Source organism: Balaenoptera physalus (assembly GCF_965194825.1).
Source record: "Balaenoptera physalus genome assembly, chromosome: 10".
Classification (NCBI taxonomy): domain Eukaryota; kingdom Metazoa; phylum Chordata; class Mammalia; order Artiodactyla; family Balaenopteridae; genus Balaenoptera; species Balaenoptera physalus.
In genome coordinates this window covers 53,674,262-53,746,350 of record NC_138889.1, presented here as the reverse complement: position 1 = coordinate 53,746,350, position 72,089 = coordinate 53,674,262, and positions in this window count along the sequence as shown.

Sequence of the window (72,089 nt, the reverse complement as noted above, 5' to 3'; positions counted from 1 at the left end):
ATTTTTGGTCGTTGTTTTTGTTGGGTTGTGTTTGTTTGTTGCCTACAACTCTCCCAGAATTCTCTATCTTCATCCTCCATTGTAGACTTCTGTTGTGTAGACAGCCATCCTTCTGATTTTCTCTTTATCTTCACCCTAAGACTTTTCTTCTCTGCTTTCTACTAGTTCCCATGTGTAGTGAACATTTGTGTTTCTCTTGGGTGCCCAGTATCTAAACCCCTCCTATGTAGGTGAAATCTTATGTTTACTTCATGAGCCAGACTCCCATTACAGAAGTTGAAATTGTTAGATAAATGATTTTTTACCCTCCCTTGCAATAAGGATATGAACACTTCATCTGTTTTCCATGAATCAGTTCCACCTCTTCTGGACTTTGGATCACAAGCTTTGACACAAATAAACAGGGACCAGGCAGCTCAATCCAGTTGTGGCAGCGGCAGCAGTGGCAGGAGTTGTAGCTACAACAAATCGTGTCTATTGCTGATGGTCTTGGCAGTACAATCTGTAGTTTTTTTATGCCCAACTAGCAGTAGCATCATGTCTTTGCAGATCAGCTTGGAGGACTGATCATAGGTGTTATTTTTAGCTTCTGCTTAACTTTCTGGAACTTCTATTAGTATAAGGGTGGATCACCTAATTTTCTTCTTTCTGTCCAATTTTTAAATTTCTTTTTTCAGTGTTGTGGGGGGGGGGTTCTACTTTCACAGAGATTTTCTCAGCTTCATCTTTTAACCCTTCTATGATTTCTTCTTTAAATTTCACCATTTATATTTTTATTTTCAAACGATGCTTTCTTGGTCTCCCATTGTTCCTTTATTACCTTGGTATTGGTTTATGGATATGACATCTTCCCTTAACTCTCTAATAAACATTTTATTTATAGATTGTTTTCATTAAAATTTTTTCTGCTCCCCTACATTGTGGGTGAGTAGGCCTGGTACCAAGGTCCATGGGTGGGCTCAGTGCTAGGGTCTACAAGCTGGCAGGTTCAGGTCCACAGACCCTGGCAGGCCTGGTGTGAGAGTCTATAGCAAAGTCTGACAGTCACTTGGCTCTCTTTCCTCCACAGGAGAACTTCTGGGCTGAGGGGATCTGTCTTAGCACTGCACTGCACAGGCTTGGAGGAAGGATGATGCAGATTAAGTGAAACTGGCCTTCCTACTCTCTTTAACATGTCTTTTCTCATTTCTGTGCTACTCTTGAATGCTGTAATCTCTTATCTGGACTCCTGTGCTCTCGTGAAGGTATTTTCCTCTATGGATGGTTGTCAAATTGTGTTCCTTAGGGGCAGTGAAGGCTGGAACATCTTATTCCGCCATCATCCTGACATCACTAGCTGATCCATTTCTATATTGATATCTTATTTAAGTAAATATTTCATACCTTCTCTTTCAGTTTTCTTCCCATCTTTCTCATCTTCAGATACCATTTCTCATTATTTATACAGAAAAATATATAAACAAAACATAAATGTGTGTGTGTATATATATGTATGATACATATGCATGTATATATTTTGTCTTTGCCATCCTTTCTTTACTATAAACCTTCTAAATATTAGGTTTCTAAATGCTAATTTCTCTCTTTTCTTTCTTACACTAGCTAGATTTCCTCTGTTTAGTATGGTAGTCAATAGCTACATGAGGTTATTTAAATTTTAATTAAAGAAAGTTAAAAATGGGACTTCCCTGGTGGCACAGGAGTTAAGAATCAGCCTGCCAATGTAGGGGACACAGGTTCGATCCCTGGTCTGGGAAGATCCCACGTGCCGCAGAGCAACCAAGCCTGTGCTCCACACCTACTGAGCCTGCGCTCTAGAGCCTGTGAGCCACAACTACTGAAGCCCGTGTGCCTAGAGCCCATGCTCCGCAACAAGATAAGCCACCGCAATGAGAAGCCCGTGCACCACAACAAAGAGTAGCCCCCACTCACTGCAACCAGAGAAAGCCCGCGCACAGCAACGGAGACACAGTGCAGCCAAGAATAAATAAATAAATTTATTTTTAAAAAAAAGAAAGTTAAAAATTAAGTTCCTCAGTCACATTAGGTGTATTTCAAGGACTCAACAGCCACATGTGGCCAGTAGCTACTGTATTAAACAGCAGAGAAATAGAACAATTTAATAATTGCAGAAGGTTGTATTCAAAAGCACTGATCTAGATTAATGGATCTCATTCACTCCCATAACTTTAAATATCATATGCTGAAGATGCCCAAATCTGTTTCTTCAGTTATGGAGATTGTATGGGTGGGCTCACTCAACTCAAAATTCCATTTACTTTCTGTCCTGTCTAGCTCTATTTTAGAGGCTATAGAAGTAAATATTTACTTTCCAACCTCCCATGTGACTAGAGTAATGGGGAAGGCACTGTGTTATGGTTTTGGCCAATGAGAAAAACCTAATGTGTACTTTCACTCTTCCCTTTTTTATCCCCTGCTTTGTCAGTAGGTCATGGTTGGAGTTGGGGCCACCATCTTGTATTCATGAAGAAAGATAATAAATCACATAGATGCAGACCCTGAACCAAAGTTGAAAGTTAGCTACTTGCATAATTTTGTTATATGAGAAATAAGCCACTATTTAAGCACTGTTATTTTGTTGTCTGAAGCCAAAGAAAATTTCCAATGAATACTCCAGCTAAATCTGTTATAGAATAACAGGTATTATTCAGAAAAAAACCTATCGTCTTCCTCAATCCTACTACCTAAAAAACATTTTCGTACACCACCTCAATGATTACCAATGACAGAACTGGCACTGTCTGTGTCCTCTCTGGAATGTAGGCTGCATGAGGTCACAAACCTGATCCGTTTTCTCCATCACTGTATATGCAATGTCTAGAATAATACCTGCAATATAGTTAGTACTCAATAAATGTATACTTAATAAAAGCTAAACAAGATGCATATTCTACTTAGGAGACAAAATAAATCCAGACATAAAGACCCTGAGGAACATAGACTGTAAAATGAACTCAGATGATGAGTCACCCAGCTAAAACCATTTAAAGAAAATAGAAATGTCCTATCTCTTTTAGACTGGGAGATGATGGTTGTACCTACGAAGGAGAGTGGTGAGACAGAGATTTCTTTCATGCCTTTGTAAATTCCAGGAAATATGCTTTTATTTATTTATTTTTAATTTGTTTGACTTAACTGTATGGTGTAAATAATAGAGGCTGTTCTTATAATGATAATGTCTAATGGAATCTCTGCCATATAAATGCCCCAACTCTACCTTCCATAACATTTTGACTATGATTAAAACAGTAATTTTCCTCATTTCATAAGCACATTGAAGTGTTGAGAATTTGCACTATTTTTGTAATATTTACAGCCCTCTAGAGGCTGTGCCAATCCTGGGACAAATCATTGCCCATAGGATGCAGTTTTATTAGTCTCATGACATCAAAATATGCATTATAAATTGTTCTTTATGACTACAATAAATTTCACATCTTCCCTCAGAGGCTGAAATTTTTTTGAAGATCAGTGTTCTAGAGAGAGACACAGTTGGAAATGTTTGTCCTGTTGTACTCTGAGTCATAGTAAATTATTTATAGTTTGCCAGGTAGTCATAATCTTGCAATTTGTATGATATAGTGAAACTATTTAGTTCTCTGTGATGGGGAAGTGATCTACTGCTAAATGTTAGCTGTCACCCAAGTTTCTCAGTCATTATTAGTCATCCTGTTTGTGCTGGCACATGGCTCAAAATCTAGTACACACAAAAATTTAAAATATTTCTTAGACAGTAATCTTATCATGTATTGCATTTAAATGTATTATATGTACCTTTTTATCTACCTATCAAGATAGGAAGAAATATAATTCAATGGAAATACAATTAATTCGGCATTTACCATGTGAAAGACACTCCACGAAGTGTTGCAACAGGAAATCAAAATTTAAGAAGTGCTCCCTACCCACAAAAGCCTCTTAATCCAGCAGAAGGAATTAGTTATTTAGCAAAAAATAAAACTATGCTACAATGTAGAATTCTATACTCAAATAAATATAATAATTTATTTCTATTGTATTATAGTAATATATATGATTTTTCTTCCAAGAAAACTTTTGATGGTTTATTTTGAATGAAATCCAGATATAGATATGATCTGTGTATATATATATATATATATATATTTCCCAGATGGATATTATAGATTTACCATCTGGCGAACATCTTTCAAAGTTTTTGTGGAAGAGAAACTATAAAAGTAGGCATTAAAAGCTATGATACATCAAGTTGTAAGAGGTAGAAATGATGGGGAAGGGTATAGCCCTTGTAGTTAAACAACTCTGGATTTAAATATAAGATGTGCCTCTTACTGGTTGGGTGATCTTGGGTACAATACTTGATCCCTGTGATGCTGTTTCTTTACCTTGCAAAATGAGAGACAGTACTTATCAAACAGTAGTAAATATGCTAAGTTATGAGAAATTTAAAGCACAGGTCATAATACTGTTGTTTTCAGTAAACGGTAAAAAGGCTGTTTCCAGAGAAATATTGGGCAGAGATATAAAAGTTTGCAAAACATGGGATGTCATTTTATTCAAGTTTAACTTATGTGAAAAAGTACATATTTCATTGTATAAGTAAAATTCAAATTATTTATCTATTCCACTTGGGTTGCTTTCACCGTTTTGCTCTGGCAAACACTGGTGCTCTGAACATCCATGGACATGACTTCTGGTGCACACATCCCAGTGTTTTGCTAAGAGGGGAATAGCAAAGTTACTGGAAATGCATGTCTTCAACTTCACAAGATAATGTTAAATTGATTTCAAAGTGGTTTAATGATTTGTATTTCTGTCATTAGTGCCTAAAGTTTATATTTGTTTCTTAGTTTCACAAGTATTTCGTTTTTGTCTTGATTTTTAATTTTGGCCGCTCAGGAGGGTATAAAGTGCTATTATATTTGGTTTTCATTTTTATTTTCTTGATTACAGTTTCATAAAAATGTTATATTTATTGGATATTAAGGCTTCTCCTTCTGTGGAAAACACTGTGCATGACCTTTGGCCATTTTTCTATGAGGTTATTTTGCCTTTTTTTGAAAATTGACATTTAGAAGATAGGTATGTATCTAGATACTAATCCTTTGACAGTTCTGTTTCCATAGACTGAATGTTTGTGTCCCCTTAAAATTTATATTTGAAACCTAATCCCCAATGCAATGTTGATTGGAGATGGGGCCTTTGGGAGGTGATTAGATAGCATGTGTGGAGCCCTCATGAATGAGATTAGTGCCCTTATAAAAGAGACCCAGAGAGCTCTCTCATCCCTTCTGCCATGTGAGGACACAGTGAAAAGACAGTCATCTATGAAACAGGAAGCATGCTGGCACCAGACACTGAATCTGTCAGTGCCTTGATCTTGGATTTTCCAGCCTCCAGAGCTGTGAGGAATAAATTTCTGTTGTTTTAAGCCATTCAATCTATGGTATTTTGTTATAGCAGCACAAATGGACTGAGACACATGTATTGCAAATATCTAACTAGAAAGTAAACTCTACAAGGGGAAAAAAAAAGTTTGTTTTGTTCACTGATGTATCCATAGCCCCTAGCACAATGCCTGGAATGCAGAGTACTCAATGAAAATTTGTTAAATTAATAAACAGAATTTTACATTTACTGCATCCCTTTATGGGTTGCACATTTGAAATCTTAGAATGAGAAGTCCTTCATTAGCCTGAGGTCATATAAATAGTTTCATATATTCTCTTCTAAAAAGTTTACTTTTCCTCTTCACATAAGGATTTTTTCTTTAATCCACCTAGAATTGAATCTTGCATATGATGTGATAAGTGTCCAAGCATACTTAATTCATAAGCCTCTCTTTCCCCAGTGATTGGCAAAACAGACTTTTTTTTATATATCAAGTTTTTATATAACAGTGAAAATATTCCTGTGTTCTCTACTGGTTTTTTTTTGTTTTTTTTTTTTAACTTTTGGGTTTTATTTATTTATTTATTTATGGCTGTGTTGGGTCTTCGTTTCTGTGCGAGGGCTTTCTCTAGTTGCAGCAAGTGGGGGCCACTCTTCATCGCGGTGCACGGGCCTGTCATTATCGCGGCCTCTCTTGTTGCGGGGCACAGGCTCCAGACGCGCAGTCTCAGTAATTGTGGCTCACGGGCCTAGTTGCTCCGTGGCCTGTGGGATCTTCCCAGACCAGGGCTCGAACCCGTGTCCCCTGCATTGGCAGGCAGATTCTCAACCACTGCGCCAACAGGGAAGCCCGTCTACTGTTTTATATGGCTCTTTTCTATTCCCAACCCAATTATTTCTAATTCTTAGCTAATATTTTAGTTACTGTAATCTTTGATTTATTCTTGATACCATGCAAGATATATACCCTTCCACTTTCCTCTTCATTTCCTTCAGAAGTGGTTTGGTGTTTCTTGTGTCATTCTTATTATATAATTCTTAAATGACCCTCAAGTTTCTTTCAGAAAAGAAAGAAACTTTGGGGGATTTTATTAGAATTTTATTGACACTGATGGTTCTGAATGTAAAGAAAAAAAAGTCTCTGGAATATTGAGACTTTTTATCCAAGAGCAAAGTATATTTCCACACTTATTTTGGTCTCTTGATAAATATCCTTCAATATTTGTTTTCCAATTTTGTGGTTCAATCTTGTACTTCCTTGATTAGTTATATTGCTATGAGTCTTACATTTTGTTACTATTTTGTAAATTGTATCATTTTACAAACTATAATTTGCATTTGTAGCTGTGTAAAATTTCCACTGATTATTTATATATATTGGTTATATATCTAGTTTCCTTGGTAAACATTCTTCTTCATTCCAATAACTTGTAGAGTCTTTGGAGTGTTTCTTACTTTAGATAATTTTATCTGCAGATATTGGTGGTTTTGTTTCTTGCTTCATGATCTGTAAACATTTAAAATTTTTTCCCTTGTGTTTACTCTAATGACAAGAATTTCTGGCAAATTGTCCAACAGAAACAGTTCATGAACATCTTCCTTATTTTAGTAACCAACTTTGCTGTAGGTTTTTTTTAGATAATATCTAGAAGACTAAGGAAATCCTTTTTATTTTTATTAACTAAGACATCTTGAATGGATGTTTCCTATTACCAGATACTTTTCTCTGCATCTGTGGAGATAAATTTTTTTTTTCCTCTTTCAATCAGTTAATGTGATAATCTTCACCATCAGATTTTTCAGTGTTAAACCCACCTTGCTTGCCAAAGATAAGCTTTACTTGCTCATGAGTTATGATCTCTTTTATATATATTGCTGAATTTAGCTGGCTCATATTTTACTGAGGGTTTTACAAATTTATTTAGGAGATGATTTACTTGTAACATTCCTCTTTTATACTACCCTGACAAGGTTTGGTTATCAAGATTATATTAGCTTCATAGATTTAATTGAAGAGAGTCCTTCTTTTTTCTATACCTTAGGAGATTTGTATAAAATTGTAATGATCCACTTTGTTAATATTTTGTCATATAGTCCTTTAAATCATAAAGCCTGGTGTTTCTCTTTGAAGAATATTTTGAACCTCTGAATTAAACTTAATTTCCGTAATGGAATTTTTGTTTTCTCCTTTTTTAAGAGTGTTTCTAGGAATTTGTCATATATATGTCATATGTGTATATATACATATTTACACACATATATAATATATGGTATTATATAAATATGTAAAATATTGGCACATGTTTCTTAAAGGTATGCTCTTATTTTTAAAAATTTCTCTCATATGTATGATAATGTTACTACCATTATTTGAGCATCTCTGTATTTTCTTCATTTTGTCTTGCCAGAACTTGGCATATTTAACTCTCTTTTAAAGAAAATTTCCATTTTTTTTCATCTTTACTTTCATTTCTATTCTTACCACTATTATTTCCTACTTTTTCATTCTTAAATTTGATTATTGGCTCATTAATTTTTAGTAGTTTATTTCCTTCTTAATATAATGATTTAGGCTATATATTTATCTTGAATTATTGTCTCATCTTCATGCTAAAAAAATAAGTTTAAATGTTAGTCAATTTCAGTTCTAAGCATTTAAAATTTTCTTACAATTTATCTTATGAGCTATAAATATTAATAAATTAGAAATGTTCGTGATAATTTTCAGATTGATTGGGGGGTAAAGGTATTCCATACCTGCTGATTTCTAATTTAACTGCATATTGTGTTTTTAAAAAGTGGAATATTAAATTAAAATGTTTTGCTCTGTTGAGACTTTATGGCTGGGAACACAAATTACTTTGTATATGTTTTATTGTACTTCATAAGAATGCATTTTCTCTAATTTGTTATACAGCATTCCATATATTTCCATTAAATCAAGTATGTTAATTGTTACTAAATTTTTAATAACTTCACTAGTATTTCATCTGTTTTATCAATAATTAAGAAAATTATGTTGCACATGGTTTGTATAATTCTCCCTCTGCCTTCAATGTATACATATTAGATTATATACATATATGCACATATCTATAAAATATACATTATAAGTATATTAGATGTGTATATTATATATATACTAGCAGTAGTTCTATCATACATATATGAATATATTTATAAATATATAAATAAATTTATTTATATATTTGAGTCTATTTTATTAGGTTCATAAAATGAATACTTGCTATTCATCCTGGCAGTTGAATTTGCTTTTTTTTCATACTAAATTTCTTAGTCCCTAGTGATGTTTTTTCTTTTAATAAGCATCATTTTAGAATAATTTTAGATGTCCATAAAAATTGTGAAGATGATATAAGAGTTCCTGTATTCTATACCCACTTTCTCCTATTAGTAACATCTTGCATTAGTATGGTATATTTTTTTTATAATTAATGATCCCATATTTATACAATATTATTACCTGAAGTCCATTCATTTTTCAGATTTCCTTATAGTTTGCCTAATGTCTTTTTTTCCCTGTTCCATGATTCCATCCAATATACCACATAATATTTCGATGGCACATCTCCTTACGCTACTCTTGGCTGTGATAGTTTCTTGATTTTCCTTGTTTGTGATGACCTTGACAGATTTGAGGAATACTTGTCAGATATTTTGGGTCTATTGGGATTTGATGATGATTTTCTAGCAACATGATTAGACTGGGGTTATGAGTGATTGGGAGGAAGACCAGAGATAGAAAGTGCCATTTTCATCATATAATATCATGGGCAGATAATATCAACACAGCTCATCATTGTTGACCTTGATTATCTGGATGAGGTAGCATTTGTCAGTTTTCTCCATTCTAAAGGACTGTCCTCTGCCCTTTCCATAGTGTCCTCTTTGAAAGGAAGTCACTTAGGGCAGCCCAGAGAGGAGATATGCTCCACCTCTTTAAGGACAGAGTATCTGTGTAAATTATTTGGAATTTTTCTGCACAGATTTGTGCCTACTCCCCCCACTTCTTTAGTCACTCATGTGTTTTTATTAGTATGAACTCTGGATATTTATTTTTTACATTGGGTTATAATTCAATACTGCTTTATTAGAAATATTTGCTCAATTTTTTTCAGCCTTGACCTTTACAAGCTCTTTCAGTTATCTTCTGTGTCTTTTGGACATACCTCCATCATTGTGGATATTTTTTTTGATTGATTAATTATATTTTTGAATACTTCCTTACTTTATTACAAGATGTCCCAGGCTCATATTATATATTTCCTGCCCCAGTCCTAGAATCAGCCTTTTCTTCAAGCAGCCCTCTTTCCTTTTATTGAAGAATGATATTAAATGTCATGTTCATTGCTTCTTAGTGTCACTGCTCTAGGCCTTCTGAACTGACAGGGCAAGGGAACCCATGTTTGTACTAACCAATGACTATATATCAGCACATACCTATACATATTTCTATATATAACTATTAAGCTAAATGTGAGTTTATACTGATATCTCTAACTCGAATCCACTATCACATTGATCACTATAGCCTCTTCCCTTGCTTATTTGTAACATCCTGCTCCAACAATGAGAATCTTGGCTCACACCATTAGTTATCCATTTATTTAATTGTTCAATCCCAGGATACATGAATAGTAATATTAAAATAGTGAATCCATACCCCAACCTCAGTACAGTGCTATCTGTGTACAGTTTCTTTTACTTCTACTTTTATAGACTCCACTCATTGCCCAGTTTGCTTAGTTCAGCATTTCTCCCCAGCCCCTTCTGTGAAATACTAAATATGTTTGTAATACAGTTCGGTTCTTTGGTCATAGTCTGCACTCCATGCTGGTATCCACTGACCTCCTAAATACTACTTATAAAATTGTACAACTAAGGTTCATACTTTTTACTAGAAAGTTCTATGAATTTTGGAAAATATTTAGTATGGTATATCCACCAGTATAATGTCATACATATAGTTTCACTGCCCAAAAATCCCCTGTGCATCACCTTTTCAATGCTCCCTCCAAAGAGGAGATGTGTGCAAGTGAGTGATTTCAGTGACTACAAATGGAATTTAAATCTGTTTCTAGCTTCTCACACATATTTTAAATTTTATTTTATTTTTTAGCATTTGAAACTTTTTTATATTCTGTGTCTGATAATTTCAATGCCTGTAATCTTTGGTGATCTAAAACTGTTGTTCACTGTTTCTATTTACTGTTACTCAGAATAGTTTATTCCCTCATGAGTAAGGTAATTATTATTATTTTGTATTGTTATAGTTGGTTGAAGTTTATCTGTGGGATCCTGAGGAGCTTGAGTTGCAGATACTTTCCTCCTGAGAAGTTCTGCATTTGTTTGCTTTGCCAGCAGATGCTACATAACTGGGACTATTTTGATACAATGAATTTGTTGGAGATTTCCCTGACTGCGTGGGCAATGCATGTTTGACTTCCGTATTCATTTTAGACCAGGTCAATGATTGCAGTTCTCAACAGGTGATAATTATTATTATATCATGTACTATTCACTGCTCTCATTTTATTAAGATTCCTTTTGGAGGGAACACTTGGGATTTTTCTTATTTTGTTCACCACAGGTAAATGGGGTGTTTTTCATTTGTTTTGTTTGTTTTTGCATTTACCTAGGATCGAATTATATTAAATTAGGGGAGATACTTAGAATATTTTTAATGACACATTTCCAAAAGATATCCCATTAGTTCAGTTTTAGCCATGCAGATGATAATGAATCCATGGAACATTTAAGCTGTCATATCTAGCAGGCATAGAGAAATAAGAATCAGCCTCAAGCTCTAGTTTTGAGAGTCCTCAGCACACAAGTGAGAATTGGAACTATAGAGTTAAAAGTGATCATTCAAGGACCATTCAAACTATAGAAAAGTGCAGAGGCTATTACAATTCAGTGTCACACATACAACTAAACATATGTGCTAGGTAAAATGGGGACATAAAAAGGTTTGTTTACCCTTTTTTCCAGGGAGAGGAAAGCTTTTGTTTGTTTGTTTGTTTTCTATAGATGACAACAAACCTCTATCAGTGTACGTCAGTTAATAATGCTCATTTTCAAAAGGGCAGGTTGTGATAATAGTCCTCAAACTGACGTAAAGCTTTGTGCATCTTTTCAAGTTTTGTATGACTTTTAACATTACTTCTAAGAATTAATTTTACTGTTGAAAAAATCCATGTTGTCTTCCATATTAAGTTCTTTGTTATTTGGTCCCTGTATATGTTTCCAGCCTTATTTTTTACAAGCTTTCCCTTTACCAGAATACTTCATGCATTCATTTGTCCCTGGAGATTTGGGAGTGTTCTTCTTCACTATTTATGTGGATATTCCAACTCATCTTCCAGAAATAAACCCTTCAGTATCCTTTCAGGTAGTGAGCTTCCTCATTTCCTGTGCTTAATTCCGTTGTATTCTACATGAATGAATTCTGCTTCTATTCTGTTTGTATATTTTCTACTCTGTGAACTTATTCTCCAGTGGCCAGGACAGTATATAGGAACAATATTAAGCAATAAATACTTGTGGGTTTGAATGAATGTATGAATGGATATGAATATGATTAAATTTTGATCATACCACTTACTTGTAGTGCTAAAGAAGCTCAGGATAAAACCGAGGCAGTTAATGTAGGGTTGAACTATACAAATTGAGTGACATCAAGTACTTGCTGGTCAGAAAGTAACAGTAGCTGAACACCAAATGTGGTTCCAGTAACAACAGGAAATAGATATGTTCAGGAGGTCTAAGCCAGAATCTCAAAGGGTTTAATTAGGGACTGTTTTCAGGAAAGTAACCATGGAAAGAAGCTAATGTCCTGAAACTGGGAAAACAGATTATGCAATAACACTTGGAGCCATATGTAGCAAATGTTTGTTAGCAGTTTAGGTGGACACAGTTTATCTGCCCATGAGGTGTTTTTATTTACTTATTATTCTTTTTTTTAATAAATTTATTTATTTATTTTTGGTTGTGTTGGGTCTTCATTTCTGCGTGTGGGCTTTCTCTAGTTGCGGTGAGCAGGGGCTACTCTTCTTTGAGGTGAGCGGGCTTCTCATTGCAGTGGCTTCTCACTGTGGAGCACGGGCTGTAGGCGTGTGGCCTTTAGTAGTTGTGGCATGCAGGCTCAATAGTTGTGGCTCACGGGCTCTAGAGCACAGGCTCAGTAGTTGTGGCGCACGGGCTTAGTTGCTCTGTGGCATGTGGGATATTCCCGGACCAGGGCTCAAACCCGTGTCCCATGCATTGGCAGGCGGATTCTTCATCACAGTGCCACCTGGGAAGTCCCTCTTTTTTTTTTCTTTTTTTAATATTTGTTTGGTTGTGCTCAGTCTTAGTTGCGGCAGGTGGCCTCCTTAGTTGAAGCATATGAACTCTTAGTTGCGGCATGCATGTGGGATCTAGTTCCCTGGCCAGGGATCGAACCCCGGCCCCCTGTGTTGGGAGCGTGGAGTCTTAACCGCTGCACCACCAGGGAAGTCCCGAGGTGTTTTTAAAGGGCTGTGCTTTCTTACTAGTTTGAGCTATAATTTCATCTAAAAAGTACACATAGTGCCTGACATAACCTTACTGGCAAAGTTTCCCCTGTGGTAAAATAAAAACTTAACTTCTCCCAAAGGAGAAGAACTTAATATTCAGTTTGCACTCTACAAATGTTGAGTTATATTAAACACTTCTTGAGCAGCCAGCCTTAATGAATGAATCCACATTATAAGAGCATTTGAAAAAGGAAAAACTATCCTTATTGCTTTGTGTGAGTCACTATAATGCTCACACCAGTATAACAGATATTTGAATAAAAGTAAAGCAAGGTGTTTAACTTATTAACAGACCAAGATGGATTGAGATGATGCTATTACCCTGCGCAGTCCTACCCTGGGAAACATATCTAACATTCAATTAATTCTCAACGCTACACTACAAGATGGTTCAAAAACCCATTTTTTATCGACTAGAAAATAAACCTCAGACAGTTTGGTTACATACCCGAGAATACACAGCTTGCAAGTACCTTAAATTAGAACCAATTTTCGGACTTTTTTCCAAAGCCCATGATCGTTCCTGAAAATGTTGACAAAGCCAGTTGCTGCTGAGAGATAAAGATGGGAACTAAAAAGAGATCAGTGCATTCAGTGATCAGAAGCCCTCTAGCCACCTTGAAGAGCCTAGTTACACTACAGAAGAAAGGGTAGTAAAACATACTTCAAAAGATTATAGACTGTTTTGCAGAAAGAAATTGTCCCTGGCCCAAATATATAATAATGATAAGTCAATTCTTCCAGCATTTGAAATCCTTTTTATTTTTTGAGAAAATATTTTATTGTTTTAGAAACCACTAGAGCACTATCCTGAAACCAAGGGATTTGTTTAACACTTTTAGACATCCAGAAGAAGCATGAAGATGTTAAAAGTGTTCAGTGAGGGGATCCTGGCCCCAAAATCTGGCCTTGGGTCTAAGGTTTGAACTCTGAAGGTGTTACGCATGAAACAAACCAGCCTGATAAGTGGTAAAACAGGCAGCTTGAGTTATGAAGACAGCCGGGTCTTGAAAAGTTTGTAGAACCAAGAATAGGCAAAGGAGTCAAGGGATATTGTCTACAGAAGGAGCAAGCCATCAAATGAGGAAGACAATCATAGACCAGTGTGTTAAAAATGGTAGCCCTGGAGACCAAATGGGAAAGGATTCACGTGTCATCTCTGCAGAATCAGACGGACTCTGACAAGTGGAAGATAGATGTCTTAAACTTTTATTCATCCATAGATATGAGTTTTGCTTCCATCTTCTAAGCCAGAAATGTAGCCTGCTCTCTAGATAGACTGTTTTACCTATATCGATTACAGTTGTAAGCTGCTTTTTCAGCATGTTTTCTGAATCTTATTTCTGCCATAGCTGTCCAGGATCACTGGAATCTGAAAGTACTACTGTACTGTTAGACTCTGCAAAGTATGTGACCTATGACAAGTTCCTTCCCTTTTTGTCATCTATCAAATGGAGGTCATGACAGGTACTGTGCTCAACATGTAATAAATGCTTGATAAATATTTTTGAATGGATACTTTCATAAGTGATATTATGAAACCCTATATGTAAAGTGAATAGCACAATGTCTTGTGCTTACTAAGTGGTCAAAAATGATAGCTGTTAGGGTTAATATTTTAAATATCATAATGTAGTAAGATAAATGGCATTATGACAACAGAAAACTGCCTCATTAGGCAGTTTTTAAAATTATAAAAAGATGAAGAAATATTTATGTACTTATGAAAGTAGAAAGGAATAAGTTATATCAACATCTGATTTTGCATCCAAAATAGGCCCTTCTTCCTTCTGTAATTTATACAGACCTGACTGTAGGCACATACTCTTCTCTAACTCTCCCGTAGATATGGGAAACTTGCAGCTCAAAGGAAACTAGGAAATGGCTAATCAGGTATATTATCCTTCATATTGCCCAAGAAGAAATGGACACCCGAAAATACTGAATAATGGTCCTCATGTTACACGGCCAGTTAGAGTTTTCTTCTAAATAAGTCCAGTGCACCTTACCACTGCTCTCTAAGCTTGCATAGTTGATAACATCTTTCAGCTTTCAAATATTTCCAATCCAATGAAACTGCCATTAATTCAGTAGTCTTGAAATCAACTGAAAATATCTCTGGCCTATCCTTTGATGATGCATGCAGCATTTTCAAAGTGATTCTTCTCCTTGATTATGTTTTTGGAGATTATTTTGGATATATAAATCCATTCTCTCAAAGAGAGGGAGATTGCATTGTGCATCTGACTGACAAGAAGTGATTTTAAATTGTTTCATAACAAGCAGTTTAAAAGGAGTATTTTGAATGCAAAGGCTTTTCGATAAGGGTTCAGTGGTATATGAATGAAAAGAGAAGCCGTGAATAGATTACATATAGGATAAAGAAAAATCAGGTATGAAAAATATACCTGATGTCCTTGAAAGAATGATCTTATTTTTAAAATATTCACTATTTTGCTGATATTTTTAATATGAGAGTCACTCAACTATCTGTCATGTTAGTGGTCTACATAAACAACTCCAAGGGGCGCCTTGTTAATATTTTTACTGTTGTCTCTCTTACCAGCCCCCACCACCAATCCTGTAGTATATATTTTCCCTGGATTTCTTAAGGAAATGCAGTACAGTCCAATGACTAGAGTCTTATATGTAATAAATTAAAAAAAAAAACAAGGATTCTAGACTGAGATAATCTGTGTTTGTGCCCCAGAGTCTCCATTTTTTCTTTTCTCTTTTTTTTTTATTGAGATATAATTGACATATAACATTGTTAGTTTCAGGTGTACAGTATAATGATTTGATATTTGTATATATTACAAAAATGATCACCACAATAAGTTGCTATTAACTAAGTCAGAAAGTGAAAAGTAAAACAGAAGTGGGGGAAAAATGAATTAATTTGGAAGCATTTTCTATTGGAAGAGCTTTGGGACATTAGGGTGACATATAAGATGGAAAATTTAAAATTATGGGTGCAGCATAAATTTGTGACCACTAAAATCACTGAACAAAGGGAATCCATGATTAGACTTCCATTTTAATTCCTGTATACTTGGGAAGAGACTAAACTGGCAGCAGAATTCAGGAGGCAAAGTGATGGTTGGCATCATCCAGATGACGGATGCAAATGGCTTCAGTGTGGTAGTGGCAGTGGAGACAGAGATGAAGAGAAAAATTAGGAGTTATCAAGATGTCAATATTAAGGTAAAGTTTTACACATTAAGATGTTACGGTCACCGTTTCACTAACAAAGGTGAACAAAAGAACGCTGAATGGCCTGTCTCCAAATTGCTACTTTAGAAACCTGGGCAAGGATGGTACTATAGAAGAAAGCAAAATAGGAGAGGGAGAATCAACTAGTCAGAATATTTAGTTGCATGTACAGAAATCTCCCTTCAAATTAGCTTACACACATAAACAAGATAATGCATTGGAAATGTACTGAAGTCTTTCACGAAACCAAAGGAAAAGCTATGGGAAACATGGAAGCTCGAGATACTTCAAAGATTAGATCTGGGGATTCAGACACTTGTCTCAACTTGATTCCTGCTGTATTTGTTCCTACTGAACATTTTTTTTTTTAATGTGATTAAAAACATAGCTCCTGGCATCTCAGGTGCAAATATATCTCCTTCAGTGATTCAAAGGGCAAGGAATTTTCCTTTCCCAGTTTCTGGTTGAACCAGCCTTGCTTACATGCCTGCTCTTTGAACACATTTCTGGAACTAAAGATAATTACAAATAAGGCTGCATGGGTTGAATGGCCACACCTCTAGTGGGGATGAAGGGTGTGTGGTACAGAGTGAGTGAGTATTGGGCAGACAAAACAAAGATTGTCAACTGCAAGGTTTGTGAAATAGAATCATGAATTCTGATTGAGAAATTCTGAAACTGAAGTAATAGTGAGATAATTGAGTAGAATTGTCTAGTGATAGTGGAAAGAGGAACTAAATGCTAGCCTGGCACTCAGGGAAAAAAATGGCTTAAGATAGAGTCCCCTGAATGCACCAGTAACATCCTTGATGATTTCTGTGTCGTGGACAACCTGACAAAACTGTGCCTTAAGAATGTGGATCCCTCTGTTAGGTGTTAGAAGGGTTATATGAGGCAGTGAATGGAGGCAATTGAGGAAGAATTAGGAGGCTGTCCATGGTGCTTTTTAGCAGGCAGTATGCTGATCTAGCAAATTCATATCTTCAAAGCATATCATCAAGAGTCCTTTCCCCAAATGGAAAGGCACATGCAGGTCACCTCTGAAATATGCTTGCAAGAAACCTCTATTGTTTACACATCACATGAAACCAGGAATATCAGACCTGTTCTTTGTGAAGGTGTTCTAAAGGAGTGTATAAAGTGCTAAATTTTGCTTGAAATTTGATGAGTTTATTTTCTTCCACTTTCATTTTCAAGACCCTCAATTCATCATTTTTGACAGGTGTCTTTTACTCTTTATTTTACCCCCATTTAAAAAAAAAATAAGCCCTAGGCTGGGGTTATAAATTCATTGTCTGTTTCACACTTTGCTAGGAATGTTATTTCTACACAACTGCTACTCTCTCAATAGTGTCTTCTTCAAGGCATCATTTGAACACTATGGTCTGACACAGTGGAATTACTAGCTCCATCACTGACCTCTTTCATATGGCAGTACTGAACAGGAGGACTTGTCAACTAACTCTTTCTCTCCAGTGTGGATAAAGTGTCAATTTTTCTTATAGATGTTCTGTGAGAAACATCCCACAAATATGTGAGAAGATTGACTTGCCCTGTGTGAAAATCCTTCTTATACTATTTCAGCCTGCTAACCAAAATCTAGCCAGCTTCCCATCATAGACAAGTATCTTGGTACTCAGTACACAAGGAAAAATTACCACAGGAATATTTTTCTGCACTTCTATATTTTCCATATATCAGTCTGCTGGAAGACTCTGGAGACCAGCACACACTAGTTCATCTTGAAAACGCCGAATATAGTTTGAAATTTAAGGAAAGACTCTTGTGTCAAAATAACAGAACAACAGCAACAAAAGGAATGTAGGAAGGAGAGAGATAGTCACAAGCAAAGAATTACTCAGACCTCAGGAAAGAGGTAAAAAATGAGACCCACACTTTAAAAGAGATATGGGAAATTCAGAGTGAGCCCAGGATTTTTAAGCCTTTTATAAAAGTGGAGTTATAGAGTATAGCAAACCAAAATCACAATAAATTAAATAGTGATACAATTCTAAAACTGAAATCTCTATGAAATGAATGGTTCTAATTAGATTTCCTACACTATTGTCTTTCCAAATATTGATAAATGTTTTTTATTCAGTATTCATGGATTCATTTTATAGGCTTCATGTGGTTGAAGCAAAATATCCTGAGATGTGATGTTCAAATAATAGTAATAACATTCTAAAGCAAGGAAAGGAAATGGTGATAGTTTCCGAAGCATCATTATTGGAAAACAACTGACTTCTTTCTAGGCATGCAAGAATATGAAAAACCCAGCAGTAATTTTCCTAAATGCTGACTGCAATCTAAAAACTAAAAGTTATTTTACTAAAATGATACATATTCCTATTTCTTTGCAGACCTATATATTCAAACCAATAGTTACTACCACATTTATAATTAACTTGAAAGTAATAAAAATGTATACTTATAAAAAGGAGATACCATTTTATGACAGAAGAGTTAATTTAGAGCATCCAGGTATTACATGACTCTCTTTAATCACAATAAAAAAATAAAATAAATCAAATCATGTTGTCATTTCTAATCATATTAATTATATGAGTAACAAAAAGTCTTCTTTAAATCCGGAGAAAGTTCATTTTTTCTTACATCTTAATTTATATTATGTTAAATTTTGTTCTTTACTAAGTTCTTGTTTGAAAGTGTATTTGTTTACTTAAATTGAAGACAACTTTTTGGTGTTAGATTTTTACCCAAAGAGAAAAGATTTAAAGAGGATAGTGCAGGATATACCAATGTCAAAATTATCTCAGATTTGAAAGAGCACTGGAATTTTAAAAAATTATAATAAAACTTTTAGTATTTGAACATTGATGTTTCAAGATAAATTTATTTTTTATTGAAGTATAGTTGACTTACAATGTTGTGTTAGTTTCAAGTGTACAGCAAAGTGAATCAGTTTATATATATACATACTTTATATATATATATAAATATATATACTCTTTCAGATTCTTTTCCCTTATAGATTATTACAAGATATTGAGTATAGTTCCCAGTGCTATACAGTAGGTCCTTGCTGTTTATCTATTTTATATATAGTAGTGTGTATATGTATAATCAAATTCCTAATTTATCCCTCCCCACTGTTTCTCCTTTGGTAACCATAAGTTTGTTTTCTATGTCTGTGAGTCTATTTCTGTTTTGTAAATAAGTTCATTTGTATCGTTTTTTTTAGATTCCACATATAAGTGATATCATATGATATTTGGCTTTATCTGGCTTACTTCACTTAGTATGATAATCTCTAGGTCCATCCATATTGCTGCAAATGGCATTATTTTATTGTTTTTTATGGCCGAGTAATATTTCATTGTATATATATATACCACATCTCCTTTATCCATTCATTTGTCAATGGACATTTAGGTTACTTCCATGTCTTGTCTATGGTAAAGAGTGCTGCTGTGAACATTGGGGTGCAGGTATCTTTTCAAATTACAGTTTTCTCCAGGTATATGCCCGAGTGGGGATCACTGGATCATATGGTAACTCTAGTTTTAGTTTTTTAAGGAACTTCTATACTGTTCTCCATAGTGGCTGCACCAATTTGCATTCCCACCAACAGCGTAGGAGGATTCCTTTTTCTCCACCCCCTCTCCAGCATTTATTATTTGTAGACTTTTTGATGATGCCCATTCTGACCAGTTTAAGGTGATACCTCATTGTAGTTTTGATTTGTATTTCCCTAATCATTAGCGATGTTGAGCATGTTTTCATGTGCCTGTTGGCCATCTGTAAATCTTCTTTGGAGAAATGTCTTTCTAGATTTTCTGCCCATTTTTTTTTTTTTAATTAATTAATTAATTTATTTATTTATTTTTGGCTGTGTTGGGGCTTCGTTTCTATGCGAGGGCTCCCTCTAGTTGCGGCGAGCGGGGGCCACTCTTCATCGCGGTGCGCAGGCCTCTCACCATCGCGGCCTCTCCCGTTGCGGAGCATAGGCTCCAGACGCACAGGCTCAGCAGTTGTGGCTCACGGGCCCAGCTGCTCCACGGCACATGGGATCTTCCCAGACCAGGGCTTGAACCCGTGTCCCCTGCATTGGCAGGCAGACTCTCAACCACTGCGCCACCAGGGAAGCCCTCTGCCCATTTTTTGGATTGGGTTGTTTGTTTTTTTTGACATTGAGCTGTATAAGCTGTTTGTATATTTTGGAAATGAATCCCTTGTCACTAGCATAGTTTCTCCCATTCTGTAGGTTGTCCTTTTGTTTTGTTTATGTTTTCCTTTGCTGCACAAATCTTTTAAGTTTAATTAGGTCCCATTTTTAAAATTTTTGTTTTTATTTCCATTACTCTAGGAGACAAATCCAAAATATTGCTGTGATTTATGTCAAAGAGTGTTCCGCCTATGTTTCCCTCTAAGAGTTTTATAGTATCTGGTCTTACATTAATCCATTTTGAATTTATTTTTGTATATGGTGTTAGAGAATATTCTAGTTTAATTCTTTTACATGTAGCTATCCAGTTTTCCCAGCACCACTTATTGAAGAAACCATCTTTTCTCCATTTATATATTCTTGCCTTCTTTGACATAGACTAATTGACCATAAGTGTGTGGGGTTATTTCTGGGCTTTCTATCCTGTTCCATCGATCAGTATGTCTGGTTTTGTGCCAGTACCATACTATTTTGATTACTGTATCTTTGTAGTATAGTCTGAAGACAGGGAGCCTGATTCCTCCCACTCTGTTTTTCTTTCTCAAGATTGCTTTGGCTATTCAGGGTCTTTTGTGTTTCCATAAAAATTAAAAATTTTTTTGTTCTAGTTCTGTGAAAAATGCCATTGGTAATTTAATAGGGATTGCATTGAATCTGTTGATTACTTTGGGTAGTATGGTCATTTTAACAATATTGATTCTTCCAATCCAAGACCACAGTATATCTTTTCATCCATTTGTGATGTCTTCAGTTTCTTTCATCAGTGTCTTATAGTTTTCCAAATACATGTCTTTTGCCTCCTTAGGTAGGTTTATTCCTGGGTATTTTATTCTTTTTGATGCAAGATAAATTAATTTTAAGTGTGCAAAATTTTTTTTTAATTGTAGGAAATTATCATCACACATTAAATTTGCAAAGCGCTTTAGGCTTTTCAAAGGAATGAGGAATGTTTTTCATTGTACTCAGGAACATTAGTTATTTAGAAATGTTCTTAGATTATGCAAAAGTTAACATTTTTCAGGTGAGGAAATAGCTTGTATTGGTTAGCTGACAAACCAAAGATGCTGATAAGTTCTGCAACTCTGAATTAGCATTTCCTTCTACTGTATGTTTATATATAGCTCTTGGTTTCTTTTAAGATTTTTTAAGTTTGATCTGAATTATATTACTACTAAAGATACAATGTACTCTTTGTTATTCCTGAACATTCTCATTTTCAAAAAAATTGCAAAATATTTCCTGTCTCAAAAATGTGATCAATTCCCTCTATTGTCTTCCACCATAATCTGTGCTTTACTTTGTGGGCACATTCAAACTGGATAATGATTAGTTGTTTACACAATATCTCTCTTGCTAAAACGTAAGATATAAAAGACTGCAGCCAAATCCCCACCAAAATCATGGGATATGCGAAAAACAGGAAAATGTCATGTATACTTAAAAAATATCAGCCAATAGTAATCAAACCCAAGATGACCTTGATATTATAACAATAGACATGGATTTAAAAACAGGTATTATAAGTATAGTCATAAACTTAAAAAAATAAGCATAATGAGTTAATGGATAGGGAATTTCAGCATAGAAATAGAAACCATAAAGAGAGCAAATGAAAAATCTAGAACTGGGAGGTACAACAACTGAAGAGTAAATCACTAGATAAGGATTAATGGAAGATAGAAGACAGAAGAAGTTCAGTATACTTGAAGATAGACCCATAGAATATTATAAATCTGAGGATAACAAAGAGAAAAAATCTAAACAATGAACATAATCTCAGAAACACAGGGCATGATATCAAGTAAATTAACATAAGTACAATCAGAATCTCAGAAGGAGACAGGAAAAAGAATAGGGAAGAAAACAATAGGAAAAATAAAGGCCCTAAATTTTCTGAATTTCGAGAAGGAAATCAACTTCCAGATGCAGAAATCTAGATGATACCCAAGCAGGAGAAAGAGAGAAAGAAAAAAAACACACTCAGGCACATCATATACAAATCATGGCTTTGATGGGCTATTGTAATTGATATATAGGTAAGGTCATTATAGAACTGCAAGACAATAGAATGGTACTTAAAAATCTGTTATTGACCCAATGTAAAGGTAACATAAGTTCAGTGGTAGAATCTGAAAATAAATGTATCAAGAAGAGAGATGAGTTTTACATTTGGTAGTGTATATATGTCCATACCACTCTCTCACTTCGTCCCAGCTTACCCTTCCCCCTCCCCGTGTCCTCAAGTCCACTCTCTAGTAGGTCTGCGTCTTTATTCCCGTCCTGCCCCTAGGTTCTTCATGACCTTTTTTTTTTTTTTAGAGTCCATATATATGTGTTAGCATACGGTATTTGTTTTTCTCTTTCTGACTTACTTCACTCTGTATGATGGACTCTAGGTCCATCCACCTCACTACAAATAACTCAATTTTGTGTCTTTTTATGGCTGAGTAATATTCCATTGTATATATGTGCCACATCTTCTTTATCCGTTCATCTGTCAGTGGACATTTAGGTTGCTTCCATGTCCTGGCTATTGTAAATAGAGCTGCAATGAACACTGTGGTACATGTCTCTTTTTGAATTATAGTTTTCTCAGGGTATATACCAGCAGTGGGATTGTTGGGTCATATGATAGTTCTATTTTTAGTTTTTAAAGGAACCTCCATACTGTTCTCCATAGTGGTTGTATTAATTTACATTCCCACCAACAGTGCAGGAGGGTTCCCTTTTCACCACACCCTTTCCAGCATTTTTTTTTTTTTGTACTCAGGTGATTTTTTTTAACATCTTTATTGGAGTATAATTGCTTTACAATGGTGTGTTAGTTTCTGCTGTATAACAAAGTGAATCAGCTATACCTATACATATATCCCCATATCCCCTCCCTCTTGCGTCTCCCTCCCACCCTCCCTATCCCACCCCTCTAGGTGGTCACAAAGCACCGAGATGATCTCCCTGTGCTATGCAGCTGCTTCCCACTAGCTATCGGTTTTACATTTGGTAGTGTATATATGTACATACCACTCTCTCACTTCGTCCCAGCTTACCCTTCCCCCTCCCCGTGTCCTCAAGTCCATTCTCTAGTAGGTCTGCGTCTTTATTCCCGTCCTGCCCCTAGGTTCTTCATGACCTTTTTTTTTTTTTAGAGTCCATATATATGTGTTAGCATACGGTATTTGTTTTTCTCTTTCTGACTTACTTCTCTCTGTATGACAGACTCTAGGTCCATCCACCTCACTATAAATAGCTAGTGGGAAGCAGCCGCATAGCACAGGGAGATCAGCTCGGTGCTTTGTGACCACCTAGAGGGGTGGGATAAGGAGGGTAGGAGGGAGGGAGACGCAAGAGGGAAGAGATATGGGGATATATGTATACGTATAGCTGATTCACTTTGTTATACAGCAGGAACTAACACACCAATGTAAAGCAATTATACTCCAATAAAGATGTTAAAAAAAAAAAACAAAAAGAAGAAGAGAGATGAGGACATATCAGACATCACTATTTTAAGAAGAAAGAAATGTTAACACAGGGAATTAAGCCCTTAAAAATCACTCCAAGGCTTGGAGGAGTAGACACAAGGAAAACCCAGTGGATGTCACAAAGCATCAGAAGAGTTAACATATAGTGGGAACAGTCTTCTGAGGTCAGATCTAAAGAGAATCCGGGTTATACAATAAATATGTTTAACAAAGTTAGTCAACTGTTCCCTATGGTAGGAAGCTAGTTCACTTTAGAACAAATTATGCCATTCTCACTACTGTGATGGAAAAATAAATTCAACTTCATTAATCAGTATGTTAATTGCTACCCATAAAAAGAACATACTGATCTGGGAGGCAGTATAGTGTTAGGTTACAGTACAGGTTTTGGTTACAGACATAGATTTAAACCTCTGCAGTATCACTTTCCAGCCCAGTGATGTGGTACAACAAAAATATCATAACACTATAGAAAATAATAATAATTTCTTGAGTAAGGCACTGTTCTAAGTATGTATGTATATTAGTTTATTTTGTTTTGTCAGGGAAGGGGAAATTCCCCACCTCTACCAATCTTGTGGTTAGACTGATAATTAAATTGATACAAAACAGATTAACATTAGGAAAAAAAGTTTATACGAGGTTCTCATGGAAATAAGACCTAAGAAGTGGCCAAAGCTGGCAGCTTTTACATTTTTTAGACAAAGAAACAATAAATTTGAGAGGAATTGACAAGACAAAGAAACTTATGTTTGGGTGCTTAGTTAGTAAGGAATTTAAGCAAAGTTTGGGCTTGGGTAGTAAATTAATATAGAAGTAACAAGGTTTGTTTATACAGGCCTCTCAGCCCTGACTTCCCTCTCTCTGGTGATGTCTTTCTACCTCCCAATACCGGAAGGGCACCTTTCACATGGGAGATTTATTTCCTGCCTTCAGGGAGATATAGAGGAGAGTCAAAATGTCCCTCTTGCATCAGCCATTTCTTAAGTAATTTTAATCCAAAATAATCAATATGTATTGAAGCATATTTTGAGGTGGCTGCCCTTGGCCCCATTAGTTCTCATAAAAACCCTCTGAAATTTTATTTTGTTCTCAGAGTATTCTTGTTATTTCCATTTTGCTGTTGAGAAACAGATACAATTTAAAATTAATTCTGTTAAATTTAGGGCCCTTTATCCATCATTTCTACAGCAAGGTTGATATTAGGGAAACATGCGGTGTTACCACCAACGCACCAATATTACTACCACCATCCTACCTATATCCTTTAATAATATTCCTCTACTACTATTTTTGCTCTAACTGTAACAACTACTACAGCAATCACTATGCTTACCATGTGCTAGGCACTGTGACACACACTTTTATAATTTCAATCATTTAGTCTTTATAAAAACTCAATACATAAGTTCTATTGTTATTCTCGTAATTGAAGACCTGACTTTGTAACTTCTCAATGTTTTGCAGATAATAAGTTCTAGAGTCAAGGTTAAACCTAGATATAAATTCACCTAGGATCTTATTAATGATGGGTATGTGTGGTGATTATAATGATGATAATGAAGATGATGATGAAGATTCTGACAATTCTTTAGTCATGCCAGAATTTTCCTACAACAATCACTTACTGACCATAAAGTCAGGAATCTAACAATCTCACCCATCCAGTATGGAATTAATAGTTGAGACATTAATTTTAAAAAGTAATGAAATCAATGCTATAACTTTTTTAAAAAATATTAACAGATTTTTATTAATTATGTGAGCAATCAGAGATTGTGGTAAATGTATCAGGAGGACATACTATAGATGGGGTTGTCAGAAGAGGAGGTAACTTTTGGATTGAGATCTGGAAGATAAGGTGGAATCAGTTATGCAAATAGTTGAGGAGAGGGATGTTCCACAACTAGGGTACAGCAAATGCAAAGTACTTACAAAGTCACAGACACTTGGCATGTTCTTGAAAGTGTAGAAGGCTTATGAAATAAAAGCGTAAGGGAAAAGAGGAAAAAGGGCATTAGGTAAGATGGCAAAGTTCTGCAGAGATCAAATTGATCAGGCTATGATAATGAGCAGATTTTATTCTAAGTCATTCCATAATTTTTATTTTTTTCTTTTAATGTCTTTATTGGGGTATAATTGCTTTTCAGTGGTGTGTTAGTTTCTGCTTTATAACAAAGTGAATCAGCTATACATATAGATATATCCCCATATCTCCTTCCTCTTGCGTCTCCCTCCCACCCTCCCTATCCCACATAACTTTTAAACACTATTATCAAACTGTATTCAATGCTTATTTACTACATATTATTCTAACAAACTAATTTAATCCGTTATGTGTATAGGGAACTATAACATTTCCCTATACACATAATGGATTAAATTAGTACTTTGTTGTAAGCGTTTGTATTGGAGCAATTATCCTAAGAGCAACAGAAAAAGAAGATGACAACCTCACAGAAATAAAAATATGTAGTTGCCAAAATTTATGAAATATCACAATGTATAAAGCAAATATCTTCAATTAATTCAACCATCAATGAGGTCATCACAATAAACCAATGAACATACATAGTGTACATGGTGAGTTTTCCCAGTCTAAAATATGTTTTGAACACATTTTTTAAGAATAAGATTCACGTAAAACACTCAAAGATTTATCTTTCAATTGGTTATGTTAACATTAAATCTTAACACAGTTTTAACACAGACAGAATGCTATATTGGGCAAAGAGTGAAAAACTGAGTCTCGGGGTATACTTGCATCTTTGCCAACAACTATTACTATAACTTTGGCCAAAAATACTTTAACAATCTTGGGCCTAGATTAAACTCGCTTTAAAGTGTCTTCTATCTCTTATATTTTATATTTCTATTGTACTTTTAGAAAATATGTTGAGATAGGAGACTTTATGTAAAGCTTGTTAGATTAATCAGGAATCCATGTCATGGACAGTAAGATAATGGGTATACTCTAATGCATTACTATTGTGGATACAATAAAATAACCCCATGTATTTCGAGTTATTCATCCATAAAAATTTACAGATACAGGAAATAAGTTTACTAATCACCCCAGAAGAAGGGGTTAAAACTACATTTCTTCAACCTTAATTGTCTTGTAACATTATGTTTTAATGTCAAGGTTATTATGATTATCCACCTATTTATTTACTTATTCATCTGCTGTTTTCTTTGTAAATATAGGCTTGATGTATAGCCTCCATACTCATTTATAGAAAAGATTAAAACTATAAATCATCACAACTCATAAGCTGCCTCCTTGGAGCTGAACAGCCAGCACAGCACCACAACTGATGGAGATTTATGATTCTCAAGCAGCTCCTCTCACCCAACTTCATGAAGATAAAGGGAAAGGAAAGCTATCCAATTAATTTGGTGTGCATAGATGACACTTATGTAAAGAGATGGGATCTGCTACGAGAAAAAAACCTCTAGGAACACAAGGAGGGTACATGAGGAGAGTGTATATTGACCCTTGTCTCTTCTACATGTTGAAATCCCAGCTATGTATGAGGCCTAATTGAAGACACCTGCTTTTTTGAGCTTTATCCAGCCAATGATGATTTTCTACTCTTCTAATCTCTAGTAGGTCTTATGCCTTATGCCACATTCAGGTATATATAACTGCTGTTGCAGTCAAATCATATCTTATATGATGTATAAATAAAATTTCAAGGTTTTTAGTAAGAATTATGGTTTTTACTTTATTTGTATAGCACACACTATCTTGTTGTTTCTCCATTTTCTAGTCTTGATGAGTCTTGCAGAGATGAGATGACTGTTAGAAACAAGTCACTCAATTATTTTCTATTGCCTAGAAAAGTGATTTGTAAAATTTTCCTCATGTAGAAAATTTTTCTCTGAAAGAATCCCTTAGAAAACACCCATTATATGAAGTAGATAAAATTATACTAAGATAAATAAACTTGAAATTTTAAAACACTCAATACCTACAATTTGTATTCATGCAATTTGTAAAGAGACTTAGAAAACAGAGACAGTCTCCATCAGCAGTTGATCAGAGCTTCTTTAGTTTATGTGAAACAAAGAATTTAGCTCAAGGCAGAGAATAAAAAAAAATAAGTTGATTTAAGTTGAAAAGAAATAACAAGCTAGTGTTAAGTCATAAAATAGGCATAAATTATGAACTATACTATTTACCACATTTGTTACATTTATTACCAAGCATATCTTGTGCTTACCTATGTGCTTATACCAATGTATATATATATATGTATTTTTTTTTAATGTCAGGGTAGAAAATACATGTTCAGTTTCATAACAACTTGAAAACGGAAGAATCTTATCATTTTATGATAGATATTGAGAGAGAAAATACAAGGCCTGTTAATTATTATAGAGTAAATTTTTTATAATTTAATAATTTTGCTTCAACTTGATCAACCAGCTTTGTACTACTGGGTTGTAAATCTCCTGCAGTTTTCAACATTGTTAACAACAGAGAACAGATGTATAACAAAGTATTTGAATAAACAAAATATATCTAAGGTCATGGATATTGTAGATGGGATTAGATATTTTAGAGAAAAATTTATGACATCGGTTATCCTGATTAAAAAAAAAAAAAGATGGCAAAATAACCTGCTTATTATTTCTAAAGGTGCATGAAATTGGCTTCCCTGTTGAAAGTGACATTTAAAAGTTGTCAGATTTTAGTAAAGACGTGATTAGGAAAACAAATGTTCTTCCCCAGGCCAGAGTAAGAGAATGCCACAGACTCCTACTGTAAATGGTATGCTTTCTCAGGTGTAAAAATGAAGTATGAGGTAAACTTTCATGGAAGAATCTTGGCATAATATGATATAAAATGTGGCACTGTAAAATGTTAATCCATAGTACAGAGTTTGTCTCATGTCATAGTCACAGTATTGTTCAATAGTGTCTCCTGATATAATGTAATATGTACAAACAATCATCTATGTGGCATTCTTGCCAAAATATTTATCCTGAATCTATTCAGAAGTAAACATCAGACAGAGCCAGAATGTGCCAAGATAACTAATATGACTTCATTAGAACTTAGAGACATAATAGCTAAACACAAATGGGTAAACACTAATTAGGTTCTATCGATAGATTTTTTTTTTTTTAAGGCTATAGAAGACAGCTTTGAGAGAATTGGCAAAAAGTGAAGGTTTCAAAAATGGAATGCACTTAGATAATATTATCAAATTGTTAATTTTCTTATGTCTGATTATGATATTGTGGCTATGCAGGAGAATGCCTTTACTGTTAGAAGGTGAGTTTTGAAGTATTTAGTGATGAAGTGTTATGAAACTTGAAATTTTAAATAGTTCTGAGGGAAAAATGAGAGAGAGAGAGAATGAGAGAAAGAGGGGAAAGGGGAGGGAGGAAAGAATGAATAAGGAAAGGATGGATGGGAAAGGGAGACACATGTGGCAATATGGAATTATGCTCATCGGTAAATCTAAGTAAAGGTAAAGAATAGATTGATGTTCATTTAACTTTTCTTTCTAATTTTACGAGGTTTGAAAAATTTGCCAAATAATATCGAGGAAAATAACAAAATGAGACATTAAAATTTTTCCCCTTAGTTTTCTCTATCCCTAGTAAAAGGTGGGGTACATGTGGTGTGAAAATTTATGAAATTATTGTTTCACTAATCAAAAAGGAGTGATTATTTTGTTTATAAGTGAATTTCTCAGTTCAGTAGTATTAAATATGCTTCTCTTTTGATTTTTTTTTTAATTTTTTTTTTTTTTTTTTTTTAATTTTTGGCTGTGTTGGGTCTTCGTTTCTGTGTGAGGGCTTTCTCCAGTTGCGGCGAGCGGGCACCACTCTTCATCGCAGTGCGCGGGCCTCTCACTGTCGCGGCCTCTCTTGTTGTGGAGCACAGGCTCCAGACGCGCAGGCTCAGTAGTTGTGGCTCACGGGCCTAGTTGCTCTGCGGCATGTGGGATCTTCCCAGACCAGGGCTCGAACCCATGTCCCCTGCATCGGCAGGCAGGTTCCCAACCACTGCTCCACCAGGGAAGCCCTATGCTTCTCTTTTGGAAGGTGGGGCAGAACTGGGTGGAGTAGAGGAACTTGGAATTAAATAGTTCAGCAGTGACCTTAATAATGAAAATTAATATTTACTATGTACTTATTAGGAACTTATTGGTTCTGGGTTTTTTGTTTGTTTGTTTGTTTTGAAAACTCTTACCTGTACAGATTTGGTACCAAGAGTGGCTCTCAAGGAACAGAGTTTTGGTTTTTTTTTTTTTAATATTTTAGTGAGATTCTTGTCTGCTTACATTCTTTTTTTTAATTTATGTATGTATGTATGTATGGCTGTGTTGCGTCTTCGTTTCTGCGCGAGGGCTTTCCCCAGTTGCGGCAAGCGGGGGCCACTCTTCATCGCGGTGCGCGGGCCTCTCACTATCGCGGCCTCTCGTTGCGGAGCACAGGCTTCAGACGCGCAGGCTCAGTAGTTGTGGCTCACGGGCCCAGCTGCTTCGCGGCATGTGGGATCCTTCCAGACCAGGGCTCGAACCCGTGTCCCTTGCACTAGCAGGCAGACTCTCAACCACCGCGCCACCAGGGAAGCCCCAAGGAACAGAGTTTTAAGATGAGTTTCCTGAATTTGTTCTGGGGGCTCTGGAATTGACTCTCAAATCTGACTAGAGTTAAAGATGCTAATGATTCTATTTCCAGTAGTAAAGAGAGCACTGGTAGTCCATGGAGTGATCTGGCTCTAGAGATATGAAAAATATCACCATCAGTTACTCCTAATCCACCACTTATAAGAAGAAAGTAGCAGGGTGACTGTGAATATAATATTTTTGAACATTTTGTCACACTGTTGAATATGAGATTGGATGGTTGCTCCTAAAGTTGCTGAACAATGTGGGAAAAGTAAAGGATGAGCTCAAGGATTTGAACTCCCAGCTCAAGCACTGCACACGTGACCTAAAACTTCCGTGTGTCTAGAAGGAGAACCCATCTCCTGTAGCCAAAGCACCAAGATTGCCGAAAATCAAACTGAGAATCTCATCCTGTGATTGGCTGAATTTCAATGCAAGTTGAACTCCCAGCCTTTCAGGTTGTCTACTGTTCAAGTGAGGCCACTGATTAGAAAGCAGTGGGATTCCTGAAAGTTGTAATGAGATGTGTGGGAAGACCCTAATGAAGCTGGGGATATTGATCCCCTGATTTCTGGAGTCTTCTTTGCCAGTGGAAGCTGCCTCTCCACCCCCAGTGGAAGCCTGGTTCTATTTCTCTGAAGAACCTGACTAATACAGTATCAAAACTTTTTATCGAATTCGATGGAATACCTTTCTTAACTTCTGTAGAAATGAGGAAACAGTTTTCCACATATAACCCAGATGTTAGGTAGGTTTCATTGACTTTGGGAGATGTGGTTAAAGTTGGCCAATGACCCAACTCTGTGCTTTCACGGTTTACTTCTCTTCTATCTCCCTCCTTGCTTCAGTTTTTTCTCACAGTATCTTAATTTACATCTGTGATAACCCAAATGCAAAACACAGTACATTTGCTTTCTTCCGTGAGAAATTTTACTCACACCTAGTAATTAAAGAGTGGTAAGGTTACAGGGGGAGGAAACAGCTTTTCTAACATTTCTGCCTTTTTCGTGTGTGTGCTTTCTTCACATTCCTTTCCATTTATTTCTTATTCTGTTCCTCCCCAGTTGGTCCTAAGGAATACACAAATAAAAAGTCTCTTCTATGATTAAATGTGGCTTCTTCCTTCTTTAGAAGCCTTGGCATCAATGTCCTTCCAGGCACCAGGGGAATCACTTGCCAGCCAAAGCATCTTTTAACAAAAGCAGCCTTCTCCCTAAAAAGAATTCTGCTACCAGGGATTAAAGTATAATAATGGTAGTGGCAGTGCATAGTTTGTTTGTGATGTGTTAATATGAGCCATTATGTTAATAGATAGCCTCGTATTCACTATTCATTCTTTGCTGGGATAAGTTCTTCTTTTTCCCTGTCAATCTTTCAACTTAAGGCTGAACTATATTCAGTGATATTTGACTGAAGACTTTTTTGTGCTATCTTTCTTGGGGTTTTATGTCAATTATGATAATTTTACGTAATGAATTGAATAGCTATTCTCAGTTCTCCACGTTGTTCAACAGTTTATATAACATCTTCTTTTCAAGAGATTAAAATATCATAAAATTACTGCTTGGAGATATTGTGACTGTTTTATATGTATATAACAAAAACTGCATATGACTGTAGTACTATATACATATAACTTCAACATCAAGTTTAGCATTGCTATATTCAGTTATACTATTTCTTCTAAGATAAATATATTTTTCTAGGAAATAATTCATTTCACCTAAGTTTAACGCAATTATATGCATTATATGCAATCATATGCAGTATTCTTTAAGAAAGTCTCATTGTGTTCATCACTATGCCTTTTATATTTACTTATCTCCTTTTAGAAATGTTGTAATACTTTTGTAAAATAAATCATTTAATGTCTCTAAATATTTGCTTGCAGATATATACAATTTGACACAAATACAAAATGTGATCCTATACATGTAGCTTTTTGTGCCCTTTTTGTACTTAGCTTCTTCCTCTCCCCTACTCCATTTATGTACTTTGATCAACTCCTCACTAAGAAAATAAATAACAATTCATTTGCTTTTATAAAATATCAAAATAATCCTCTATTATTGTTATAAGCATATGCACATATCTATAGAGTCATTTAGCACAGCTCTGATTATTTTAATGGCTACATATTTTATAATATACCATAATTTTGAAATTCTTCTATTAATGGGCATCCACTGTGTTTCCAGTATTTTGCCACTGCAAATGAACCTGAAATAAGCAACCTTTCACACATGTTTTTATTTACTGGTGTATTTTCTTTAGGAGTCAAGTTTAGGAAAGGAATTTCTGGGTAAAACAATGTTTATATGTTTAATTTTGGTAAATATTGCCAGATTGCATTATCAAAAATGCGTAACATTTTATATACTAATCCAAATGTAATCTGTCTTCCTATTTGTTCCGGTCTTGTTTTGTGTGCTTCAATACTATTTTCTAGTCTTATTCACATTTGTTTTATGACTTTCTTGTTAAATATATCTTCCTAATAAGTATTGCACATTTTTGTCACTATTTATTTGAAATATTTTTCTTATCTCTTTATGTGGTTACTTTTGGAGTAGGAAAAGATATATGTGTATATATATATATATATATATATATATATATATATATATACACACACACACACACACACATATACACACACACACATATATATTTAATTAATTATATGTCAGTAATTCTAGCCTTTATTTCTCTTTGCTCTATTTCCTAGTTTGTTGTTTTATGTTGTTTTGTTTTACTTTTTCTCTATGTCTCTTTTACTTATTTCTTACAAAGTGTACTTAGGTTTTTTCTTTTTTTAATATTTACTGTTTATTAGTGAAGGCATTTGGGGGCAAAACATTTTCCTCTCAGAATAGCTTTTTCTGTACCCTGAAGGTTTTTATATTAAGCACTCTGATTTTTGTTTTGTTTTGTTTTGTTTTTAACATAATATATGACATTCTCTTTGAAACAAGCATTATCAAGAATTATTGATGTAATTTTAAAGTAGTTCTCTTATTTTTCTCCATTTTTTATAATGTGTTTCTTATTTTATTGAACAATTCTAGTATGAACCCCCCACAGTTTGTAGATAATGTGTTCCCTTTTGCCTAAGTTCAGGAATAGTCCCCAGATGCACTAAATGTATATTTTTATTCCTCTTGTTTTCCTAGAAATAGGCCAATGGTTTCAATCTACAAAATGAAGCATTTCCTCAACTGATAGGAATAATCCTTTTTATGAGTTTATTTTCTTTCTTTCATGCATTACTATGATTCACAGATTGTATCTTCTGAATATATTCTCAAAACCTCCTATATTTGGTCTTACGACTTTTTTCCCTCTGTGTATTTTCTCTGTGCATTGAAATATGCCTTACACCTGATTTTCCTGGTCACTAACTTGGTTTTTAATAGTGATCATTCTCTCTTTCATCTGCTGAATTTCCTAATCAGTGTGACAGAAACTTCTAACTGCCTATTCAATGTGTTTTCTCCTCTGTGTTGCTTACAGAATTAGTATTCTTTAGAGTTTGGCAATCTAACCAACGGAAATATTCACCTGCCCAGACTCTTGCATTTAATGGTGGCCAGTGGGCTCAGTTCTTTTCCAATAAAGTAGAAATAAATATTGTTGTATGTGAGTGGTGTCCAGAAACTTTTTAAAAATGGACAAACTTATCTGCCATGCCCTTTTACTCTTTGCCCTTCCTAACTTGTTCTAGCTGACAATGGGTGGGATGCTTATTGGTATAGAAATCATGTTAGGACCATAAGGACAAGTGTTATAAACTAAAAAGCATGGATCAGGCAAAGGGGAAAACTCGGGACATTGATGAAATCCTATAATCACTTGTACCAGTCATTGTCTGTTTAATTCATGACTTCTCAAATTGTAAGAAAAATTAACCTTTTCTTGATATGCCACTGTATGCCAAATTTTATGTTAATTTCAGCTGAATCCTTTTGTAATTGATACAACTGGAAGTCTGGCTTTTGGTTTTAGTTTCCATTTCAGTAAAGTGTGTGTGTATGTAAGGGGAGGGGATGTCCCATAGTTATTTTATTAATCTCTTTTATCTTTTTTTAAAATTTAACTGTGTATATCTCTCTGCAGTAGTTCTATTATACAGAACATACATTCTGGTTGACCTACCATCTTCCTCCTTCTGCATCTGGATGTCTTCCATTGGATGCAGTTTTTCTTTGTTGGCTCATTGCTGGTAGGGTCAAGTGATAGGAATGCCATTAGGACTGGGATCTCTTAGAAAATGGCAGCTGGAATGTCTGCTAAAGCCCTGCAGTTATGGTACAGGAACAGCAAAGTTGCCAGGCTCCTGGGTAGCTCCCCTGATCTCTGCTCTCCAGGCTTCTTGCATTCTCTTTCTCTCAAGGCCGATGAGATTCAATGCGCTCATTCAGCAGTTTCTTTTCTTCTGAGAGTCAGGATGACCTGGCAAAGTCAATCAACTTTGATGATGAATTGTAATACTTTAGGATTTCAGAGATTTTTGAAGTGCAATTTTATGTTTTTATTTGTTGCCATGATACTAACTTTCCATCTCTTCCCTGGCCCTCAGGATTAAAACTCCTATATTATTTCTTTTTTACCAAGAGCCCAACAAAGCCTCATTTCATATACACATAAACTGTTTATCTGTCTATGGCTGCCAAGCACCCCTTTACATATGGAGGGAAATAATTTGAGATTGGCTTGAAAGGTAACAAAGGCATTAAATTTGTCTGTTTTTGTATGTTTTGATTTTGGTTCACTGATTATCTTTAGAATCAATTTTCAGATTTTTGTAACATTCATACCATTTTCCTTTTGACAACTTTTCTTCCACCTTTATTTGAATTACCTAATTCTTCATACTTTCTCTAGGACATCTTTGTTTATTAAAGAAAATTGTTTTGAGCATGATACTTAGTTTACTTTTTTAAATTATTTTTCAATAAAAATAAAAACTTTATCAAACTATTGGCATAATCTGTTACAATATTTTGTTCATTTTTTAACACTATTCTCTTTATAGTCACTTTGTATTTTGCTTTAAATTTTAATGTTGGTAAATTTCAGTATAAACATTGCTAGTGATTCCTAGCTTTTAGGAAAGGATGTAGGTAGAATAATTGTCATGTTTTAGAATCTGTGGATCTTTTTAGCTAAGCAGGGATAATTTTTCCTCCCAAATATTGCTCGCCTATTTAAAATGAAGAGATAATCCCTGTAAAAGCTTTGATTGATACATATTAATTAAAATATTAATGTACTTATATATTATAAATATCTGTATATTTGTGTTTCATCAGTGTAATTACCTATTATGAATTTATTGTTTTATTTCTTAGCTTTTATTTTATATATTTTGATATTACATGTTTAATACACAAGGATTTAATACCATTTAGTTTGCACCATTGAGTGCCAGTTTTAGAATTATTAAATGATCCTATTCATTTTAGCTAATGCTCTTTGTCTTAAATTCTTCCTTGTTTTCTATTAGCATTTCCATGCTCAATTGCTTTCTTTTTGTCCATGCGTGATAAATTTTATGTATCCTTTTACTTGAAATCTGTCTATGTCATATTTTAGATGTTTTAAAATTACATTTAGTTTTGTGATTCTTCCTGAAAATATTTCCTTCCTAATAACAAAATAGGTTAAGGCAATTTCCTTTACTGTTATCACTGTTATGTGTAGCTTTAATTCTGTCACTTTTTTATGTTCTCAGTTTTGCTTTTTATATTTCTGTTTTGTTGCCTTTGCTTCTTGTCATTTGTCAAGTAGACTCTATATTTGCTTTTTACATTCTGTAGTGATGTGAAAGGTAATTATCATTTCTAATTCTACTAGTGGATTTTTATACTTTTCAAAATAACATTTGACTTATTTCCTAGCATAAAAATCAAGACCAATAACACTTCTTAAAAATTATCTTGTTCCAAGTCCAACCTTTGCAAAAATTAATTCCTGTTTATGGAATGCTCTTTCTTAACAGCATTGTAGGGGAGGAAGAGATTTTCCTCTACCCTTTTAAGTTCTTCTGGCTGGTCTAATAATTTAATTGACATAAGACGTATTAACAGGAGAAAATCAAACAAAAGTTTAATAACATGTATACGTGGGAGAGACCCAGGAAAACTGAGTAACTCACTAAAATGGTTGAAGTTCTCACCTTCAATACTATCTTCAGCTAAAGACAAAAACAATGTTGGGGGTAGTGGTTTGGGACTTTAAACTGGAGGATTCACATGGAGATAGAAAAGCAAATGTTTAGTAAACAAATGTTTGCTGGGTCATGCAGAGACCATGGGACTCAGAGTTCACTCTTATCTCTAAAGTTTCCCCCACCACAACTAGCCCATATTCTTCACAGATATCTCTGATAATAGCTCTATTCTGAGAACAGGCTCTTTATATAAATTCTTTTAGGCAGTTAAGGGGGAGGGGGCAAGACAAACTTAGATTTTCTATTTCTTAAAAATATTCAGCCTTAATTAATCCTCATGCCAAAGAGACATTTTGGGGTGGCAAATGTTGCTTCCCCACAGTATCAATATTGGATTTTATGTATTTACTACATTTATATTCAACTTTATGATAATTATTTACATTATTGGTTTCCCTTTAGTGCTTTATGTTTAATGTGTTCATAATCTGATAGTCTTTCATACAGAGATACAGCTAGGCTATGTTTTCTATTAATTTTGATTTATATAATAGGCTCAAATATGTATCAGTGTGTTTTTTCCCATAAGTGTATATTGGTGACACATTTTTTTGAAATTTTACATGTTTGAAAGTATCTTTTAGTGTCACATATGAAAGAATTTTAGTTCTAAATAGAATTTTTGAGAAACCACATTTTTCTTCCAAAATTCACTAACAACTTCTCTATTATTTTTTTCACACACTACCTTTGAAAATAATTCTTTGCTGGTAAGAACACTTATAATGATATCTACCCTTTTAACAAATTTTGAAGTGCAAAATACTGTATTGTTAAAGGGAGTATGTTGTATAGCATATCTATTTCTAGTTTATTTAGCAGAAACTTTATGTCCATTGAATAATAACTCCTCCTTTCTTCACCCACCAGTCCCTGGCACCATCTTTCTAGTCTCTTGATTCTATGCATTTGACCCTTTTAGATATCTCATATAGGTAGACTCAGGCAGTATTTGTCCTCCTGTGACTGGCTTATTTCATCTAGCGTAAGGTCCTTCAAGTCCCTTGTGTTGTCACAAATGGCAGGATTTTCTTTTTTAAAGCTGAGTGACATTTTAATGTTTGTATATGCCACATATCTTTATCCATTCATCTGTTGATGGACACTTGGGTTGTTTTCTTATCTTGCTTATTGTGAATGATGCTGCAATGAACACAGGAGTGCATATATTTCTTTGAGATCCTGATTTCAATTATTTTGGATATATACGGAGAAATGGAATTGTTGGCTCATATAGTAGTTCTATTTTTCTTCTTTTTTTTTTTTTTGAGAAATCTCCATGATGTGCTCCATAGTTGCTGCATTATTTTGCATTTCCACCAACAGTGCACAGGGGCACAAATTTCTCCATATCCTCTCTAACAGTTACCGTCTTTTGGTTTTTTTTTGGTTTATTTATTTGTTTTGCTTTGTTTTTTTGGTAATAGCTATCCGAACAGGTTTGAAGTTATATCTCATTGTTTTGATTTGAATTTTCCTGATGATTAGTTGAGCAACTTTTCATATACTTGTTGCCCATTTTTATATCTTCTTTAGAAAAATGTCTATTCAGTGTTCTTTCCCCATTTTTCAATATGGTTATTGGTTTCTTGCTATTGAGTTGTAGTTCAACCAAAATAATTGAACTACAACAAAATTGAATCAAAAAATTGAATTGTAAAGATAACGTGTAGAATTGGAAAAAATATTTGCAAATCCTGTATCTGATAAGGGATTAATCGCCTTCAGTGTTAAAAAAAAATTTCCTTCCTCAACATCCACCATTTGCTAGTATTTAGTGTGAGAGAAATACAGGGGATGTTAAAAGTTATCATGACTTTAAGCTCCTGGATATGAATTTATAATGTCATTATTTCCTCCTATTATGAGCTGCTACTAATTCCTTGTCTCTGTTCTTCCTTGCAGCACTTCCCACTATAACAACTTTCCTCTACCTATCTCTTTCCTGTTACTGTAATCCAAATCTAACCCTAATTCGAATATAACTGCTTTTCAGGGAAGGCAACAGCTTCCTGGCACATTATAGCCTAAGGGTGTTCCTTTTCTGGGTATTTTTTTTTTAAAGAGAAGGGTACACCATCAATCAGGAACAAATGTAGAGAACATCCCAACTGCTAGGATGTTGTCCTGTTTCAGGTGAGCTTATGGGATAAGGGGTGGAATCTTTCTTAAAAGAGTGGATGAGTGAATAGCAGGAGCCAATTTTTACTCAGATGTAAGTGTGGAGGAATAAATGGATATATTGGGAAAGGCATAATGCTAGAGTTGGGGTGTTAGCCTAAGGGCTTGAAGGAAGGAGTTTTGTTCTTTAAATGTCTAAGATCCTTTCCTGATGACTATTCAGTTCTTAGTACTGGCAGTCAAATAACAATAAAGATAGAATCTACGGTATAAGCACTTGGTCACGTGCCCCCAAAAGAAAGCCAAATATAATATGCTAATTTATAGGCGGTCCTAAGGGTGTGTGTGTGTGTGTCTGTGAAGTTTCTTAATTGCTCATGAATTCCAAGACGCTTGGAGCAATTTACCTTATCCTCTAGTGTGGTTCTGACTTGTGAGTTATTCTGTCTTTTAGCAATAATATTGAATAGCAATGATCTATGAACTATGCATTTTGTGCATGGTTGTATATGTGTGCATATGTGTTATTTTACAGGAAGAATATTCATCAGACACTAGCTGAGATAGACCGTAGAGGCTACCAATTGTAACTGATAGATCATCATGACTGATTATTAGAAATAAGAAAACATGAAAGTCACATGTGTTTCTATGTTCCTGATTGGGTTCCCGAAAGGATAATGCACAGTTAAATACAGTATAATGAGTCAGGAAAGAAAGCAGGTTTATGGAAAATGACAAAGTCTAGACTTGGAGCATTTCTAGTCACCATGTATAATTATGTCAATTATTACCTCAAAAGAAGTTCTCTTAGTCAATCTCCTTTTAACACATCCATCAGAATAACTGTTCTCTGCATAAAGCATTTAACAGTTACCCAAACTACCACTGAATGTGTGTAACAACAGGTTACTCTCCAGTTCACCCCTATACTTCTCCCAACACATAAGCCAAACAAGGATTCTCAGGTGAGAGTAAGTTGCATTTGTTTCCAACCTCACTCTTGCCACTTGTACTCACCATTGAGTAAGTAATACATTAAAATATGGGCACAGAAATAGACACATTATTTCTATATCAATGGATGACTTAGATTAAATTAAATTAAGCAACTAAAAATGCTGGGGAATATGTTGTGGAAATGTTAATTAAAAATCTTGAAATACTCTGCATTTAGATTTATTTTATGCTGTAGTATCATTTTAAAGAATTAAAATGAAACTAGACAGGATTCGCAGACAAAAAAACAGACCACAGTCCAATTGTGTGACCCATATTTCATGAAAAGTCCTTGGCCTTATAGAAAAAAGAGTGTGAATAAAGGTGCATTTATATATTTTAAGTTAAAAGGTTTGTGTTCTGTATTTGGTTCCTCATTTATTCAGTCTTTTCAATTAATGGGCCAACTACTGTACTTGATCATAGTGATTAGAAGGTCTCCCATGTAATTAAATCATCTTTGTTTGAGGAAATTGCTGCCCAGAGTTATTATGCCTCAGAAAAGACTTATTCTCTTCTTATCAGCTCCATATTTGTTATTCATGTGGAGAAGGTTTCTAACCTATGAATTGTTTTTCTTTAAGTCGTATTCCATTGTGGAAAGTGTTTGCAAAAAGAAAGCCGTATTTCTACTCCTAACTTCCCTCCCCCATGTCTCCCAGTCAGCTGTGTTGTTTTCAACAGCTTTGGTACAAGAGTACAAGAAATAACATTAAAATCAAAAACATCTCTCTGAATCAATGTTGACATTGGCTAGCAGTATTGAAAGCTGCTGGTGAATTGTCATCTGTAGGTTGAAATCTAATTTCTTGATCTGAACTGTTCTTTTTTGTTTGTTTGTTTGTTTGTTTATACTGCAGGTTCCTATTAGTCATCAATTTTATACACATCAGTGTGTACATGTCAATCCCAATCGCCCAATTCAGCACACCACCATCCCCACCCCACCGCAGTTTTCCCCCCTTGGTATCCATATGTCTGTTCTCTACATCTGTGTCTCAACTTCTGCCCTGCAAACCGGCTCATCTGTACCATTTTTCTAGGTTCCACATACGTGCATTAATATACGATATTTGTTTTTCTCTTTCTGACTTACTTCACTCTGTATGACAGTCTCTAGATCCATCCACGTCTCAACAAATGACTCAATTTCATTCCTTTTTATGGCTGAGTAATATTCCATTGTATATATGTACCACCACTTCTTTATCCATTCATCTGTCGATGGGCATTTAGGTTGCTTCCATGACCTGGCTATTGTAAATAGTGCTGCAGTGAACATTGAGGTGCATGAGTCTTTTTGAATTATCGTTTTCTCTGGGTATACGCCCAGTAGTGGGATTCCTGGATCATATGGTAAATCTAGTTTTAGTTTTTTAAGGAACCTCCATACTGTTCTCCATAGTGGCTGTGTCAATTTACATTCCCACCAACAGTGCAAGAGGGTTCCCTTTTCTCCACACCCTCTCCAGCATTTGTTGTTTGTAGATTTTCTGATGATGCCCATTCTAACTGGTGTGAGGTGATACCTCATTGTAGTTTTGATTTGCATTTCTCTAATAATTAGTGATGTTGAGCATCTTTTCATGTGCTTCATGGCCATCTGTATGTCTTCTTTGGAGAAATGTCTATTTAGATCTTCTGCACATTTTCGGATTGGGTTGTTTATTTCTTTAATATTGAGCTGAATGAGCTGTTTATATATTTTGGAGATTAATCTTTTGTCCGTTGATTCATTTGCAAATATTTTCTCCCATTGTGAGGGTTGTCTTTTAGTCTTGTTTATGGTTTCCTTTGCTGTGCAAAAGGTTTGAAATTTCATTAGGTCCCATTTCTTTCTTTTTGGTTTTATTTCCATTACTCTAGGAGGTGGATCAAAAAAGATCTTGCTGTGATTTATGTCAAAGAGTGTTCTTCCTATGTTTTCCTCTAAGGGTTTTATAGTGTCCGGTCTTACATTTAGGTCTTGAATCCATTTTGAGTTTATTTTTGTGTATGGTGTTAGGGAGTGTTCTAATTTCATTCTTTTACATGTAGCTGTCCAGTTTTCCCAGCACCACTTATTGAAGAGACTGTCTTTTCTCCATTGTATACCATTGTAACCTTTGTCATAGATTAGTTGACCATTGGTGCGTGGGTTTATCTCTGGGCTTTCTATCTTGTTCCATTGATCTATGTTTCTGTTTTTGTGCCAGTACCATATTGTCTTGATTACTGTAGCTTTGTAGTATAGTCTGAAGTCAGGGAGCCTGATTCCTCCAGCTCCATTTTTTCCCCTCAAGACTGCTTTGGCTATTCGGGGTCTTTTGTGCCACCATACAAATTTTCAGAAGATTTGTACTAGTTCTGTAAAAAATGCCATTGGTAATTTGATAGGGATTGCATTGAATCTGTAGATTGCTTTGGGTAGTAGAGTCATTTTCACAATATTGATTCTTCCAATCCAAGAACATGGTATTTCTCTCCATCTGTTGGTATCATCTTTAATTTCTTTCATCAGTGTCTTATAGTTTTCTGCATACAGGTCTTTTGTTTCCCTAGGTAGGTTTATTCCTAGGTATTTTATTCTTTTTGTTGCAATGGTAAATGGGAGTGTTTCCATAATTTCAGATTTTTCATCATTAGTGTATAGGAATGCAAGAGATTTCTGTGCATTAATTTTGTATCCTGCAACTTTACCAAATTCATTGATTAGCTCTAGTAGTTTTCTGGTGGCATTTTTAGGATTCTCTATGTATAGTATCATGTCATCTGCAAACAGTGACAGTTTTACTTCTTCTTTTCCAATTTGTATTCCTTTTATTTCTTTTTCTTCTCTGATTGCCGTGGCTAGGACTTCCAAAACTATGTTGAATAATAGTGGTGAGAGTGGACATCCTTGTCTCATTCCTGATCTTAGAGGAAATGCTTCCAGTTTTTCACCGTTGAGAATGATGTTTGCTGTGGGTTTCTCGTATATGGCCTTTATTATGTTGAGGTAGGTTCCCTCTATGCCTACTTTCTGGAGAGTTTTTATCATAAATGGGTGTTGAATTTTGTCAAAAGCTTTTTCTGCATCTATTGAGATGATCATATGGTTTTTATTCTTCAATTTGTTAATATGGTGTATCACATTGATTGATTTGCATATATTGAAGAATCCTTGCATCCCTGGGATAAATCCCACTTGATCGTGGTGTATGATCCTTTTAATGTGTTGTTGGATTCTGTTTGCTAGTATTTTGTTGAGGATTTTTGCATCTATATTCATCGGTGATATTGTTGTGTAATTTTCTTTTTCTGTAGTATCTTTGTCTGGTTTTGGTATCAGCGTGATTGTGGCCTCATAGAAAGAGTTTGGGAGTGTTCCTTCCTCTGCAATATTTTGGAAGAGTTTGAGAAGGATGGGTGTTAGCTCTTCTCTAAATGTTTGATAGAATTCACCTGTGAAGCCATCTGGTCCTGGACTTTTGTTTGTTGGAAGTTTTTTTTTTTTTTTTTTAATGAGAATGTGAGTCCACTTTTTTAAACTATTTATTTATTTTTGGCTGTGTTGGGTCTTCATTTCTGTGCGAGGGCTTTCTCTAGTTGTGGCAGGCGGGGGCCACTCTTCATCGCGGTGCGCGGGCCTCTCACTATCGCGGCCTCTCTTGTTGCGGAGCACAGGCTCCAGACGCGCAGGCTCAGTAATTGTGGCTCACGGGCCCAGTTGCTCCATGGCATGTGGGATCTTCACAGACCAGGGCTCAAACCCGTGTCCTCTGCATTGGCAGGCAGATTCTCAACCACTGCGCCACCAGGGAAGCCCTGTTGGAAGATTTTTAATCACAGTTTCAATTTCATTACTTGTGATTGGTCTGTTCATATTTTCTGTTTCTTCCTGCTTCAGTCTTGGAAGGTTATACCTTTCTAAGAATTTGTCCATTTCTTCCAGGTTGTCTATTTTATTGGCATAGAGTTGCTTGTAGTAGTCTCTTAGGATGCTTTGTATTTCTGCAGTGTCTGTTGTAACTTCTCCTTTTTCATTTCTAATTTTATTGATTTGAGTCTTCTCCCTCTTTTTCTTGATGATTCTGGCTAATGGCTTATCAATTTTCTTTATCTTCTCAAAGAACCAGCTTTTAGTTTTATTGATCTTTGCTATTGTTTTCTTGTTTCTATTTCATTTATTTCCGCTCTGATCTTTATGATTTCTTTCCTTCTGCTAATTTTGGGTTTTGTTTGTTCTTCTTTCTCTAGTTCCTTTAGGTGTAAGGTTAGATTGTTTACTTGAGATTTTTCTTGTTTCTTTAGGTAGGCTTGTATAGCTATAAACCTCCCTCTTAAAACTGCTTTTGCTGCATCCCATAGGTTTTGGATCGTCATGTTTTCATTGTCATTTGTCTCTAGGTATTTTTTGATTTCCTCTTTGATTTCTTCAGTGATCTCTTGGTTATTTAGTAACGTATTGTTTAGCCTCCATGTGTTTGTGTTTTTTACGTTTTTTTCCCTGTAATTCATTTCTAATCTCATAGCGTTGTGGTCAGAAAAGATGCTTGATATGATTTCAATATTCTTAAATTTACTGAGGCTTGATTTGTGACCCAAGATGTGATCTATCCTGGAGAATGTTCCGTGCGCACTTGAGAAGAACGTGTAATCTGCTGTTTTTGGATGGAATGTCCTATAAATATCAATTAAATCTATCTGGTCTATTGTGTCATTTAAAGCTTCTGTTTCCTTATTTATTTTCATTTTGGATGATCTGTCCATTGGTGTAAGTGAGGTGTTAAAGTCCCCCACTATTATTGTGTTACTGTCGATTTCCTCTTTTAGAGCTGTTAGCAGTAGCCTTATGTGTGGAGGTGCTCCTATGTTGGGTGCATATATATTTATAATTGTTACATCTTCTTCTTGGATTGATCCCTTGATCATTATGTAGTGTCCTTCCTTGTCTCTTGTAACATTCTTTATTTTAAAGTCTATTTTATCTGATATGAGTATTGCTACTCCAGCTTTCTTTTGATTTACATTTGCATGGAATATCTTTTTCCATCCCCTCACTTTCAGTCTGTATGTGTCCCTTGGTCTGAAGTGGGTCTCTTGTAGACAACATATTTATGGGTCTTGTTTTTGTATCCATTCAGCAAGCCTGTGTCTTTTGGTTGGAGCATTTAATCCATTCACGTTTAAGGTAGTTATTGATATGTATGTTCCTATGACCATTTTCTTAATTGTTTTTGGTTTGTTTTTGTAGGTCCTTTTGTTCTCTTGTGTTTCCCACTTAGAGAAGTTCCTTTAGCACTTGTTGTAGAGCTGGTTTGGTGGTGCTGAATTCTCTTAGCTTTTGCTTGTCTGTAAAGCTTTTGATTTCTCCATCAAATCTGAATGAGATCCTTGCTGGGTAGAGTAATCTTGGTTGTAGGTTCTTCCCTTTCATCACTTTAAGTATATCATGCCACTCCCTTCTGGCTTGTAGAGTTTCTGCTGAGAAATCAGCTGTTAACCTTATGGGAGTTCCCCTGTATGTTATTTGTTGTTTTTCAATACTTTTTCTTTGTCTTTAATTTTTGCCAATTTGATTACTATGTGTCTCGGCGTGTTTCTCCTTGGGTTTATCCTGTATGGGACTCTCTGCGCTTCCTGGACTTGGGTGGCTATTTCCTTTCCCATGTTAGGGAAGTTTTCGACTGTAATCTCTTCACATATTTTCTCTGGTCCTTTCTCTCTGTCTTCTCCTTCTGGGACACCTATAATGCAAATGTTGTTGTGTTTAATGTTGTCCCAGAGGTCTCTTAGGCTGTCTTCATTTCTTTTCATTCCTTTTTCTTTAGTCTGTTCCGCAGCAGTGAATTCCACCATTCTGTCTTCCAGGTCACTTATCCGTTCTTCTGCCTCAGTTATTCTGCTATTGATTCCTTCTACTGTAGTTTTCATTTCAGTTATTGTATTGTTCATCTCTGTCTGTTTGTTCTTTAGTTCTTCTAGGTCTTTGTTAAACATTTCTTGCGTCCTCTCGATCTTTGCCTCCATTCTTATTCCGAGGTCGTGGATCATCTTCACTATCATTATTCTGAATTCTTTTTCTGGAAGGTTGCCTATCTCTACTTCATTTAGTTGTTTTTCTGGGGTTTTATCTTGTTCCTTCATCTCGTATATAGCCCTCTGTCTTTTCATCTTGTCTATCTTTGTGTAAATGTGGTTTTTGTTCCACAGGCTGCAGGATTATAGTTTTTCTTGCTTCTGCTGTCTGCCCTCTGGTGGTTGAGGCTATCTAAGAGGCTTGATGGGAGGCTCAGGTGGTGGGTAGAGCTGACTGTTGCTGTAGTGGTCAGAGCTCAGTAAAACTTTAATCCACTTGACTGTTGATGGGTGGGGCTGGGTTCCCTCCATGTTGGTTGTTTTGCCTGAGGCAACCCAACACTCGAGCCTACCTGGGCTCTTTGGTGGGGCTAATGACAGTCTCTGGGAGGGCTCACGCCAAGGAGTACTCCCCAGAACCTCCACTGCCAGTGTCCTTGTCCCCACGGTGAAACAGAGCCACCCCCCAACTCTTCAGGAGACCTTCCAACACTAGTAGGTAGGTCTGGTTCAGTCTCCCCTGGGATCACTGCTCCTTCTCCTAGGTCCCAATGCGCACACTATTTTGTGTGCACCCTCCAAGAGTGGGGTCTCTGTTTCCCCCAGTCCTGTCGAAGTCCTGCAATCAATTCCCACTAGGCTTCAAAGTCTGATTCTCTATGAATTCCTCCTCCCGTTGCCAGACACTCAGGTTGGGAAGCCTGACGTGGGGCTCAGAACCTTCACTCCCGTGGGCGGACTTCTGTGGTGTAAGTGTTCGCCAGTCTGTGAGTCACCCACCCACCAGTTATGGGATTTGATTTTACTCTGATTGCACACCTCCTACCGTCTCATTGTGGCTTCTCCTTTGTCTTTGGATGTGGGATATCTTTTTTGGTTAGTTCCAGTGTCTTCCTGTCAATGATTGTCCAGCAGCTAGTTGTGATTCTGGTGTTCTTGCAAGAGGGAGTGAGAGCACGTCCTTCTACTCCACTATCTTGGTTCCTCTGAACTGTTCTTGATACTGTATCTCACATTTGGAAAGGGTATTTTTGTCCTCCAAACATTCACTTATTGTCATCTTGGTTACTAAAAGGAGGGAACTAGAGAAAAGCTCAAAAATTCTTTACAGTGTTTGGACATTAAATTAACATTTGGTCATCTTGCTTGAAAAAGATAATGCTTTCTAAACATCTAAGAAAATTTAGAAACAATATATTTTATTTTAAAATCTCCACTTCGTTTTTAGAAAAGACAAGTAAAAGAAATATGTATCCTTTGTAGAATCAGAGCATCTTAGAATTTGAGAGATCTTTTTTTTTTAGGTATCTTTTACATACACAAAGCTCAGATCTTAAGTGTATTCTTTAATCAGTTTTGATGAATGACATGAGGACACATCAATTTCATTTTGATGAATAATATGAAGACACATAACATTTCACATGCCTCTTCCTAGATAATCCTCCTCCTAGAAAGACCAATAATATGATTTCATTCACCATAAACTAATTTTGCCTATTCTTCAATTTAATATTAATGGAGAAATATAGCATGTATATTTTGTGGCCTATTTCACTCAGTATAATATTTTGAATGTTCATTCATGTTTTGTCATTAATCAGAAGTCTTTTCCTTTTTATAAATTCACACACACCATTTCTTTTCTTCATTCTCATACTGATGGACATTGGGATCTTTCAAGTTTAGGGCTAGTATGAACAACATTTTGTGAACTTTTTTTGTATAAGGTTTTTTGTGGACATGGGTTCTTCTTCGGTTATGTACTTAGAAGCAGAATTTCTAGGTAATACGGCAGATGTGTATGTAACTTTTTTTTTTTTTTTTTTTTTTTTTAAATTAATTTATTTATTTTTTTAATTTATTTTTATGGCTGTGTTGGGTCTTCATTTCTGTGTGAGGGCTGTCTCTAGTTGTGGCAAGCGGGGGCCACTCTTCATCGCGGTGCGCGGGCCTCTCACTATCGCGGCCTCTCTTGTTGCAGAGCACAGGCTCCAGACGCGCAGGCTCAGTAATTGTGGCTCACGGGCCCAGTTGTTCCGCGGTATGTGGGATCTTCCCAGACCAGGGCTCAAACCCGTGTCCCCTGCATTGGCAGGCGGATTCTCAACCACTGCGCCACCAGGGAAGCCCTGTGTATGTAACTTTTTAAGAGGATAAATGAATTTTCTGAAGTGATTGTACTTTTTGTGGTAGGGTAGGATAAAGCCTGCTCAAAGAGATCTAGAACCTAACCCTGAGAACTGGTGAATAAGTACCTTATATGGCAAATATGACTTTGCCAATGTGATTAGGTTAAGTATATTGAGATGGGGAGATTATTCAGTGTTATCCTGGTGGTCCAAACATAATCATATAAAATCTCAAAAGTGGAAGAGGAAGGCAGAGTCGGTCAGAAATGTGGCAATGGAAATAGAGGCAGGAAAGATTATAAGCATGAGAGAAACTTGATCTACTTTTGCTGGATTTGAGATGGAAAAGAGGTTCACAAGGCAAGGAGTATGAGCTGCTTCGAGAAGCTGAGGATAGCTCTCAATTCATAGCCAGCAAGGAAATAGTGACCTCATTCATAAGCAACAAGGAGTTGAATTCTTCCAACAACCTAAATAAGAAATGAAATGGATTCTCACCCAGGTCCTCCAGAAAGTAATACAGTCCTCTAACCACATCAGACCTCTGACCTACAAAACTGTAAGATAATAAATTTGTGTTATTTTAAGCCCAAAGTGTATAGTAATTTGTTACACAAACAATAGAAAAACATCAGACCATTTTCAAAATCCCACCAATAATGTACAAGAGGTCCAGTTGCTACAGATTTTCTCCAACATTTGGTGGTTTCCTTCTATTTCATTTTAGCTCTTCTAGTGAATGTATATTGGCATCTCATCTGATTTTAACTTGCATTTTCCTGATGTCTAATAATAATAATATTTTCATGGGCTTATTTCACATGTATCTTTTTTTGTGAGATGTGCTCAAGCTCAAAACTTTTCTTATTTTTATTGCATGATTCATATTTTTATTATTGAGGTATATTTCTGTAAATATTGTGGATTCAAGTTCTTCATCAGATATGTTTTACAAAAGTTTTTCCCAGGCTGTGAGTTATCTTTCATTTCCACAACAGAATCTTTAGAAGAGTAGTGGCACATAAAAACAAATCTGGATTTAAAGAAAGACACACTTTACTCAGGATAGAGACTATTGCAATAGGGAAAACTCTGATCTTAGAGATCTGCAAGGAACTCAAAATCAAAAAGAAAAAGTCTTTTCTTTTATAGAGTGGGGTTAAGAAGTGAGGGAGGAGAAATGAGGCAAAGGAGAGAAAATGATCAGCAGTACCTGACAGGGAACGTATCTTGCTTCAGTCAGCCACTTCTCGGGATTAGTTAATAAGGGGCTATGTTCTCTTGTTACTATTTTCTCAGACTTGGGATAAGCAGAGTTCAGGGGCCTATCGGGAGGAGAAAGTCTGACTAAAGTTTGGTTATAGCAAAGCAAAAGGTAAGAAATGGTCAATTGTGAACACTTGACCAGTAGAAGATTTTTAAATATTAAGAGGTCCAATTTATTCATTTTCCTTCTGTCAATAGTGTGTCTTTTGTTTTCCCTAAGAAATCTTTGTCTACCCTAACTTAGTGAGAAATCCTTCTAAAATTTCTTCTAATATTGTTCTATATTTTACACTTAGGTCTATGATCTATCTCATATTGATGTCATAAATGGTTAGTTAGGGGTCAAGTTTTCTTTAATCCATATAAATAGCCAGTTTTGCTGCCACCAGTTGTTGAAGAAAGTTCTCTTCTTTGAATAGCTTTGGCAATCTTGTCAAAAATTCTGACTATATTTGTGCAGATTAATTCTGGACTCCTTATTCTGTTCCATTGATTTTTTTTCCCCTGCTTTCACCAATATCACATAGCATTACTGTAGCTTTAAAATAAGTCTTGATGTCAGTAAGTGGTTAGTGTAACTCTTATAAATGTTTCTTTCTTTTTATTTTTAAGATTATTTTAGCTAGTCTAGGTTCTTTGCCTCTCCAAATAAATTTTCAAATGAGCTTGTAAATTTCTACAAAATACTTGCTGATATTTTTATTGAGATTGTACCAAATCTATAGATGAATTTGAGGAAATTTGACCATTCATCACACTGAATATTCTGATCAGTGGTTTACTGTATAACTCACAGTTTTTTTACATCTTGTTTTGATCTTGTCCACAATGTAAGAAGAAATTTAATATTTCACGGTAGTCTATGATATCAGCTTTAGGTTTTTCCACTATTTATCAGATTGAGGAAGTTTCTTTCCGTTCAGGTTTACTGAAAGTTTTACATCATGAGTTTGTGTTGTTTCTTGCAGAAAGCTTTCTCTGCAAACATTTTTATTGACATATAGTTGATTTATAATGTTGTATTAATTACTACCATACAGCAAAGAGATTCAGTTATGCATATATACATATACATTTTTTTACATTCTTTTTCATTATGGCTTCTCATAAGATATTGACTATAGTTCTCTGTTCTATATAGTAGGACCTTGTTGTTTATCCAGTCTATATATAAAAGCTTACATCTGCTAACCCCAAACTCCCACTCCATCCCTCCCCCAAGCCCCTCCCTCTTCACAACCACCAGTCTGTTCTCTATGTCCCTGATTCTCTTTCTGTTTCATAGATAGGTTCATTTGTGTCATATTTTAGAGTCCATATATAAGTGAAATCATATGGTATTTGTCTTTCTCTTTCTGACTTCATTTAGTATGATAATATCTAATTACATCCATGTTGCTGCAAATGGAATTATTTCATTCTTTTTTATGGCTAAGTAGTATTCCATTGTATTTATGTACCACATCTTTATCCATTCATCTGTCAATGGAAATTTAGGTTGTTTCCATGTCTTGGCTATTGTAAATAGTGCTGCTATGAACATAGGGGTGCCTGTATCTTTTTGAATTATAGTTTTGTCAGGATATATGCCCAGGAGTGGTATTGCTGGATCATATGATTATTTTATTTTTAGTTTCCTGAGGAATCTCCATACTGTTTTCCACAGTGACTGCACCAATTTACATTCCCACCAACAGTGTAGGAAGGTACCCTTTTCTCCACACACTCTCCACATTTATTATTTGTAGACTTTTTAAATGATAGCCATTCTGACTGGTGGTGTGAGGTGGTACCTCATTGTAGTTTTGATTTGCATTTCTCTAATAATTAGCGATGTTGAGCATCTTTTCATGTGCCTATTGACCATCTGAATGTCTTCTTTGGAGAAATGTCTATTTAGGTTTTCTGCACATTTTTGGATTGAATTGTTTGTTTGTTTTTTAATTATTTATTTATTTATTTATGGCTGTGTTGGGTCTTCGTTTCTGTGCTAGGGCTTTCTCTAGTTGTGGCAAGTGGGGGCCACTCTTCATCACAGTGCGCGGGCCTCTCACTATCGCGGCCTCTCTTGTTGTGGAGCACAGGCTCCAGACGCGCAGGCTCAGTAATTGTGGCTCACGGGGCCCAGCTGCTCCGCGGCATGTGGGATCTTCCCAGACCAGGGCTCGAACCCGTGTCCCCTGCATTGGCAGGCAGATTCTCAACCACTGCGCCACCAGGGAAGCCCGAATTGTTTGTTTTTTCGTTGTTGAGTTGTGTGAGCTGTTTGTATATTTTGAAAATCCCATGTCAGTCGCATCATTTGCAAATATTTTATCCAATTCTGTAGGTTGTCTTTTCATTTTATTTATGGTTACCTTTGCTGTGCAAAAGCTTGTAAGTGTGACTGGGTCCCATTTGTTTATTTTATTTTTTTTATTTCTATTGCTTTGGGAGACTGACCTAAGAAAACATTGTTACGATTTATGCAGAGATTATTTTGCCTATGTTCTCTTCTAGGAGTTTTATGGTGTCATGTCTTATGTTTAAGTCTTTAAGGCATTTTGAGTTTATTTTTGTGCAGGGTGTGAGGGTGTGTTCTAACTTCATTGATTTACATGCGGCTGTCCAACTTTCCCAACACCACTTGCTGAAGAGACTGTCTTTTTCCCATTGTATATTCTTGCCTCTTTTGTCATAGATTAATTGACTGTGCGTGTTTGGGTTTATTTTTGGACTCTCTATTCTGTTCCATTGATCCATATATCTGTTTTTGTGCCAGTACCATGCTGTTTTGATTACTGTAGTTTTGTAGTATTGTCTGAAGTCTGGGAGGGTTATGCCTCCTGCTTTGTTCTTTTTTCTCAGGATTGCTTTGGCAATTTTGGGTCTTTTATGGTTCCATATGAGTTTTAGGGTTATTTGTTCTAGTTCTGTGAAAAATGTCATGGGTGATTTTATAGGGACCACATTAAATCTGTAGACTGCTTTGGGCAGTATTGTCATTTTTGACAATATTAATTCTTCCAATCCAAGAGCATGGGATATCTTTCTATCTCTTTCATTCATCTTCAGTATCCTTTATTAATGTTTTATAGTTCTCAGCGTATAAGTCTTTCACCTCCTTGGTCAGGTTTATTCCTAAATATTTTATTTTTGGTGTTGTGATTTTAAAAGGTTTTGTTTTTTTTACATTCCCTTTCTAATATTTCATTGTTGGTGTAAAGAAATGCAGCCAATAGTATATGTTAATCTTGTATCTGCTACCTTACTGAATTTATCAGTCTAGTAGTTTATGTGTGGTGTCTTTAGGGTTTTCTATATAAAGTAGCATATCATCTGCAGATAATGACAATTTTACCTCTTCCCTTCCAATTTGGATAACTTTTATTTCTTTTTCTTGTCTAACTTTGTGGCTAAGACTTCCAATACTATGTTGAATAGAAGAGGTGAGAGTGGTCACTTTGTCTTCTTCCAGATTTTAACAGGAAGATTTTCAGCTTTTCACCATTGAGTATTATATTGGCTGGGGGCTTGTCATAAATAGCTTTTATTATCTTGAGATATGTTCCCTCTATACTCACTTTGGTAAGAGTTTTTATCATGAATGGATGTTGAATTTTGTCAAATGCTTTTTTTGGACCTATTGAGATGATCATGTGGTTTTGCTTTTCTTTTGTTTATGCAGTATATCACATTGTTTGATTTGTGTATGTTGAACCATCCTTATGAACTTGAGATGAATTGCACTTGGTCATGGTGTATGATCTTTTTTATGTTGGATTTCATTTGCTAATATTTGTTGAGGATCCTTGTATCTATATTCATCAAAGATACCGGCCTGTAATTATCTTTTTTGGTGGTGTCTTTGTCTGGTTTTGATTTCAGGGTGATTGTGGCTTCATAGAATGTCTTTGGAAGTGTTCCCTCCTCTTCAGTCTTTTGGAAGAGTTTGAGAAGAATCGGTATAACTTGTTTGTATGTTTGGTAGAATTCCCCTGTGAAGACATCTGGTCCTGTTATTTTGTTTATAGGGAGTTTTTAAATTACAGATTCTATTTCACTTCTAGTGATTGGTCTGTTCAAATTATCTATTTCTTCTTGATTCAATTTTGGTGGGCTGTATGTTTCTAGAAACTTGTTCATTTCTTCTAGATTGTCAAATTTGTTGACATATAATTGTTCATAGTATTTCTTTTTTTTTTGGTATTTCTGCAGTACCAGTTGTTATGTTTCCTTTTTCACTTCTTATTTTGTTTATTTGGGTTCTCTCTCTTCTTCTTGGTGAGCTGGCCAGAGGTTTGTCAATCTTGTTTATCCTTTCAGAGAACCTGCTCTTGGTTTTATTGATTTTTGTCTATTGTTTTTTAATCTCTATTTTATTTCCTTTGTAATCTTTATTATTTCCCTCCTTATGCTGACTTTAGGTTTTGTTTGTTCTTCTTTTTCTAATTATTTTAAGTGGTAGGTTACATTGTTTATTTTAGATTTTTCTTATTTTTCGAGGAAAGCCTGTATCAATATGAATTTCCCTCTAAGAATTGCTTTTGCTGCATCCCAAAGATTTTGTATGGTTGTGTTTTTGTTGTCATTAGTCTCAAGGTATTTTTTAATTTCCTCTTTGATTTCATCATTAACCCATTGGGTTTTTAGTAGCATGTTGTTTAGTTTCCATGTAATCATTTTTTTCTCATTTCTTTTTCTATGGTTAATTTCTCGTTTCATGCCATTGTGGTCAGAAAAGACGCTTGAGATAATTTCTATATTCTTAAATTGTTGAGGTTTGTTTTGTGCCCTAGTATGTGGTCAATCCAAGAGAATGTTCCATGTGAACTTGAAAAGAATGTGTATTATGGCTTTTTGGATATAATGTCCTGAAAATATTGTCTAACTGTTCCAATGTGTCATTTAGGATCTCTGTTGCCTTATTGCTTCTCTGTCTGGAAGATCTGTCCATTGTTGTGAGTGGGGTGTTAAAGTCTCCTACTATTTTATTTCTTTCAATTTCTCCCTTTATGTCTGTTACTAATTGTTTTATGTATTTGGGTGCTCCTATATTAGGTGCATATTTGTTGATGTGTGTAAAATCCTCCTCTTGTATTGATCCTTTTATCATTATATAGTGACCTTTTTTATCTTTCTCTATGGCCTTTGTTTTAAAGTGTATTTTGTCTGATATGAATTTGCAATCCCTGCTTTCTTGTCATTTCCATTTGCATGAAATACACTTTTCCATCCCCTCACTTTCAATCTATGTGTGTCCTTTGACCTAAAGTGGGTCTCTTGTAGGCAGCATATTGTAGGCTCTTGTTTCTTTAGCCAATCTGCCACTCTCTGTCCTTTGATTGGGGCATTTAGCCCATTGACATTTGAGGTATTTATTGATATGTATGTATGTATTGCCATTTTAAATCTTGTTTTCCTGCTGAGTTTATATTTCTTCTTTGTGCCTTTATTTTTCTTTTTGTTTTTCCTTTTGTGGCCTGATGATTTTCTTTTGTATTATACTTATTTTCTCTTCTTTTTGGTTTTTGTGAGTTTGTTGTATGTTTCTGATTTGTGGTTACCCTGTTTTTCAACTATGTTAACCCCTTCCTATATCTGCTTGCCTTAGATTGGTAGTCATATAGGATGACACACATTCCAAGAAAATAATCTTACTCTCCTTCCCCACATTTTATGATTTTGATGTCCTCATATACATCTTTATGCTCATCCTTTTGCTGTTCATTTTGGTTTTCATTTCTTTCACAGAAATTTTTTTGATTTTTTATTTTTAAACTCTGTGTACTGGCTTATTTAGTGAGTTTCTTTCCAATTGTGATTTTCTCCTTCCTATAGATTCTTCTTTTCTATTTAGAGAAGGCCTTTCACTATTTTCTTTAGGGTAGGTTTAGTATTGCTATATTCTTTTAATTTTTTGCTTGTGTGAGAAATTCTTTCTGTCTCCTTCTATTCTAAATGATAATCTTGCTGAGTAGAGTATCCTAGGTTGCAGATTTTTCCCTTTCAGGACTTTAAATATATCTTGCCACTCCCTCTGGCCTGCAACTTTTCTGTAGAGAAATCAGCTTATAGCCTTATGCAGGTTCCCTTGTAGTTAACTCTTTGTTTTTCCTCTAGATGCCTTTAGAATCCTCTCTTTATCTTTAACTTTTGCCATTTTTATTATATGTCTTGGTTTAGGTCTATTTGGGGTTATCTTGTTTGGGACCCTCTGTGCTTCCTGTACCTGGATATCTGTTTCCTTCTTTAGGTTTGGGAAGTTTTCAGCCTAATTTTTTCAAATACATTTTTGATCCCCTTTTCTCTTTCTTCCCCTTCTGGAATCCCTATTATGCATAGGTTGGCATGCTTTATATTATCCCATAGGTCTTTTATATTGCTTTCATTTTTTTTTTTTTTGTTTGGCTTTCTGTCTGCTGTCGTGATTGGGTGATTTCCATTATTCTCTCTTCCAGGTCCCTTATTCTTTCTTCTGTATTATTCATTTTGCTATTCAATGCCTTTAGCTCAGCTTTTGTCTCTGCAAATGAGTTTTCTAATTGTTCTTGGTTCCTCTTTTTTTTTTTTTTTTTTTATATTTATTCCCTCAGTAGCCGGTGTGAGATTCCTCTTTTGGTGTGTGAGGTGCTTCTCTGTTCATAGAATTGTTTCATAATTTTTTTTTTCTTTAATTTAAATTTATTTATTTTATTTATTTTTGGCTGTGTTGGGTCTTCGTTTCTGTGCGAGGGCTTTCTCTAGTTGTGGCAAGCGGGGGGCCACTCTTCATCGCGGTGCGCGGGCCTCTCACCATCGCGGCCTCTCTTGCTGCGGAGCACAGGCTCCAGACGCGCAGGCTCAGTAGTTGTGGCTCACGGGCCCAGTTGCTCCGCGGCATGTGGGATCCTCCCAGACCGGGGCATGAACCCGTGTCCCCTGCATCAGTAGGCAGACTCCCAACCACTGCGCCACCAGGGAAGCCCTTGGTTCCTCTTTATAGTTTCAAGTTTCTTTTTACAGTACTCTGCACTTCTGTTGATAGGCTTTCTTAATTCCTTCGTATTTTTATTATCTCCTTTTTGAAATTGGTGTCTATTAGAGTGAACAGATTTGTCTCACTGTTTGCTCTTTCAGGGGAATTCTCTTGGCCTTTTAACTGCGAGTGTTTCCTCTCCCTCTTCATTTTACATCTATTTCTCTTACTCTGTGAGTTTAGGAGAAACAATTATGTACTGTGGTCTTGGAGGGCTATTTATATGTCAGAGTGTCCCTGTGTAGCTTGTGTGCATTTAATATATTTGGTGTGAGGGCAGTTTTTAGTATAGATGCCTGTCGCCTCTTTCCTCAGTGTGTGCTGGTCATTACCCCCTTGATAGGGGGTGTACAGATGTGATGACTGGTGCCTGGTCCTGGGGTTTGTGGCAATGGTAGCAGCTCAGGAGCACCGCAAAGCACATGATGGGAGTGGAGGCAGCTTGCGACCACTCCTGAAGTCCAGGTGGGGGATGGCAGGGGCTCGCAACCACTTCCCAGTGTCAGGGAGGGAGGCGGTGGTGGCTCATGACCTCTCTGGGAGGGAGGTGGCGAAGGCTCACGACCACTCCTAGGGTCTGAGAGGGAGGTGGCAGGGGCTCATGACTACTCCTGGGGTCTAGGAGGGATGCCACGGGGGCTCATGACCACTCCTGGGGTCTGGAAGGGATGCAGCAGTAGCTCCCAACTGCTACTGGTCTCTGGGCGGGTGGGGGTTTTCTGAAAATTTTAAAAGTATATGTGTTTTTCTCGTTTATCTCTTAATGTGGTAAATAAAATGGATTTTCTTTCATACATAAACCAACCTTGAATTCCTGGAGTAAAACCCACTTGATCACATTGTTCATTCTTTCTATACATTGGTGGATTTGATTTGCTAATACTACATGAAAACTTCTGGCTTTGTAATCTTCTCCTACTGTAATGTTCTTATTCGTTTTGACATCCAGATAAGTGACTCAATAAAATGAGTTGAAGTGTATTCTTTTCTCAGTTTGCATTGTATTCTCCTTATATGCTTGATGGAATTAATCAGTGAAGCCATTTGGGCCTGGAGTTATCTTTGTGGAAATTTGTTAAACTAAGATTTCATTTTCTTTCCTGGCTGTTTCTATTGACTATTTTATTTCTTGATGGTAGATCACATCTAACTTTTTGTGCATAGAGTTTTGTGGGGTTTTTTTGTAAATGATGCTAACTGTGGCAATTAATATTCAAGTCCTGAAATTAGCATGCTGCCAGGCCTTTCTTTTGTGAGGCCATGGGGAATGGGAGTTGAGTCCATTTATTTTACACTAAACCTGTGTTTGATCTTTGTTATTGCTTTAGTTACATTCAGTGCTTCAATGTGATAGACTACTTAGTATAAGCCCTGCAGTGCTGAAGAGTTTCTTATGGTTCTGCTTTATCTTAAGATTTCAACAGGCCCTCCCTATCTGTGCCACAGAAAGGATCTCTTGGTGCTGATACACCTTTCTCCACTGGGAGTTATCTTTTGCCTGGTACTTGATGCAAGAATATGAAGTCTTAGGTAGCAAAAATTTTTATTGAAATATAGTTGATTTATAATGTTGTGTTATTTTCAGGTGTACAGTAAAGTGATTCAGGTTTATATATATATATATTTGAAGTGGGGTTCTTAACTTCCTGCTCTGGCCTTTTATTTAAGCAGGTTCTGTGTCCCTTTGCCTCAAGGGTAGGGCTCTCTCAGCATTCCTGCCTGTTCTCTAGTAGCAGATGATCCCAGACTCATACTCAGTGGAGGGTTCAGGGAGCAGGCAGTTGTTCTTTTTCCTCTTCCAGAAGCAAACTCCCTCTGTCTTCCACTCAGTGCAGGGTCCAGATGAGGATTACTTTTCTGGTGTTTTTGCAGATGCAGATGGTCAATATATTGCATATATGCAGTGCCCTGACTATAGACAAGTTTCTATTGATTTTCCTGCTTCACCCTCAAAGTTTGGTAATACTGCCATGCTTATAACAAATAAGCATGTCTAATAATCTGCCCCACTCTTTCTCATGCCAGGTTGCAGTAGATTTTTATTGTGTTTGGGAATCCAAAGAATTCCAAATTGTCACACCAGCTACACTTGCTCTTTAGGAATTTGCTGAAGTTTTAGCTGTTTTTCTTCTTATGCACTTCTATGTTACCTACCACCGTTCTGTCAAAGAGCAATCAGTTCATGTATACCACTCTCTATTGGAGGGGCTTAAAACTCTGGATGTATGTCATTATCTTGCCACCTCAGGCTTCTAATGGACTCTAAAGATACCATTTTGTGGGCTATTTGCCATTTTCTTGTTGGAAAGGGAGCAATGTGCTCCTGAGACTCTTAATATTTTAAACTGGAACCTCTTGATGATCATAAACTTTTATATAGTTCAAATCTATTTTATAGTGCAGGACATGAAGCCAAAAGAGTATGTGACCTCCTCCTGGTCACACAGTATGTCCCTAAGAGCTTATTTCAATACCCAGATCTCCAAATTCCAACTCGGTGTTCTTTTTCTTAAATGCGACTTACCTAAAGATACTGTTTTTGTTTTTGTTTTCTGTTTTTCCTCCAAGCCTTTTGTCTTGGTATGCAAAACCCATTTCACTTCCTGGGCATTCATAGCTATAGAGAAATTACAGCACAGAAACCTAGTTTTAACTCCTCATTTGCCACCAAGCCACCTAGTGTCCATATGGGAAAAAGTTTCAAGTAACAAGAAACAAGGAAGGGGTTGCTTTTGAAAATCATGTTTCTTCCATGAATAGAGGACATACTTGCATTTTTCAAAGAATGCTGCTTTAAATCTGAAACATCTGATAATAAATTGCTTCTATGATCATGTTCTCTCAGTGATATAGTGGATCTTTCTTGTGCTAAATATAATTAAACCAGTTTAAAAGCTGTCAGTGATATTACTTACTTCCCTACAAAGCTATTTCAGTTTTCCTTTTAATAAATATTGCCTTAAAATTAGAAATAGGAAAATAGAATATGTAAAAGCGATAGTAATCTCCTAAAAGAGACATAATTTTTATTTAAGAAAAAAATATATATATAAGTAACATTTAGCTTATAAGATAGAATAACACATTTAATTATTCTATACTGAATAGATTTTTTTTATTTTCTACATCTTGCATAATCTTCCTCACAGGCTTACAACTCACTTGGTAGCATAGATAACTTAGACTTGCCAAATGAAAATGCTTGTTTCCAGTTTAATCACTGTCCCTTTTAGTTAAAATACTTTTTCACTTCAAATTTCATCTGCTTATTAGTCTTATGTTAAATCTTTGGTATGAGTCAGTCTCTTAATTAAAGTGTAAGTCTTTTAAATTGTCCTCATCTTGTCATTCTTCTCCTCAAGTTTGCTTTAGTATAGAAGAAGTAGAATTTTTCTTTCTCTATGACAGTGGGGAAGAAGGATTTGTTAGATTTACCTGGTAGAGAAAAAGAGATCTACCTGGTAGAGAATGAAAGTAAGGAAGGAAGAAAAAAAATGCATGAAAGAAAGTGCAAAATATAGGATGAGCAATATAAATGAATACAGATAGATCTATTCAACTCAGAGTCATGCAGAAGGCATTAACATAATATAAGGCCCTTAAATTTTGTTGCTGGAAATCACCAAGAATACGCATTAACCTGATGCTATCGAATGGATAAAAGTATATAAACAGTGCAAATGTTACTATTAATGGAAAACATTTATAAAATGCTTGTTTTTAATGTGAACAGGCAATGAGATTTCCAGTTTCACCTCTACCATGTAAAGGGCTTGAGAGCCAACATTACATTCTCACAACAGTAAAAGCAGAAGAAACTGAAAATCAATGACTTTTTATGAACCCACCAAAAAACTGAGATTTGCAGGGAAAACTGTCACATGAAAATCTAGAGAAGTCACTAGAGACAAAATGGGAGGAACACTTAAGTGGCAAATTTGACAAATAGATATTATCTGCGTATGGACTACATGAGAAACTCTTGGAGGCTTTAGTCTTAAAGGGACCCTACATTGTCATGGCTTTTATTTCCAGGAATCTCACCAGATACTCACAATAAATATCACCTTGTGAAGGAGAGGGAAAGAATCCTTACGAATTACCTCCAAGGCATTCTCCATTAAAAAAAAAATAGGTTTATTTTCAAGGGGAAAATGCTTTACCGTAGACTTTTCCCAAAGCCATAGTAGAAGGGCATTTATTTTATTCCAGTCATTCTAGCAAGTCTGGCTCACCTAAGGAGAGGAGGGATAATTGAGAAACACTTACAAAGATCACAGTCCTGCTCCACAGGACAACTAAAAGACTGAGATTGAACCATAAGATTATAGAACATTTTCCCTTTCCCATATTTTGAAACCACCATTCAGTAGCAGTAGATTACAGCTAAAAGAGCTGCAAGGTGCAGAATCTATCTCAGGAGTAGTTCTTAGGGAAATCCAATGACAACAGCAAAGATAAAAATTGACATTAGAGGAATTTGAGGCCTTTGGCACCTAGAGTTATAGAAAATATAAAATAAAACTCAGTGCATGGCCAGATTTCATATAACCTGACACTAGAGACCCATTAGCTCGGTTCTTATTATTCAATACACTATGCATGGCTTTCAACAAAAAGTTACAAAGCATGCTAGAGGGCCAAAAAATATATATATATATCACTTTCTGAAGAGAAAAAGCCTCACAACCAGACTTAGATGTAACAAGACTGACAGAATGCTTAAAACAACTATGACTTATATGTTAAGGGATATAATGGTAAAAACTATAAACAAAATACCAGTCAGATGGGTAATATAATCAGAGAGATGGAAATGTACTAGAGAATCAAAAGGAAATGATAGAAATCCAAAGCATATTAACATAAATGAAGACACAATTTCTTCTCTTATTCATAATTGAGCTATAGATAATTGATGTTTAAAGTCTTAATAGGAACAATGTATTTGGTGGTTTTAGCATATGGATAAATGAATAACAGATTTCACAGGGAGGAATGGAGGAACTGGAAATGTTCTGTCATAAGGTACCTCCATTACCTCCACTATACTACATATATAATATTATTAGGTAATGGACACAGGTTAATCAAAGATTTATATTATAAATTTTAGGACAACCACAAAATAATGTAAAATAAGCATAATTGATATGCTAAAGAGAGTAGATAAAATGTAATTATATAAAATGTTCATTTAAAACTAGAGGAGGCATAAAAGAAAAGAAAAAAGAAAAAATGCAATGAATAGAACATACTTAAAAATACGGTAGTATTAATCCAACTACATCAACAATCAGTTTAATGTGACTGATCTAAAAATGACAGTTAAAAGACAGAGATTGTCAAAGTGGATAAGAAAGAGCAAAACCTCATTATAGGTTCACTACAAGAAATTCAATTTAAATATAAAGACTCATAGGTTAAAAGAAAGTGATAGAGCAAGATATACTATGTTAACAATAATAGAAAGCTGCAGGAGCTCTATTAAATTCAGATAAAGCAGGCTTCAAAGCAAGAAATCAGGGGGGGAAAATGCATTACATAATGGTAAAGGGTTCAATTTTCCATGAAGGCATAACCATCCTAAATGTCTATGCACCTAAGAACAGAACATAAAATTATATGTGACAGGAACTGATAGAACTGAAAAGAGAAACAGACAAATCCACTGTCATTGTCAAAAATGTCAACCCTCCCTTGTCATTAATTGATAGGTCAAGCTAGCTGAAAACCACTAAGGACATAATTGACTTAAACAGCTTTATCAATCAACTTGACTAATTGACATTTATAGAATAATCTATCCACAAGAGCAGAATATATATTCTTCTTAAGCTCCGTGAAATATTCACCAACATAGACCACATTCTGGGTCTTAAAAACTTCTTAGGTTCATAAGAATAGAAATCAGACAAATTATGTTCTCAGACCACAATGAAATTAAAAAACCGATAAAGAGAGCTGAAAATCTCCAAATATTTGGTGATTAAACAACACACTTCTAAGTAACAACTGACAAGATGTGGCAAGAGAACTTAAAAACTTTAAATAAATGAAAATAAAATACAACTTACGAAAATTTGAGGGATGCAACCTAAACAGTGTTTAGAGGGAAATTTATAGCTTGAATGTATACCTTAGATAAAAAGAAAAATAAAAAATCAGTAATATAAGATTCTACCATCATAAACCACAGAAAGAAGAATAATTTAAACTTGAAGTAGAAGAAAAGAAATAGTAAAAATTATAGCAGATAGCAATAATTTTGAAAATGGAAAAATAATGAAAAAAATTCACAAACCAATAGCTGCATCTTTGGAAAAATGTCAATAAATTTTATAAACATCTAGTCAAGCTAATAAAAAAGAGAAAAAAGAAATATCAGTATCAGGAATGAAATCAGGATCATGATTACTGTTCATGTGGACATTAAAAGGATAATTAAGAAATACTATGAATAATGCTATACTGATAAATTAACTTAAAAGAAATGAACCAAAGCATTGAAAAATACAAACTACCACAACTCACACAAAGAGAAATATATAACATAAATAGGTCTATATCTATTAAGTAAAATGAATCAATAATTTTTTACATGTGTATATATTCTTTTTCAGATTCTTTTCCACTGTAGGTTATTACAAGATAATACAATTCCCTGTGCTATACTGTAGGTCCTTGTTGTTTATGTATTTTATATATAGTGGTGTATATGTTAATCCCAAACTCCTAATTTATTCCCCACCCCCCCCATCCCCTTTGGTAATCATAAGCTTGTTTTCTATGTCTGTGGGACTATTTCTGTTTCGTAAATAAGTTCATATGTATCATTTTTTTAGATTCTGCATATAAGTGATATTGTATGATATTTGTCTTTCTCTTACTTACTCCACTTAATATGATAATCTTTAGGTCCATCCATGTTGCTGCAAACAGCATTATTTCATTTTTTATGGCTGAGTAGTATTCCATTGTGCATATATACCACATCTTTTTTATCCATCCATCAGTTGATGGACATTTAGGTTGCTTCCATGTCTTGGCTATTGTAACTAGTGCTGCTGTGAACATTGGGGTACATGTACCTTTTTGAATTATAGTTTTCTCTGGATATATGCCCAGGAGTGGGATTGAAGGATCATATGATAGCTCTATTTTTTAGGTTTTTTAGATGTAAAATATAAAATGATTCAATAACTAATAATCTAAAAAAGAAAGCACCAGGACCACTGGTGAATTCTACTAAATATTTAGGAAGAAATGATATCAATTCTGCACAAGTCCTTCTAGAAAATAACAGCAGGAGAATACTTTCTATCTCATTCTATGAAGGCTATATTACCCCCAAATCATATAAACACATTAGAAAAAGGAAAGCTACAGACCAGTATTTCTCATTAACATTGATGCAAAAATGCTCAAGAAAATAATAGCATATCATATCCAAATAGGTATAAAAGGAACTATACACCAACAGCAAGTGGGATTTATTAAAGGTAGGCAAAGCTTGTTCAATATTTGTAAAATCATCAGGGAAATCCACATCAACAGGATAAAGAAGAAAAATCATATGAACGTATCAATTAATATAGAAAAAGGATTTGATATAATCCAATACCATTAATGATTTTTTAAAGAAACCTCAGAAACTAGGACTTAAAGCAAATTTACTTTGGTAAAGAACATCTGCAAAACCTGCAGCTAACATCATATTTCATAGAAGAAACTGGAGGCTTTCCCTGTGGGATCAAGAAAATGGTAATGCCCTCTCTCATTCCTGTTCAGCATCCGGTTAATAATTTTAGTTAGCACAATAATATAATTTTTTAAAAACATATAGACTGGAAAGGAAGAAATAAAACTGTATTCATAGATGTCATAATTATCTATGTAGAAATGGTCAAATAACTGAAAATAAAAGTTTCTGGAACTAATAAGCAAAGCCAAATGATTCAAGGTTAATTACTTCCCTATAAACTATCAATGAACAATTGGAAATTGAAATTAAAATAAAAGAAATACCACTTGAATAGCACAAAAAATAAAATGCATAGGTAAAAATTTAACAAAATATATGGGTTTTATATGAAGAAAACTACACTTGATGCAAGAAATAAAAGATCTAAATAAATGGGAACATATAGTCCAGGTTTATAAATTAGAAGACTCAATATTGTTAAGATGTAAATTCTCCACAACTTGATCTACAGATTTGATCCATTCCTAAATATCCCAGATAGCTATTTTACAAATATTAGCTATCAAGTCTAAAGGAAAAGGAGAGGGAAAAAACTCAGAACAGCTAGAACAAATATGAAAAAAACATTAAAGAAATCATATTATTAGATTCCAAGATTTACTAAAAAACTACAATAATCAACATAGTGAGGTATTGGTGAATGAGTAGACATGTAAATCAATGAAACAGAATACAAAGTACAGAAACAGATCCACACAAATATAGCAGCTACTTTATAAAAAGAAGGCAATTCAATGGAAAAGCAGTTTTTTAAACAAATTATGCTGGAAGAATAGGATATCCATATGCCAGAAAGAAAAAAAAAATCAATGTAAAATGTCTGATAGACCTATACATAAAATAGATTAGGGGGCTTCCCTGGTGGCGCAGTGGTTGAGAATCTGCCTGCCAATGCAGGGGACACGGGTTCGAGCCCTGGTCTGGGAAGATCCCACATGCCGCGGAGCAGTTAGGCCCGTGAGCCACAATTACTGAGCCTGTGCGTCTGGAGCCTGTGCTCCGCAACAGGAGAGGCCGCGATAGTGAGAGGCCCGCGCACCGTGATGAAGAATGGCCCCCTCTCGCCACAACTAGGGAAAGCCCTCGCACAGAAACGAAGACCCAACACAGCCATAAATAAATAAATAAATACTTCAAAAAATATATATATATATATATTAGGAACCAGGATTTACTGTATAGCACAAGGACTTATACCCAATATTTTGTAATAACCTATAATGGAATATAATCTGCAAAAAAAAGACTGAATGACCATGATGTACACCTGAAACTAATTCAATATTGTTAATCAACTATACTTCAATAAAAAATAAGCATAAAATAAAAAATTTAACTTTTTGAAGAAAACAAAGGAGAAAATCTAGGTGATCTTAGATTGGTGATGAGTTTTTAGATACAACACTAAAAGCATGATGCATGAAAGGCAAACATTAAGTTGGACTTCATTAAAAAACAAATAAGCATTATGTTCAGTAAAGGACAATGTGAAGAGAATCAAAACACAAGCCACAGACTGGGAAAACAATTTGTAAGACACATATATGATAAAGGGCTTGTATCCAAAATATGCAAAGAACTCTTAAAATTCAACCATAAGAAAACTCAGAACTCAATTTATATAAAGTCATTTCACCAAAGAAGATATACAAATGGCAAGTAAGCATGTGGAAAAATGTTCAACATAATTCAATGTTACAAATCAAAATAACAGTGAGAGCCATTGTATATCTATTAGAATTACTAAAATCCAAAACCTGAGTATACCAAACGCTGGTGAGGGTGAGGAGAGCAACAGGAGCTCTCATTCATTGCTGGTGGGAATGCAAAAAGTTTTAGCCACTTTGGAAGACAGTTTGGCAGTTGTTTACAAAGCTAAAGATAGTCTTACCATATGATTCAGAAATCATGCTCCTAGGTATTTACCCAAATGCATTGGAAACTACATTCACACAATGTTTATTGTAGCTTTATTCATAATTGCTGAAAACTGGAGGCAAACAAAATGTACTTCACAGGTGAATGGGTAAACAAACTGTGGCATATCTGTACAATGGAATACTATTCAGTGATTAAAATAAATGATCTAACAAGCCACGAAAGACATGGAGGAAACTTAAATGCATATTGCTGAGTGAAAGAAGCCAGTCTGAAAAGGCTACTTACTGCAAAGTTGAATTCACACCGCCATTCATTTTTAATACCTATGAACTTTTACAGCACAAAGGAAAGGCCTTAACTTAGGCAAATTTTTAAAAAATCATTTAGGAGGTCAAAATATCCCAGTATGAAATTTAAAATGTGAAAAAGTATCTAAATGAGTTTTTTTAAATTGTGAAACAACCTCACTGAAGGAGATGAGGTAAAAAATTGCTGTCTCAACTACCTTTGGAGAAGAATCTGTAAGACTAAAGGCAAAAAGTACTGTTGATAACCAGTGTACCCTAGTGGATAAAGTTATTTTCCATGCAGATATTGATTAATAATTCTGATATCACTAGACAAGTACACTGGAATTGGACAATTAAATAATATGATAGCAGATGTTAGGAGCCTAGATTTTCATTGTTGAAGTGGAAGTTTATAGATAAGGACGGAGTGGAGGCTAGAATGAACCATGTAGTAATGACTTGGAGGTTTCAGTGTGATATAGTCAATCAATACTTATACAGAGGGTTACACATAGAAATATTTATAGGTAAGTGAAGATACACCAGTTAATATACATACAAATATTCCTTTGCTTTCCTTGCTCTGTCAGCTAAGAGGGTCTAGAAGCAATGGCACCCAGTAGCAATGAGTATATACAGTGCTCAGATCTTGGTTTCTAATAACAATCTGCAATAGGAGGGATTCTTAGAAAAATGACTGATTCTCGGACTACTGCAGGAAGTATACAAAATGGGCCTAAAACATTTTGTAGTGGCAGAAAGCTAGGAAGTGCTCAACACATGCGCGCACGCGCGCGCACACACAGACACACACACACACACACACACACACACAAAATAATGGGGGTATGTCAAAGAGATAGGAAACAACCAAAGAACTCTGGACAAAGTTGGAACACTTTGGGCATCAAAATAAAGTCATGTTGGATTATAACTCGAAATATAAGTATCTGTGTCCACACTGAAAGAAATAAATGAATAAATAAGTGGAAGAGACAGATCCCCCATGGAGCATTCCAGATAATTTAGGAACATGCTCCATCCTCAAGGAGGTGGAGCATCGCTCCCCACTCCTTAAGTGTGGGCAATACATAGTGATTTGTTCCAAACTATGAAAAATCGAGAAGAAAAGAATACAGTGAAGAAGTTTGACAAACACTATCTTTACTGGGCATCAAAGTCAACATCAACAGTAATAAGTCAGGTTGATAGTACATACCCTTGATAGGATGTGATGAAAACAGAATGTTATCTTTCTGATCTTACTGAAACCCATAACCCCCCCTGTAATCATGGGAAAGACATCAGACAAATTGTAGTTGAGAGATATTCTGCAAAATATCTGACCAGTATTCCCTAAAACCATCAAGGTCATTAAAAACAAAGTCAATCAAATTTTCACAACAAAGAGGACCCTAAGGAGACATGACAACTAAATGTAATGTAATGTGATAAGTTGGACATTATCAGAAAAAGAACATTAGGTAAAATCTAAGTAAATCTCAATAAACTGTGGACTTCAGTTAATAATAATGTATCAATATTGGTTACTTGATTTTAACAATATATCAGATTAATGTAAGATGTTAATAATGAGGAAAACTAAACATAGTTTATACTCTCTCTACTATCTTTAAAATTATTCTCTAAATCTAAAACAGTTCTAAAAATAAAAGTTTATTTAAAATAATAAAGCAATGAAGCACATAGTATTACAGAAATGCAATGTAATTTTGTCGCAAGATCCCTGGACTAGGAGTCAGGAGACTTACAGAGTGATCCCTATCATGCAGTAATTTCTCTGTGTAACCTTTGAGCATATCACTTAACCTCTCTGGGCTTTTGATTTCTCACCTGCGAAAATATGAGTTTTGTAACAAAAAGTTTCTCTTGTTTTTAAATTATGTTTCTAATCTAACAATTCAGTTCAATAAATCTTTATACTACTTGTTTTGATTTTTTTCCAAGAGGATTTGTGTCAGGAGGAAAATTCCATTACCTTTGTTTCACATGTGGGGTTCTTTTTCTGTTTGTACCCAATGTATAAATAATATACAATGACAGGGAAATTTCAACCCAATTTCACTGTTTATGAAAGTGTTGATAGGAATCCAAAATGTGAAGCTTGTTACCAACTGGACATTTTTGAAATAATTTCTAATTCTTTAATACCTTTAATACCCTTTTTTTTCCCCATTGTTATTGTTGTTAAGGTTGTGATAATAGGACACTGGCAGATCATAGGGCATTCAATTCCTCTGAAAGATAGCTTTACAAATATAATTTTATTATATTTCCAAATTAAGAGATGTTTGACAAACTATATTTGTGTGTCTCATTTGATATTCACAACACAGTAACCATTGTTTTATAGAGAAGAAAATGGAAGCACAGATGGCTGTTAACTAGCTAAGGATCAGTTTACAGCAAGTAAGAGACAGCTTTAATCAGGCCTGAGGCTTCTTACTCCGAGTGGAGAGATACTTCTATTCAGATCACAAAATTCCAATTAGCATAGGACTTGGCACGTGGTAGGAGCTCAAAAATATCAATATTTGTGGCATAAATAATTGATGCCACTTCTCTTCCCATTTAGGATATGGGCAACCAAAAAAGAATATTACTCCCAAAGGAGCAATGATTAAAAAGCCATACAATGTACAAAATCATTGTCTTTTTTTAAGGTATCAGAGATCTGAGATTATAAAACAACCAGGATTCCAAAATGTAGCAAGTCTCTTTGAGGAGAGACAAAACCCACAGACTGATTTTGTCTTTAGTAGAACTTGAGAAGAAAAGATGGCAGCCATAAAAGAATTAAGAAGAACATTGAAATTTAAACAAATTCTTGAAGTGCAATTGTGGGCTTAGAGTGACAGTTCAGAATCCCTAGTGCCCCAGTCAGAATGGTAGTCTGCATCCTCTCAACATTTCCTTTTCATGGATATCCACAAATGCTCACTAAAAAAGACTGGCTTTGGGGCCAGAGAAGTGAGAAACTCCCTCTCAGGTGCACAGGCTCAAAATACTGCCAGTTTCTGTGATCCTTCTCTCATGCGCAGCACAAGCTTCTCAACCTGATAAAAGAATATCTGCAAAAATCCTCCAGCTTACATCATACTTAATGGACAAAGACTGAATCCTCCCTCCTACAATTAGGGAGAAAGCAAGGATGTCCACACCTCAAACCTTTCTTCAACATTGTACTAGAGATCCTAGCAAGAAAAAGTAATACAGTAGTACATGCAGACTGGAAAGAAATAAGTAAAACTGTCTTTTTTTGAAGTCCACATGACCCCATCTACATAGTAAATACCAAAATATTTTCAAAGATCAACTAGAACAAATTTTTATCAGTGTTGCAGAACACAATTTTATTTTTATACTAATAATCAATAATTGGAAATTAAAAAACACAACCATTTACCTAAGTGCAGATAATGGCTTCCTAACTAAGATTCAAACTCCAGATGCAATACAATTAAATATTGATACATTTGACATAATAATTTAAAAATAAAACTTTGTGGTTAAAAACAAAATTAAATCACAAGACAATTGACAGGAAATATTTCTAACACGTATCACATGTAAAAGTCTAATATCATGAGTATGTAAATTAAGGAAATATTATAGAAATGATAGAAAATGCATAGTTCATTCTAGCTTCCTCTCCTTGCTTATCTATAAAAACTCTCACTCTCAAAATGAAAAATTTGGCTGCCAGCATCCACCATTTTCTTACTTAATTGTTCATTTTTAGGATAATAGTTTCAAATTGTTAACGTACTACCCCTATGAGGTAAATTTATTAACTGGAGTACAGTTCTGATGTACAGTTCCTTTTGCCTTTAGTTTAAAAAATTCCATTAATTTTCAGATGTGATCGGGCAACATCTTTTCCTCCATCCACTTAAGTTCTTCATGCATTTGCAATTCATTTAGATTGTTTTGTCACGTTCTGCATCACATTATGTGATCTGTCTTCTAATTTTTTTTTTTTTTTTTTTTTACTTTGCAAATATTAAGGTCCATACTTTGTGCAGTAAAGTTCTATGGGTTTTGAGAAATTTATAAAGTCTTATATCCACCATTACAAGATCAAAATTCACAACCCTAAAAAATGCCCTGTGCTTCAACACTTCCTCTTTCACTCCCCCCACCCAACCTCAATCTCCTAGCAATCATTCATCTATTTACTGTCTCTGGACTTTTGCCTGTTCCATTTTGTCACATAAATGGAATCATACAGTATATTACTTTTTAAGGCATGCTTTTTTCACATGTGTTTAAGGTTCATTGACATTCGTGTGCCTAGACAGCTCATTCCATTATTCAGTGAATGTAATTTCACTGAATGTATGTACTACAGATTGTTTTTCCATTCAGCTATTGAAGGACATTTTGGTTGCTTTTATTCCTGGCCATTATGAATAAGGATGCTGTAAGTAAAAGACTGCATATTTTTGTAAGGACATGAGCTTTCCAATCATTTGAATAAATACTTAGAATGTAATTGTGGGATCATTGGTAAGATTATGTTTAGCTTTGTAAGAAACTGCCAAGCTGTTTTCATGGGTGTTCCCAACACAATGAAGGAGAGATCCTCCTGCTTTACATTCTTGCCAGTAACTGGCATTGTCAAGGTTTTAAATTAATTTTAGCTGTTCTAGAAAGTATATAATGGCATCTCATTATTGTAATAATTTATATTTCCCTAATGATAAATGAAGTTTTATATTTTTTCTTATGCTCATTTAACATTTGTGTATCTTCTTTGGTGAGGTGCCTGTTCAAATCTTTAGCTCATTTAAATAATTGTATTGTTTTCTTTTTTCTCCAGTTTTATGGAAATATGATTGACAAATAAGAATTTGATATATTGAGGTTGTGCAATTGTAATTTTTAGTGTATATTGTGATGATTTAATATATATGTATATTGTAAAATGATTATCAAAATCAGGTTAATTAAGATATCCATCAACTTACATAGTTACCATTTCTTTGCATATACTGAGAACACTTATGATCTATTCTCCTAGAAAATTTAAAGTTTACAATATATTACTAACTATAATAATTATGATGTACATTAGATCTGTAGCACTTATTCATCTTATAATTGAAAGTTTGTACCTTTGACCAACATCTTCACAATTTCTCCAACTCCAATCCCTGGTAACCATGTTCTTCTATTCTTTAGTTGTATGAGTTTTATAGGTGTAACATACAAGTGATATCATACAGTATTTGTCTTGCTGTGTATGACTCTTCCACTTAGCATAATGCTCTCCATGTTCATCCATGTTGTTGCAAATTACAGAATTTCCTTCTTTTTTATGGATGAAAAATATTCCCTTGTATGTATATACCACATTTTCTTTATCCATTGATCTGTCCATGAAATCTTAGGTTGTTTCCCTAACTTGCCTATTATGAATAATGCTGAGATGAATATGGGATTGCATATATCTCCAGGAGTTGCTGATTTCATTTCATTCATTTCATTCAATTCAGAAGTGGGATCGTTGAATCATAGAGTAATTCTATTTCTAATATTTTAAGGAAACTCCATACTGTCTTCCATAATGGGTGTACTAATTTATATTCCCAACAGTAGTGTACTAAATACACTTTTCTCCTTACCCTCACCAACACTTATTACCCCTTGCCTTTTTAATAATAGCCATTCTAGCAGGTGTGAGGTGATCTTTCATTATGGCTTTAATTTTCATTTCCCTGATGATTAGTGATCTTGAGCACCTTTTCATATACCCATTAGACATATGTATGTCTTCTGTGGAAAAATGTCTACTCAAGTCCTTTGTTTTTTTAAATCAGATTATTTGGGTTTTTTTCCTATTAAGTTGTATGAATTTTT